This window comes from Macaca nemestrina, chromosome 14 (genome assembly GCF_043159975.1).
Source record: "Macaca nemestrina isolate mMacNem1 chromosome 14, mMacNem.hap1, whole genome shotgun sequence".
NCBI classification, from domain to species: Eukaryota; Metazoa; Chordata; class Mammalia; order Primates; family Cercopithecidae; genus Macaca; species Macaca nemestrina.
In genome coordinates, this window is record NC_092138.1 from 116,031,660 (window position 1) to 116,103,276 (window position 71,617).

At 51.0% G+C, this 71,617-nt stretch overlaps 2 long non-coding RNA genes across 2 annotated transcripts; both read left to right on the plus strand.

Annotated features, from left to right (window-relative positions):
- Positions 1-14,443: 14,443 nt before the first annotated feature.
- On the plus strand, positions 14,444-22,841 carry LOC139358338 (uncharacterized). The gene is made up of 4 exons (XR_011613111.1): positions 14,444-14,457; positions 16,623-16,841; positions 21,096-21,236; positions 22,546-22,841. It is a non-coding gene; the product is annotated as an uncharacterized lncRNA (long non-coding RNA).
- An 8,656-nt stretch (positions 22,842-31,497) lies between these two features.
- Positions 31,498-44,157, plus strand: LOC139358241 (uncharacterized). The gene is made up of 8 exons (XR_011612911.1): positions 31,498-31,593; positions 32,118-32,536; positions 39,760-39,964; positions 40,154-40,372; positions 40,471-40,661; positions 41,034-42,366; positions 42,534-43,595; positions 43,840-44,157. It is a non-coding gene; the product is annotated as an uncharacterized lncRNA (long non-coding RNA).
- The last annotated feature ends 27,460 nt before the right edge of the window (positions 44,158-71,617 follow it).

The following is a 71,617-nucleotide window of genomic DNA, read 5'->3' on the forward strand; positions in this document are numbered from 1 at the left end:
AACCAACCTTCACATGGGCTGAAAACTGGTTTTGAGACATCTAAATGTCCCCAGGAAAGGAACCTCAGCTCCTGGAATTATTGCTTGTGACCCCAGGCTCCTAGCTAAAGGAAACAAAAACCTTCTGTGAAGGAGAATGGCATCATCCCAGGTCATTATTTCTGCAAAGTGTTTTATTTTTTTCAAATGAAATTTTAGAACACAATCAACGATAACCAGGCTCGTGGAAATAAAAGACAACAGGTATAAGGACCAACAGAAACAACAGAATATAGAAAGGGGTGTTTGGAAGCTGTGGATACTGAAGCTGTGACATAATTAACAGGGAAAATGGAAAACCATCCTCAGAGACTGAGAACAAATAAGGATGCTTGTCATCACCACTCTGGTCAACAGTGTATTGCATGTCACTGTCCAGTGCAGTAGGAAAGAAAACAAAACCATAAAAAGATTGGAAAGGCAGACACAAGATTGTTATTTTCTGAAGATATGATTGAGGATGTAGACAATTCAAGAGATTCTAAAGATAAACAAGCAGAATAAAAAGTTTAGCAAAAATCAATTGTGCTTCTAAAAACTAGCCTCAAAGAATTTCAAAATGAAATTTAAAAAATTTGTATCAGCAATGCTGAAGTCAAATAACTGTGAATAAATCTAACAACATCCATGCTGGTCTTCTGTGTACAAAACTATCAAACAGGAACTGAAAGACCTAAAAGAAGATTAAAATAATTAGAAGGATATTCTATGTGTGTGGATTAGAATACCAAATATAGGAAAGATATTTGTTTTCCCTTAATTTATCTAGATATCCACTGTATTATCAATTAAACTACCATTTTCTGTGACAATTGACAGGGTGAATTTAAAATTTATATAAAGGGCCGAGTGCAGTGGCTCACACCTGAAATCCCATCGCTTTTGGAGGCTGAGACAGGTGGATTACTTGAGGTCAGGAGTTCAAGACCAGCCTGGCCAACATGGTGAAACCCTGTCTCTACTAAAAATACAAAACTTAGTCAGGCACAGTGTTGAGCACCTGTAATCCCAGCTACTTAGGAAGCTGAGACAGGAGAATTACTTGAACCCAGGAGGCGGAGGTTGCAGTGAGCCAAGATCGAGCCACTGTACTCTAGCCTGGGTGACACAGTGAGACTCCTTCTCAAAAAAACAAAACAAAACAAATTTTGCAGAGGATGGTGGTTCATGCCTGTAATCCCAGCTACTCAGGAGGCTGAGATGGGAGAATCGCTGGAACCCGGGAGGTGGAGTTTGCAGTGAGCCAAGATTGCACCACTGCACTCCAACCTGGGCAACAGAGTGAAACTCTGTCTCAATAAGTAAATAAATAAATAAATAAAATTTATATAAAGGCAAAGGGCTGATAGCCATGATACTCTTGAGCAAGAAAAAAGAAGGGCGAGTTGCTTTAAGTGATGCCAACAGCTGTTATCAAGCGATAGTGATGGAGGCAGTGTGGTACTGGCTTGGGCGTACACTGCAAACCTGGGGAAGTGAGTAGGGAGTCCAGAAACAAATCCAGGCACATATGGACCCTTGATTTATGACATGGTGGCTCCGCAGAGCAATAGTGAAAGAATAAACTTTCAGTGAGTGGCACAAACTACTGGATAGTCATATGGAAAAACAAGAAGTGACACTTAAATTTTATCAGACGAAAAGCATTCATGTCAGGAGAATGGTAGACCCAAATGTGAGAGGGAAAACAGCAGTTTTAGATCATATTACAAGATCTCCAATAGCCTTGCAGGTATTTCATATAAGACAGAAAATCACAAACCATAAAGGACAAGTCGAAAAATTGATCATGAAAGTACATTATTTCTTTTTCAAAATATATCACCATGGGAGGGAAAAGACAAGCCAGGGAGAAGGGAAGGAGGAGGGATTTCAACACACAGAAGTGACAAAAGGCTTATATTTAGAATAAAGGGTTTCTATAAATCAACAATGTTGTAGAAAGTGGGAAAGTGACTTCAACAAACACTGATAAAAGATAATATTTAATAGATGATGGGAGTATGAAAACATGCTCAACTTCACAACTAATCCAAGAAATGAAAACTTCAATCTCATGAGGTGACTGCATACACTAAAATTTCTCAAAACAGCTAACCCTGCCAGGTTTTGGTGAAGATGTGTCGGAAACCTTGGTACAAGCACTTTGGAAAACTGGTCGTGTTCCCAACAATTCCCTATGACCAGCATATTCCATAACCAGCCATGTTCATCTCAGTTCTCCTCAACAGAAAGGTATGCCCAGCTGGAGATATTCCATAACCAGCGATGTTCATCTCAGTTCTCCTCAACAGAAAGGTATGCCCAGCTGGAGATATTCCATAACCAGCCATGTTCATCTCAGTTCTCCTCAACAGAAAGGTATGCCCAGCTGGAGAGAAGACACGTGTGAAAATGTCCAACCCCATCCCGGAAATAACCCAAACATCCATCTGCAGCAGAAGGGGCCCGTCAGCTAAGGTTCGTTCATACTGGAGCATCCTCTGGACCCATACAATGATCGATTCCAGCTTCATGCAAAAGCTTTGTTGAAATCCGCAAGCACATGGAGCATCCAGGACGCCAGCACTAAGGAAAGCAAACGGTTCAGTTGCATCTGTACAGAGTTTGAAAGTGGGCAAAGCTGAACCGCAGTGTGAAGGAATGCACACTCAGTGGCAATGTGGAGGGAAAGGTGCAGACCATGCCAGTCAGATGACCGCTCCCTTGGGAGGGGCCAGTGAGACGACCGCTCCCTTTAAGACCGCTCCCTTAGGAGTGGGAGCCTTGAGGACTGGAAGGCACACCGGGGGCTGGCGATGGGTTATGGTTTCATTGGGTGATGCATGTTTAGTTTATGCTCTCTGGTGAAAGGGTATTACATTTCACTTAAAAGAGCAAGCTTAAACAAACTATTTAAATAAAATAAACAGAACACATAAGGGCCATCATCGTCCTTTATTGCTCCCACCACAAGCTGCAGCCCAGCTGTCTCCAGGAGGCTTGGGGAGGTTGAGCGGCTGCTGGTTCGCTTCCCTGTTGCGGCTCCGGCTTCTGGGAGGTTGAACAGCCCCTCGCCTGGCTGTTGCTCCACGTGCTGGGTCTGCAGCCTGAGATGAGCCTTGGAAGGATCCAGAGGGAGAGGCTAGCCAGTGAGGCTGGTCAGAGTGGGGCTGGTCGGAGTGGACAGAGGGAATTCCTTCCCCCTGGACCATGGTCACCCCCAAGGGGTGCCGACCTCATGGGTCAGCAAGGCAGAAACTCTCACGAGGTAAAATGTGACGGTTTATCATGAAGTGAAGAAGTGTGGCTGCAACAAAATGAAAATATAATCTAGCAAAAAGCCTGGCTGCCCAAGCCCCAGGAAGGGTCCTTCTGGCAGATGACAGAGGATCAGTCGCAGGCTGCTGTGTGGATCATGGTGGAGATGCCCTCACCACACCCTGCCCCTCGAGATTACAACCAGGGCAGCCAACGGGGTCCTGCTCCACTTCCTCCCGGAGTTAGTCATCCCCAGGACAGCCTCTGTGGCCTCCTCACCCCCAGGGTGTGCCGTGCAGTACTTCCCCTCTGCTTCAGTGGACCTGGGGGTCCTTGCTGTTTCCGTTTTTGTTTTTTGTGTTGTTTTTTGTTTTTTGTTTTTGAGACAGAGTCTTGCTCTGTTGCCCAGGCTGGCGTGCAGTGGCGCGATCTCAGCTCACTGAAGCCTCTGCTTCCCAGGTTCAAGTGATTCTCCTGCCTCAGCCTCCTGAGTAGCTGGAATTATAGGCACCTGCCACCATACCCAGCTAATTTTTTGCATTTTTAGTAGAGACAAGGTTTCGCCATGTTGGCCAGGCTGGCCTCAGGTGAGCTGCCCACCTCAGCCTCCCAAAGTGTTGGGATTACAGGCATGAGGCACTGTGCCCAGCTGTCCTTGCTGTTCCTGAAATAAAGAAACATCCTTATAACCGGTTTATGCTTGCCATGGGCGTGCCACACTGTGCTCGCCTGTTGAAGCTCAGGTAATACAGTTAACAATGCCATGTAATAAGAAGCCACCTAAGAGAACGGGGGGGCTTGCTGCATACCTGCTGTGGGTCTGCACACCCCAGAAGCTGCATGCTGATGACTGCACAGAGAAGCCCTCCCAGGCACTTTAGCTGGGGACTCCACATATGCGGGAGGAACGGCAGAGACTCAAATGACACTGTCCAAATATCCCCAACAACTGTGGACAGGACAAAGTTGAGTTCCTGGCTCACCGCAGTGAGGGACAGTCCCAGCTCAGAGTGCCACAGCAGTGACTCGGAGCAGCAGAGGAAGGAAAGGGAAGGTCTGGCTTCTCGAGAGCTCCAAGTCTGGTTTAGGGTGGATCTTCCAGTGGTGTGGGTCAGGGGATCACGACGGAGTAGTTTAGGGTGGGTGCACACAGTACAGTCAGTACCTTGAGATGAAGAGGGTTCAAGAGTCCTGGAGCATGCACTGTGGATTCCTGTTGAAGAATCAACGGGAAGAGTCTCTTGGTTGCAGAGATTAGTCCCACCATCAAGGACTTGAAACACTCAGGGGTGGTGATTCCCACCACATCCCTGTTCAACTCTCCCATTTGGCCTGTACAGAAGACAAATGGATCTTGGAGAATGATAGTGGATGATCATAAGCCTAACTGAGTGGTGACTCCAATTGCAACTGCTGTACCGGATGTGGTTTCATTGCTCTAACAGATTAGCACATCTCCTGGTACCTGGCATGTAGCCATTGACTTGACAAGTGCCTTTTTCTCCATTCCTGTCCATAAGGCTCACCAGAAGCAATTTCAGCTGGCAAGGCCAGCAACATACCCTCACTGTCCTACCTCAGGGGTATATCAACTACTCAGCTTCGTGTCGTAATCTTGTTTGCGGAGGTCTTGATTGTTTTTCCCTTCCACAAGATATCACACTGGTCCATTACATTGATGAGATTATGCTGATTGGATCCAGTGAGCAAGAAGTAGCAAACACTCTGGACTTATTGGTGAGACATGTGTGTGGTGTGCTGGGGGGTGGGAAATAAATCTGACTAAAATTCAGGGAACTTTTACCTCAGTAAAATGTCTAGGGGTCCAGTGGTGTGGGACCTGTCAAGATATTCCTTTTAAGATGAAGGATTAGCTGCTGCATTTAGCCCCTCCTACAATGAAGAAAGAGGCACAATGCCTAGTGGGCCTATTTGGATTTTGGAGGCAATGCATTCCTCATTTGGATATGTTACTCCAGCCCATTTATCGAGTGACCCACAGGCTGCCAGTTTTGAGTGGGGTCCAGAACAGGAGAAAACTCTGCAACAGGTCCAGGCTGCTGTGCAAGCTGCTCTGCCACTTGGTCCATATGACTCAGCAGATCCAATGGTGCTTGAGGTGTCAGTGGCAGACAGGGATGCTGTCTGGAGCCTCTGGCAGGCCCCTATAGGTGAATCACAGCGGAGGCCTCTAGGATTTTGGAGCAAGGCCCTGCCGTCTTTTGCTGATGACTACTCTCTTTTGGAGAGACAGCTCTTGACCTGTGACTGAGCTTTAGAGGAAACTGAAAGTTTGACTATGGGTCATCAAGTCCCCACGTGACCTGAACTGTGTGTCATGAACTGGGTGCTTTCTGACCTATCTAGCCATAAAGTGGGTCGTGCACAGCAGCATCCCATCACCAAATGGGAGTGGTATGTACGTGATTGGGCTTGATCAAGTCCTGAAGGCACAAGTCAGTTACATGAAGAAGTGGCTCAAATGCTCATTGTCTCCACTCCTGTCACCCTCCCTTCTCTCCCCCAGCCTGCACTGATGGCCTCATGGGGAGTTTCCTATGATCAGTTGACAGAGGAAGAGAAGACGAGGGCCTGGTTCCCAGATGGTTCTCCACGATAGGTAGGCACCACCTAAAGTGGACAGTTGCAGCACTGCAGCCCCTTTCTAGGACATCCCTGAAGGACAGCGGTGAAGGGGCATCTTCCCAGTGGGCAGCTTCGAGCAGTGCACCTGGTTGTGCACTTTGCATAGAAGGAGAAATGGCCAGATGTGCCATTATTTACTGATTCAAGGCCTGTAGCCAATGGTTTGGCTCAGGGACTTGGAAGAAGCATAATTGGAAAATTGGTGACAAAGAAATCTGGGGAAGAGGTATGTGGATGGACCTCTCCGAGTAGTCAAAAACTGGGAAGGTATTTGTATGCCATGTGAGTGCTCACCAGTGGGTGACCTCAGCAGAGGAGGATTTTAACAATCAAGTGGATAGGATGACCCGCTCTGTGGATGCCACTCAGCCTCTTTCCCCAGCCACCCCTCTCATTGCCCAGTGGGCCCATGAGCAAAGTGGCCATCACCACAGGGATGGAGGTTACACATGAGCTCAGCAACATGGTCTTCCACTCACCAAGGCTGACCTGGCTGTGGCCACTGCCGAGTGCCCAGTTTGCCAGCAGCAGAGACCAACACTGAACCCTTGATATGGCACCATTTCCTAGGGTGATCAGCCAGTTATTTGATGGCAGGTTGATTATATGGGATCTCTTCCATCATGGAAAGGGCAGTGGTTTGTCCTCACTGGAATAGACACTTCAGATATGGGTTTGCCTATCCTGTATGCAATGCTCTGCCAAGACTACCATCTGTGGACTCACGAAATGCCTTATCCACCATCATGGTATTCCACACAGCATTGCCTCTGACCAAGGCACTCACTTTACAGCTAAGGAATTGTGGCAGTGGGCTCATATTCACAGAATTCACTGGTCTTACCATGTTCCCTATTGTCCTGAAGTAGTTGGAAGTAAGACCTCTAGGCCAGCAGAACATAATATTGTCCTGAAGTAGTTGGATTGATAGAATGGTGAAATGGGCCAGGTGCGGGGCTCACGCCTGTAATCCCAGCACTTTGGGAGGCCGAGGCGAGCAGATCGCCTGAGGTCAGGAGTTCAAGACCAGTCTGACCAATATGATGAAACCCAACTCTACTAAAAATTAGCCAGGCATGGTGGCGTGCACCTGTAATCCCAGCTACTCCGGAGGCTGAGACAGGAGAATCACTTGAATCTGGGAAGTAGAGATTGCAGTGAGCCAAGTCATGAGTATTTCGTCCTTATTTTATTAGGAATATGTCTGTGCATGTATACCCTTGTACTAAGAAAATATCTTCACTTTATTTCTTCTTTTTCCTTCTACCATGTGACATAAGATGTATTGACTTCATATCAATATTTAAGTGTTGTTAACTTCATGTAATACCATTTAGGTTAAGCATTAGTGTGCTTCCAGTTGTACGAAGGACAGCAATATTATGTTAGGCTTAATTATGACTTTATTATTCTCTTTATTTGAAAATTACATGTGATCTCAGGAGATGTGTATGGGTTCAAGTTGACAAGGGGTGGGCCTGTGATGATTAATACTGAATGTCAACTAGAATGAAGGATGCAAAGTACTGTTCCTAGTGTGTCTGTGACGGTGTTGGTGGAGGAGAGTAACATTTGAGTCCGTGGACAGGGAGAGGCAGATCCACCCTCAATCTGGATGGGCATCATCTAGTCAGCTGCCAGCACGGCTAGAAAAAAAGCAGGCAGAAGAAGATGGAAGGACTAGACTTTCTGAGTCTTCCAGCCTTCATCTTTCTCCTATGCTGGATGTTTCCTGCCCTCAAACATCGGACTCCAAGTTCTTCAGCTTTTGGACTCTTGGACTTACGCAGTGGTTTGCCCAGGGCTCTCAGGCCTTCAGCCACAGACTGAAGGCTGCACTGTCAGCTTCCCTCCTTTTGAGGTTTTGGGACTCGGACTGGCTTCCTGGTTCCTCAACTTGCAGATGGCCTATGGCGGGACTTCACCTTGAGATCGCGCGAGTCGATTCTCCTATTCAATTCCCCTTCATATATACATCTGTCCTATTAGTTCTGTCTCTCTAAGGAACCCTGACTAATACAGGGTCTTTAGGGAGATTCCTGCAATGAGCAGTTAAGTCCTTTGCAAGTTTCATCCTCCTGAGCAAGAGTCTCCAGGAACACTAAAGTTCTGCTAATGCAGACTTGGGGGTAGACGTCCAAGCTGTGGCCCCAGTAGGCGAGTAACATCACCAAAAGCCCAGTGGAGAGTCGTGGAGTCAGGAATTGACTCAGAGCAACACCTAGAGCCAGATTCTCCTTGAAATGTGCACCCTTGCTGGTGGAGCTTTCCAGGACCTGCCGGCCTCAGTGGGCACCTGAGAGCAGCAGGTGTGCCCTCCGCACCCACCCAGAGACCTGGCTCCTCCAGGCCCCAGAGCGGCTGCAGGGCAGTTGGCTCCCTCCAGAGTGGGGGTTGGAACCAGTGTCAAGGCCAGGCGTGTCCCCTGGGCTGGACGGTCCCAGTCCCTCTGATGGGACCTGCCCCCTCATTTTCCGCTTATCATGTCTGGTGGGTGGTGGGAAGATGGACAGCTCACCTGGCTGGACCTGGTGGGGCCCTGCACACACTACTCTTTAGGGTCCTGTGAGGAACCAGAGGGTACCTCTGCTTGGCTGTGAGGACAGACTATGCCTGCAGCCCTGCCACTGGGGAGAGGTTCTCTACCGAGTCAAACCAGAGCCCAGACCCCAGGAAAGGGATCAAGGGCTGCCTGCTCCACCTCTGTTTGGTTATTTCCTATTGGCGGGAAGAGGAATCCAGGACTTCCCTTGAGCAATGCCAGATATGTCCACACCCACGGGCTTCCTCTCCTCAACCTCAGGACACACGGCCCTGCTTCCTCCTTGTGGCTAACTAGCCCCACGTTTGCCCCTGCTTCCTCCTTGTGGCTGACTAGCCCTACTCTTGCCCTAGGTTCGAAGGTGGCTCACTTCCTCTTTCTCTCCTCCAGAGAGGCACGCTCTGTCACCATGTGCCAGCTCCAGGACAGGGGTTTTCGGAAGACCCATGGAATCCTTCCATCCCCAACCCCTGGGCAGGGACCCAGCAGCTCACAGAGTTGACCCAGCCTGACCCCCACTACCTCTTCCTCACCAATATCCCATCTCGCCCAGTCCTCAGGACAGCCCAGGCCACCCTTTCCTCCTGGCTCAGGCACCAGGAGCATGAGGTTTATTGAGCGCCTGTTATCCCCCTGAGTGGGAGGCCATCCGGCAGCCCCACACCTGCATGAGGAGCAGGGACTGTGGGCCCACACAGACCTGGGCTCTCCCCACCCGGGACGCAGGACCTCGGACCAGCTCCCTGCAGGCCATGCCAATAAGGGCAGGTGAGAGCTGCGGCCCCTTCTACTGAGACGGAGAGACAACCCTGCTGACAGCTGGGATAGTCATGCTGAGAGCAGGGAGTAGTGGTGCTGAGTTTGGGGGACAGTCATGCTGAATTGGGGGACAGTTGTACTACACACAGCAGTCTTCCCCCTCCCCTCTCCTCATGTCCCCATGTCCAAGCAATGCTTTCTCTTGGCCTCCTTCCCCTTTGCTCCATCTCCCAGTCAATGTCCAAGCACTGGTTTCTCTTGGACTTCCTCCCCTTTGCTCCGTCTCCCAGAGAGACGGCCATAGTCCTCCCGAGGGTTCTTCCCGCAAAGGGAGCCACCTGGTTGGAATGCCAGTCCTCCTCGGGTCTCCAGGGAAGGGTGGGTAGATTTGCTTTCCCCACCTCCCGGTAGGTGTGCTTGGGGGGAACGCTGCTGCAGAGAGCAGGGTTCGAGGATGGTCTGGGGCTCGGTAAACACCAGCGGACACCAGAGAAGCCGAAAATCCAACCTCAAAAGGCCTGGGGCTGGAGTAGGCACCATCATCCACCAGTGCCACGTCCCCACAGACTCCTTTCTCTCCCTCTGCCTTTATACCGCGCTCCTTCTTTCCCTGCCTCTCCTCCATGCCTAAGCACCACTTTCATGCGTTGAGTGCATAACTTTTTATTTTAACCATGTTCTTGCAAAATGAATCTGTGTGTGTGTATTTTTAACTTAGGTAAATGGCATCTGTGGCACCTGGCTCTGAACATTACTTCCTCCACCGAGCTTGCATCGTGCACGTGTGACTTTTACCATCACGCATCGTGGTGCATCGGCGTTCAGCCCGATGCTTTCCACAGCCATGCCACGTTCCCCAGGCTGCACCTACTGGGTGATCCAGGTGGCCTCTAAGCTCACCTCCACTCCCAGCGCCAGTGCTGCAGTGCCACCCCCGCACCCCCTCCACCGCCTCCCCCAACCCCTGCACCTCCGCCGGAACCTGTGCCAGAGTCCTCCTGGCTCAAGCCAAGGTGAGGACTTCCGAGCAGTAAAACTGGACTGTTTAGAAAGCCTGGTGGGGACCGTGCTGGTTTCTTTTCTTTTCTTTTCTTTTCTTTTCTTTTCTTTTCTTTTCTTTTCTGAGACTGATTCTCACTCTGTCGCCCAGGCTGGAGTGCAGTGGTGCGATCTCGGCTCACTGCAAGCTCTGCCTCCCGGGTTCACGCCATTCTCCTGCCTCAGCCTCCCGAGTAGCTGGGACTACAGGTGGCCACCACCACGCCCTGCTAAATTTTTTGTATTTTTTAGTAGAGACGGGGTTTCACCGTGTTAGCCAGGATGGTCTCGAACTCCTGACCTCGTGATCCGCCTGCCTCGGCCTCCCAAAATGCTGGGATTACAGGCGTGAGCCACCGCACCTGACCCGGTGCTGGTTTCTACATTTTCCCACCAACTCTTTGCATGCTCCTGCTTCCTAAGTGTGCCCGGGATTTGGAATATCCTGTTGGTACTCACCAGCTTCACAGTGGACAATGTCAGCTGTCAATCAAGCAAACTGCTCCTTCCCAGCTTTCTCTGCGGGGACTGCTGCCTTTCACTGTTCATACCTTAGCTCTAGACGTCAACCTTTGTGTGCTTCAGACATTGCAAATCTCTTCTTCCATTCTATCAGCTCTCCAGGGACTTTGCCCCTATAGTTTTTTGAGCTAATAATTTTGGCTTCTAAAGTTTTCTTAGTTGGGTGTGACGGCTCATGCCTGTAATCCCAGACCAGGTGTGTGCGTGTGATCCATGGGGCTCTGCAGCAGAGAAGACAGACCAGGGGTGTGCCTGTGTATGTGTGTGTGTGTGCACGCCCATGCGTGCTGCCCCTTTGGAGCCTCAGTTTCCCTATGTGTAGCAAGTTTGAACCAGAATCCCAGCACTTCAGGAAGCTGAGGTAGAAGGATTGCTTGAGCCCAAGACTTCAAGACCACATGGTGAGACCCTATCTCTACAAAAAAGTAAATTAGCCAGTTGTGTTGGTACACGCCAGTAGCCCTAGCTACTCAGGAGGCTGAGGTGGGGGGATCCCTTAAGCCCAGGAGTTGGAGGCTGCAGTGAGCTGTGATTATACCACTGCACTCCAGCCTGGATGACAGGGTGAGACCCTGTCTAAATAAATAAATTTTCTTTAAGAAGTATTTTGTAGCCCTTAAGCTCTAAAAATACTCTCCAGTCTTTTAGTTTACCGACTTTCTTCTTCTACTTTTCTAATCTGGCCCTTTAATCCATGGAGTCCTCCTGTGTCTGTGACCCACAGGTGCAGAAATGCATTGCTGACCTCCCTCTGCTAAGCAAACGTCCCCACTGGATTTGCAGTGTTGCCTTTGGGATTTAAGTTCCCATGTGGGGTCAGTGTTGGCCGTGTCTCTGGGCTCTTGGTTCTAGGCCATCGCTCTTTTTGCCAGTGCGACGTGGCATTTATTTCTGTCTTTGCAGGGCGTCTTCCTATCTCACAGGATGAGCTTATGCCCTTTGCCCTTCTTTTCTGATGTTGAGCTAGCCATCTGAGGACCTTAACTCCTCCATCACGTCTGATTTCCCCAAACACTGTTGATTGTGATTGCATTGAATTTGTGAGTTCGTCTGGAGATACTCGGCATTGTCCTGACATTAGGCTGCTGCGTCTGAGAGTGTGGAAAACGCAGAGCCCTGCCCGTCTTCAGATGGTCTTCCACGTCTTGTATCAGAGTGGACAGTTTTGGTTGATTCCTAGATACTTAATGAATTCTACTCCTGCGGCGAATGGCATCTTTTACAAAATTATATTTTCTAGTTGGCATTGCTGGGGAAAAGGAATGGTTTGGACTTCTGTAGGCCCAATATGTCTAGCAGAAATAGGCCATGTATCTGTCAATCCTACTGGCTTTTTTTCTAGGTAGATCATTTGATTAGGAAGAAGTCAATGACTCACTAAAAATGAAGCCCAGCAAAACTAGTTCTCCGTTGTCTAGAGTGGTAAGAACTCATTCTTTACACACGTGCACGAACGCATGCATGCATGCACACCCCCCTATCCCCGATACACCTGGTCTGTCTTCTCCCCTGCAGAGCCTCATGGGTCCTGCTTGGTGTCATGTCTCGTGCTCCATCCACAGCACACCAGGGACACAGGCAGCAGAGCTCAAGCCTGCTTGAACAAACAGGCCAGGTATTCATAGAGTTCTGGTAGCAAGGGAGCAAATTCTCTCCCATTTCTGTCCTCCAGCCTCAGAGGTGTCTTATTCCTCTTCCTGGAGTGACTGGGGAGTGGCTACCAAGTTGGAAAGGCAAGAGACACCCCAGCAGACCCAGTCCCCGGCCCCTGGTAGCCTCACTGGAGGACACCTGATGGCGGGCCTCTCTGGAGGACGGGTGCCTCCTGCCACATGAACTCCCTGACTCCAGGTAGTCTAGGCTGCAGGGCCCAGCGGCAGCCCGGGCCAGGGGAAGGGTGGGCAAGAAGCCAGGGCTCCAGTCCAGCTTTGAGCAGGCTCTGCAACAGGACGGACTCCCCTGCTCGGAGCCTCGGTTTCCCCGTGTATAACCCGCCGAGACCAGATGACATTTCAGAGCCTTCTCTGCTGAAGCTGAGGCTCCTTTCCACCCTCTACTCCACCCCCGCCCCCCTGCTGGCTCCATCTTCCAGTTCCAGGAGTCACTGTCGCCGTCAGCTGGTGATCCTGCCACTACTCAGGCCTCATGGGCAGGCAAGGGTCCCCCGGCTCTTGTGTCGGGATCTCCTTTGCGGTAAGAGATCCTGGCATCTGTAGAGAATGGGTTTAGGAAAAGACACACCTGCCCTCAGGGTGGTTTGTCCCAGGGCTTAAGGCAAAGCAGACCAATAACATGCTTAGGAGGTGGGAATGTGAGATGGGGCAGCGGTGGTGGAAATAGGCTGGCAGCTCCCCCGACTGCCCCCAGCAGCAACCTCGGGGATATACCCAAGAGAAATGAGACAGGCCTCCACACAAACCCTCGCCCAAGCATGTTCACAGTAGCACACTTCACAATCAGCAAAAGGTGGAGGCGACCCGGGTACCCTGGACAGAAAGGGATGAACACAGTGTGGTCTCCCCACACAGGGGAGAGTCCTTCCCCTTTCCTCTGTCCCCGCGCCGTCACCTCCTCCCTGCCCAGACCCCTGGGCTGGCAGCAGCATTGCCCTTTCTAAAACCCCCTACCAGCTACAAAAGGGGAGGTGCTTCTCAGCCCTTATGAGGGAGCAGAGGGCAAGAGTGAGGCACAGAAGGCACGGAACATGGGTCCAGGCAACGACAGGGCAGCCCTCCTAACATGCCCCACATGAGAAGCCAGGCCACACGGCCCAGGATTCCACTGATGGGAGCTCGCCACAGTGGACCAATCCACAGACAGAGAGGAGATTCCTTGTGGCCAGGGGATGGGAAGAAGGGTGGCAGGGGGGTGACAGCCAAAGGGTCCAGGGTTTCTTTTAAGGTGAGGAAAATGTCCTAAAACTAGAATATGATGATGGCTGCACGACTGCGTGACTATACAGAAAACCATGGACCTGTGCCCTTTAAATGGGTGGATTCCGCCAGGCGCAGCGGCTCAACGCCTGTCATCCCGGCACTTTGGGAGGCCGAGGTGGGCGTATCACTTGAGGCCGGGAGTTTGAGACCAGTTTGGCCAACATGGTGAAACCCCATTTCTACTAAAAATACAAAAATTAGCCGGGCGTGTTGGCGCACGCCTGTAACCTTAGCTACTGGGGAGGCTGAGGCAGGAGAATCGCTTGAACCCAGGGGTCGGAGGTGGCAGTGAGCTGAGATCGCACCACTGCACTCCAGCCTGGCCAACAGGGTGAGACTCTGTCTTAAAAAAGTAAATAAATAAAACAAAATAAATGGGTGAATTCTATGGTATGTGGTTTACATCTCAACAAAGACTTTACATTTTGCAAAGAGTGCTGGGATGAAGGTACTGAGTAGGCCTCCCCCAGCACCCAGGCCCAGGGGTTCTTAAATGGCGAGGTGGGGGAGCCTAACTCTGAATACTTTAAAGGGGGGATTTTCTCTATCCCAGGATTGCAGGGTGGGACAGGCCCCGCTCTGCTACACAACATGGTCTTTTCTTCCTCTCCCCTCTTCCTTCCTTCTTTTCTCCTTCCCCTTTCCTCTGTCCCAGCACTGTCACCTCCTCCCTGCCCAGACCCCTGGGCAGACAGCAACACTGCCCTTTACAAAGCCCCCTACCAGCTACAAAAGGTGAGGCGCTTATCAACCCTTACGAGGGAGCAGAGGGCGAGAGTGAGGACGTCGGGCAGCACCAGCCAGAGGGACAAACACATTCATGCTTGGAACTATTTGGAGGTCAGCCGGGGCCTGGAGGCAGAGGCACCTGGGGCTCCAGCAGGAGGTATCCCTCACCCTGAGGCCCACTTTAATTTCCCAGAGATAATAACACCGGCGCCGAGTATCTGCCAGGCACCTGAAGACGGATGACCAGTGTTTGCAGGGTAATAGTTTGTGTCAGAGTAAATTGGAATTTATACCCCAGGAGGCAGATAATCCCCTTTAGAACTCTCCAGCCTCCCTGGGACTGGAGGGGCTTTCACAGGCTGCTTGCTGAAGACATAAACAAAGACAGCTCCACAGAAGCACCCTGCTGGCCCGAGTCCTATTTTTAATATCTTAATTGAGTCTCCAAGCCCTAGAACACGGTGGCGCGACCAAATCTCCAGCCTCCACCTCCAGCTCTGTGTAGGAGAGAGGTCAACGTCACCTTCTGTGAAGCCGCGGAAAACAAATTGGGAAGTAGGGTCTGTTTGGGGGAAGGGGCAATTGCTGGTATTTTGGTGGTGGTTGTTTTGTTTTTGTTGTTTAGCTTTGTGTATATTTTCAAAGCTTATGAAAAGCTGAGAAAAATCCAGGTTCACGTTCTCACCTAAGTTAAACCAGTGGTTCTCAAAATCCCAAATTATTTTATTGCTTTTTGTTCCCCAGAACCAGCTCACAATCTGCTTTGTGCTTGATTTAAAGGCGCTGACAAGCTGCTGCCCGTTCCCCAGCACAGTGGCGAGACTGGATTGGGACTGTCATATATAATGCATGGAGTCGGGGCCGGGAGCCGTGTTGGATGCCTGTGTGATCCGCTTTGGAGCGCTGTTCCCAGAGCCATTGTGCAAACATATTTACTCTGCATAAAAGAATGGGATGAAGCTGCAAAGGACATTCATTCATCGAAGTGGATTTAATTTTTAAACTCGCATTAGGACAGGATTAACCTTGCTGAAGGGTATGGTGATGTGGGTGGAATGTATAAAACTAATCTAGGATCCACGTTGGTATGGGAGGAGCGCTGGGTGGAATTAAATATTTATTGCACATAAATGCCTTCTCCTCCACCTCCCTCACCCCTGCACAGTCACCTCTGTGTAGCGGGTTCTCTGCTACAGTAGAGGGCAGAGCACGGGACCGCAGCTTCTTCCATCCTCCCAGCACCCCGATCTGGTCATGGCAGTGACAAGAGACACCGGGGGGTGGGCACGTGGGTTTGCAGGCTCACACACACACACACACATGCATGCACACACGTACACACTCTGTCCCTGCCTGGGTTCTTTCTCTCCTTCTACAGAGGAGCACTCTCTCAGAGGCAGAGAGAGCCCAGCCAGCCATGGTCACCACTAAGTCACCTCCATCATACTCTGAGTTAGGGGGGCAAGTGAGCCTCCCATCCCCAGTGAAGAATCCTAGGGAAGAATCTGATTGGCTAGTCACCTGCCAGTCATCACAACTGAGGGAAATGACGGGTGGAGCTGCTGGGTGCAGACAATGACCAGGATGCAGGCAGGCTGACCATCCCATCGTTTTGCCTGGAACTGTCCCAGTATTGGCAATGACAGTCTCATGTCCCCAGGGCAAACCAGGGTGGCTGGTCACTGAAGTTCAAGTCTCTCTAGAAATTTCCACATCTAATGAGCAAGTTGGGTAAGTGGGCTATAACCTGTTTCTCAAGCACTTTATTTGTGTGATTTGCCCAGAAATTGCTTCAATAAGAGATGTTCAAAAAGGAACAACAAATAAGAAGTGAAACAGTGTCGGAGGGTACCTTGCGGTTTCTTCAGCAAAATGCACATCCCTCCGTTATCTTGTGGTTTAAACCAAAGCTGCCTTTTGGAAACTCCCACTGATTCCCCAGCCTCGTGGAGGGTGGCAGGTTCCTCTTTTAAGTGTTGCAGGCTAGGAGTTGCGTGGTTAATGCTGGGGTCATACACACTCTGTATTTGCTACCACAGCCCCCCACCGCTAGAAGTCTCCCAAGAGGAAATCGGTGGCGTGGTCACGCACAGCTCCTGTGCTCCTGATGGAGACTGTCATGGATCCAGGGCCATCTAGACATCTAGGTATTTTCGGCTTTCTTCCCTTAGGACGAGAGGACCAAGGCCTGAGCAGCCCCGAATCGCTCCCATGAGGGCCCAGACAGGCACGGAGGAGGGTGATTGGTCCCTGAGAATGTGGATGCCTGGAGCGGTGCATGGGGCTGTTTCTGCCTCGTTCTGAGCCTGCACTGGGGCCTCGGGTCCCTGCAGAGCTGGTGGCCCACAGCTGGTAGCACTGTCCAGGTGCAGGTTGCAATCATTTTCCATGTAAAGGATGTGCACGTGACCTAACAATAGTGGCCGACCTTCAGTAAGAGCCACCTGGGATGGTGCAGGTCACCGGACTGCCTTTCTTCACCCGTGTCCCATCCGCAGAGGGGAGGGGAGACTTCACTGTACATTTTACATTTGGGGAAACTGAGGCAACCTGGAGGCGGTCGCAGAGCTAACCATTAGCGGGAGAGCATCAGGCACATGAGGACCTGCAGCTTTGCAGGAGGAAGCCCCTGGTGCCCCCGAGTGTCCTCACGGGCACTCTCGGCTGGAGGTTCATCTTTCAAATCAGCTCTGCCTCCTCCAATCAGCTCCGTCTGGTTTAGCTCAGCTAACAGGATGCGTCAGCTTACCCAATTAAAACACTTTACACTCTCGGCCGGGCGCGGTGGCTCAAGTCTGTAATCCCAGCACTTTGGGAGGCCGAGACGGGCGGATCATGAGGTCAGGAGATTGAGACCATCCTGGCTAACCCGGTGAAACCCCGTCTCTACTAAAAAATACAAAAAAAAAAAAAAAAAAAACTAGCCGGGCGAGGTGGCGGGTGCCTGTAGTCCCAGCTACTCGGGAGGCTGAGGCAGGAGAATGGCGTAAACCTGGGAGGCGGAGCTTGCAGTGAGCTGAGATCCGGCCACTGCACTCCAGCCTGGGCGACAGAGCAAGACTCCGTCTCAAAAAAAACAAAAAAAACTTTACACTCTCACGTAAGGACTGATAAGCTTAACCTTTAGGGACAGGTTTGGTTTTGGTCTTGCGTCTTCCTGTCACAGGCTTCAGCTGTCGCATGGATGAGGAAGTCAGGGAGGTAACTGACCAGACCAGTGCACCTTCTCCTTGCCCCTGGCTGGCTAGCTGGGACTTTCCCCCTCTGCCTCTCCAACCTGAGGCTGGAAGGGGCCCATGGGCTGTGTTTGGGAATCTGGGAGGTTGCCAAGCCCCATGTATCAGGGTGGCTGGTTCTGTCCCTAAGTTGGAGCTCAGGACTGGCTTCAGCCAAGGCAGTGCCCACCCAGAGCCTTTGAGAGACCCCAGGTTGGGGTCCGTGGGGTGGGCCTGGCTCTTCAGGGAAGGCTGCTGTCAGGGAGCATGGGCCGCCGCACGCTCTCCTCCTGGTGTTGACAGTGACGGATGTGGTCAGGGCAGGACCCAGACAGGGAAGAGCTGAGGTTCCTGGCGGGTCACTTTGGCTCTTTCCTGCTCTGCTCTGTGGCTGCAAATACAAACCTGGGGCCCAGCAGGGACAGGCGTCCCCACCTGTCAAAGGCCTACAGGCCCAGAGAGGGGGACGCTGCTCCTCCCGGCCCTGGTGTCGGAAGCACGGGATGACTGGCCTTTGTCAAGAGGCGGAGGAGGGCGGGATGCCTGCTGGGCACGGGGACGCTCAACTTCCAAGCAGGTCTTGCTGCTCTCCTGCCCTGCAGGTGACAAAGCTGAGGCTCTGTTGGGAGTGGCAGTCTGCCCGTCATCCCTGGCAGTGGGTCACCATGGAGCCTGGCTCTGGGACCTGGAATTGGACCTGGGTTATGCAGCTGGCCCATGCGGGTGCTGGCCTTGCCTCTCTGGGCCTCCAAATCCTGAGCTACACAATGAGGACGAGGCCGGCTCTGCACTGAGAGCAAAGCTGATGGCAGAGGCCATGTACCGCAGGCCTGGACTCATCCACCTCACTATGCAGGCAGGTCCCAACCCCCAGAAGCTCCTGGAACTTGGAACTCTGTGCAGAAGCCCTCAGCAGAGCAGCCCAATTCTGCCTCTCCCAGCTTCCCCAAGAGCCTGCTACCTCATTTGCAGGGGCAGGGAAGACCATGACGCCCCCCACCCTACATCCAGGCTCCCCCACAATCCACAGACCTGTCCATTTCACCTTCGTCCACGTCCCTTTCCCCTGCTGCCACTGCCCAGGCCCAGCCGCCCCCAGCCCTCCACTGCTGGCACGCCTCTCTATCCCGGGCAGTCCTGCGCCACTGGGCCCAGCTGTGAGATGGAGCATAAGGGGCATGTGGCACCCCTGAGCACAGACCCTCCTGGGCTGTCCTGTTACAGAGAGAGGCAGATCGCCCTCCTCACAGCCTCTAGGCCCTCTGGGTCCAGCTGCGTTCCCTGCCCGACTCATCGTGTGAGTGCCAGGCATGGCCCTCGCCTGGGCACTCACCCTGCCACCCCCAGGACTCCCAGGGCCGGAGTCTCTGCCCTGGGCACTTGTATTTGCCTGATAACTGCTACTCGTCTTTCCATCTTGTCTGCCCCGGCCAGTCATAACCCTCCCGTCTCCCCACTGACAGGACACGCTGCACCTTCAGAATCCCACCGTGGCCCTGGGACCACTTCACGTGTCTCTCAGCACACTGAGGCCAGGCACTCAGGGATCACATCTCTTTCCTGAGCAATGTACCTACAACCGCTACTAAATGAATGATGAACGGACAAGTGAATGAACACAGGCAGGTCTCAGGAGGTCCCTCCAGTCCTAAAACTGACTCGGGAACTTGATGAATGCCAGTGGGTGATTTTCTGGCTCTGAAGGCAGATGGGGGGAGTGGAGGACTCAGCCCTGCGTGCGTGCAGTGACCCAGCACTAGGAGAGGTGGGTGGCTCTGGCGGGGTGGCCGCCTGCGAGATGCTCCCCGGGGCTTGCTGGGGAGAGGGATGAGTAAACATCAGTCAGAGTTTTGTGACAAAGCCTCTGCCAGGGGAAGCCCATGGTATCACGGAGACAAGACAAGGGCATCCACCACAGGAGGGTGGACATAAACAGGGTGGGCAGGTGTGGGCTTTGTCATTCATCACGGCCAGGGCTGGGAGTCCTCAGCGCTTCCAGCTCTGGAGACAGGCCCAGAGCCCTGGAAAGGGGAGCTTCCATCAGTCCACAAAGGGCTGGGCCAGGTGTCCAAGGCAGACATCCGGGGTCCTTCTATTTGAACTGATGGGTGGACACTCAGCTGCTGCGGGGGCTGGTCCAGGTTCCATCCCAGTCATGGCTGTCTATGCAGAACGTGGCACCCAGGCCCCAGGACTAGCAGATAATCCTTCAAGAGGGTCAGAAATGGTGTGCCGAGCACAATTCTCCATGAGACAGAGGCCTCTGGACACGGGCCTGAGGGGCCCACATTGAAATAGGACTCTCTAATCACAACTGGGCACCAATTGGGCACCGGCTTCCATGGCTGAGGCCTGCTGGCTTCTCTCTCTCAGTGAACCGTGCTCTCGGCAGCCTCTGCGTGACATCCCTCAAGGCCGCAGCCACCTCTTGCTCTGCATCCGGGAGCAGGAGTGTCCGGGGTGGAGGCTCTGCCGCCCCATGGGCTGTGGGACTGTCTGTGCCAGGAGGAAGGCCCCCTACCCGTGCCCGCTGTGTGCCTGCTCAGGGGTTGAGGCAGCTGCGCAGCTTATGAAGAGGATGGCACCCCCGTCCCAAGCTGCCAGGGTGCTCTGTGACCTCCTGTCCTTGGGCTCCTCTGCTGGTCCCCTCCCGTTCCTCCTAAGCCATCCTCGTGCCCTCCCCTTCTTTCCTGGAAAGCTTTGCATCCACTCATCAGAGCTTCACTGAGCACCCAGCCCGGGCCTCATGTGCCCCAGAAACACAGCCTTGAACACAACAGCAGGTTCCCTCTCAGAAGGTTCCCCACCTCCCCCTGGGCGGGGGAGAAGGAGACCAGCATTGGCATGCACTGTGGCAGGTGGAGATCAATTTGAAGAAAAGCAAAATGGGGCGGTGGTGGGCAGGGGACCGCAGGGGGTGCTATCTCAGAGCTCTCTGTAGGGGCGTCTGTGCAGAAACCCATTGCCATCACTTGTAGCTCATCTGTCCTTGTGGCAGCCCCGTGCCAGTTCTGCAGACCAAAGGACAAGGTTCAGAGAGGGTGAGCAGCTGGCAGGAGAACACACAGCAGCTAGTAGCAGGAGCAGAGCCCCGTCTTCCCTCTATCCGAGCCCTTTCCTTCTTGTTAGCTTTGCCCACCAAAGCCCTTCCCGTCTCCTTGCCTAGAGACAGTCAAGTGTGATGCTGTGTTCAGGATGACCCTGGCCAGGTGGAATAATTACAGTCCTAGGAAAAATGACAGAAAACAAACATTCCAAGATATTAGCGAGCCGGTGTGGCTTTTTCTACTGCTTTACATTATTTTCTTCTTACTTTCCAAATTTTATGCAGTGAGAATTTATTACTTTCATTACCAGGAGCAAAAAAATAGAAACAAACAAAAAACCCTGTCTGATCGTTCAGACTAGTTCAAATGCCTTCTTTTCTAGAACTGGGATGACCAGGACATCTGCGTGTGAAAGGCGTGAAACAAACCTTAACAGATACTAAAGAATGTCAGACAAGCAGAATGAGGATGGCCCCAAGCAAGGTGGACCCTGCCCCAGTTGCAGGGAACAGAGAGGCTGCAGGTCAGTGTTGAGTGGCCCTTTACAAAGGACCATGACCCAGGTTGGGGGCAGTGGCTCACATACTTCGGGAGGCTGGATCACTTGAGGTCACGAGTTCGAGACCAGCCTGGCCAACATGGTGAAACCCTGTCTCTACTAAAAATTAGCCGGACATGGTGGTGCACACTTGTAATCCCAGCTACTTGGGAGGCTGAGGCAGGAGAATAGCTTGAACCCAGGAGGCGGAGGTTGTGGTGAGCTGAGATTGCGCCACTGCACTCCAGCCTGGGCAAGAGTGAAACTCAGTCTCAAATAATAAAAACAAACAAACAAAAGAAAAAAACACATACACACACACACACACAAATCAAAGGGCCGTGACCCACAAGGACCTGGGACACGGCTTTGGCTAAGCAAGCCCGGGTGTCCAGTGGCTATGGCCCCAGGAAGGGTCAGCAAGGCAAGTTCCGTATCCCTAAGACTCTCCAATGACCGAGTCTTGAGACAGAAACAGACAGTAGGCTCAGCTCTCTGGAGGGCCCTAACCAGGACAACACAGGTCCAACTCCAGGCAAAGTCATGCTCCCTGCCCCGCTCTGCACCTTGGAGCAAGCTGTCGGAAGGGCCGAGGACTCCTCTCAGTAGGTTTGGGAGGAAACAGGACCGAGTTCTATTTTTTAAATCACAAAATTAGAGCCATTTCTGTCTCTCCCTGGGCTGTCCCCTCCGAACCTGGGAGGCCCCTCTCCAGCAGAGGCTGCTTTTGTTCTCTCTCATTCTAGAAAAACACTCCCGAGCCTTTCTCCTGCTGCAAAGAGAGCTTTGATTCTTTGCCGAGAATCTGTACCGCGGGCTACGAACGGGAGCGTTTCTCCGGAGGGGAACAGGAGGAGAATCATTTTGTCGACGGCAGGTAATTAAGTCGGCACGCAGAGAGGGAGGATGCGTTATGCGATGATTAATCCCCAAGACGGCAAGGACATTTTTCATCTTCAAATCTCTCCTCGGTGGTTCATGAATCATCTCAGCTCCTGGGAGAGAAGGGCTGGTGCTCGCCGTAAGAGCAAGGGAAACTGAGTCAGCCGTGCCCACCGCCCCCGCCACACGGCGCAGTGTGGAAGCAGCCTCGGGAGGGCGTGCTCTGGGAGACCACGGGGTTTCTCCCCAGGCACCTCGTCCATGTGGCTTCCTGCCTCCCCAGTCGCGTCTGGGCAGGAATTCAGGAATCAATAAAAATGTTATTTTAAATAAAAAGAAAGCCGCCCTGCTCTGCTTGGCACAGGCTGCCACTGACCGCCTTCTGCACCTGCTTTTGTTCTGTTTTTCTCAGGTACCTGCCCATTTCCAGCTCCCAGCCTCCCTCAGAACACAGACTGTCTTGCCATTTTCTTAGCGAGCAGTTTGCAGCGAAGTGCTATTTCGCTCTCAAACGCCTTCCTTTCCAATTGGGACAAACGGCTATGAATACGGCGCACCCTGTTTTGCATTCAAATTGTTGTGAAAGTTTTGCGGCCGTAAATAACAGGCTCTTGGTGCTCAAGACAGAATTATTATTACTTTTTTCTCAGTTCTCGGAACCAGTGATAAATTAAACATTTCTTTTGCCCCCGCCCCTTGCAGCTGGCAGGCAATGTGGAGTTGATTGCTCTGCCTCTGTCCTGACTGATGTGCCCCGAGGCTGGGAGAGGAATAAGACGACAGTGACTTGCCAGGGGCACAGGCACATGGGTGGGGAGCAGGTGTAAATGGGGGAGGGGGCACGTGCAGGGGGCTTTTCTGAGACAGGGCTTCTCTTCGGTGTTTTCTCTGGACAATCTTCCAATGATGAATAGAGTTTACCCTCAACGCTCAGAGGCTGACATTTGACATAGAGGGAAACTGAGGCACAGCGGAGGTCTCCAGAGAGATTCTCTGCCTACACACCGTTCCCTTTCCACAGTCCGCTCTGGGTCAGATCCTGGGAAGTGGTGTTTTTCCTCCGGGACGGGCGCTGGGCATGTGGATGTGGGAGAGCCTGGTTCCTGGGCCCTGCCAAGTGGAAATGGAGGGTGCCGTCCCTCTTGGACTAAAAGGATGAGAGCCTGGCAGGTGCACTGGCCTGACTCACGTTCCTGCTGCAAGGTCCTGAGCACCTCCTTGGAGCCTCGGTTTCCTCACCTGCAAATGGTCTTGAAGATGTTCAAATGCCTTCTTCCTTCCCAAGGTCCTGAAAATGGCCGAGGGAGGTCCGGGCGGGGAGGATTACATGAGACACATGGGATCCGCCGTGACTCAGACCACAGGGTCCGCCGGGCACCCTGCCCAGACTGCCCCCCACCAACAGCTGCCATGCACAGGTGGGTGGTGGAGGCTCCAGCCCCGCTCAAGCCTGCAGGCACACTTTCTCATCGACGGACCCTAACGCATCCCTGTCTGCGGGCCGGGCTGGCAGGGGGTTCAGGCCCACCTGCCCCGCAGCACCCCGCCGTTCTGCCTCCACCCTGTCTGCCTCGCTCAAGTGCACGACGGCCAGGTGGATGGACGACCCTCCCAACCTCACCTGCCAGGTTTCCCGGAGGGAATGCAGCCCCTACTGGATCTTACTAGACCTGGGTTCTCAGATGACCCTTCCACATGAGAAAAGAGTCCGGGGCTGATGGGGGCATCGCAGCTTCCTGGGACCCTGCAGGAGACGGAAGAAGCCAGGGTGCTCATCACACAGGCCTCCAGCTTGCTCCAGGGGCTGGACCTGGGGACCAGCCTCGGGGATGGGCTCTTCCCTCTCCCACTCCCTCTCCCCGTCTCCCAGCCCGCCAGCCCCTCCCAGGTGGAGGTGGGAGTAAGATGCCCCCCATGGAGTGCCTTTTTCTGTAGCTTGCAGAGCTGGGAGTGGCGGAGACAGGGCTTTGTCTAATAAGAGGAATCCATCTAGTTTGCTAAACCTCTTTCCCCTCTGGCGTCCTGCGGCTCCTCTCCAGGGAACTTGGCCTGGCCCGGCCTGCAAGCGGCGCCTCCTCCCAGCCCCACCCTGCCTTTTGTCTTTTGTCTCTAATATCTGCGTTCCTCCTGCGTGTGCTTTGCTTCTTTCTGCTGCTCGCTGGCTAATAGGATCGAGCGGGAAGGCGCCAGGGGAGCCGGCAGCCTGGCCTGGGAGGGGCTCTCACTCTTCCTCTGCCAGGAGCCTTACTGAGTGCAGGGTGTTTGACTTCAGAAGCGCGTCCCCACGGCTTTCCTTTCCGCCTTCGTTCTGGGACTGATTTGTTTACTTATTTCAGAGTCTTGCGGTCCCTCTTTCTGGAGGGGTTTGCTGGATCACAGCTCCCCATTGCCCCGGGCCTAGTGTGTGGAGAATGTGGGTATGAGAGATACTAACATAGGCAAAGTCGGCTCATCTCATCCAACTTCACCACCCTGCACATTGCAGCCCCATAGTGCAGTGTAAAGATGGGAAAACTGAGGCCCAGGGACTCAGGAGAAATGGAATGAGTGGAGGTTGACGCTGAATTGGACCCGGATCTGAAAGGACACAAAGATAGATGTGTACCCGCCCCCCACCCGCTACACCCTTGTTCTGCTCTCTAATCTTTGCACATACCAGAGATTTCGTAAGTTCTGTGAGTACCTGGTTTTCTGCACGTACCAGAGATTTTGTTTTGCACATACCAGAGATTTTGTAAGTTCTGAGGCAAGGTCACAAGACGTGTTTAAGTAAGATAAACTCTTGCTGCCATAAACCTGCTCTCCCGCCACAAAGTTTGAACCAAAATATCAGAAATGGCAGGAACCAATCATAGTTAGCCAAATCGCCTTGTTCAAACTCCAGCCAATCATACCTCTAATTTGTATAATGATTCTATGCCTACTTTCCTTAGACTATATAACATTGTTCGGAGCTCAGTGGGGGAGCTCTCCTGCCCGTCTTGTTTCACGACCAAGTGAGAGCTCCAGGTTCGAACCTGTAATAAAGATCCTTGCTGCTTAGCTTTGACTCTGGACTCTGGTGGTCTTCTTCGGGGAATAAACGGTCTGGGCATAACAGATCCTCCTGTCCCAAGGCTGCGTGCTGCCCCGAGAGTTCCTCGGATGGAGAAGTGCTCCCTGCCCCTCCCTGCTCCATGCCTGGCTTAGACACAGGGCACCCCTGCTCATGCTCGAAATTCCAAGCTTAGCCAACCTCCTCTGTCCGGCATCGCCCTCGCACCTCCTCCTGAGGGACACACAGACCCTGCGTATGGGTGTCCTCACTGCAGGTCTCCCTACCTGGCAGGCGGGGAATGTTTGGGGGGCAGGTGGTGGGCGAGGGGGAGATACAGTAGGCAGGGATTTCATGAGGAAGAAAACCAGTAAGCAGGTCGACAAACCCTCACCTGTGTGAGCTTGCACACCTTTTGTCACTGGAAAGCCTGACCTTAACCTTGCACTTGTAAGATCTGATCCTGGCCCTCAAAGAGCATGGAGATCCTCTTTATACAAATGGGAATACTAGGTATGGAGCTCGAGAGGATTGACCCAGGCCGCCTGGCTGGTTGAAGGTAACGTCCTGGGTTCCTAATTTCTGCCAGGAGACCCTTGCTCCATTCTCTTCCCAGGGCAGAGCCGCACTTGGTCCTGGGGAAAGTCACCTGGAGAGCAGAGGGAGGACAGTGGAGGGCGGAGGGCAGAGGACAGAGGGCAGAGGGCAGAGGGCAGGGCGGAGGGTGGGAAAGCCCTCCGTCACCTCTGCCCACGCAGCCTACCCCGTCCCCAATTCACAAGACAGTTAACTTGGTTCTTGCCCTGAGCCAGGCCCTGGCCCGGAGCCTGGGGCCACAGGTGCCCTCAAATGCACATGGGACTCAGGTTCACGAGCAGTGGCCTCACGGCAGGAGGGTGGTCACCGTGGGCTGGGGAGGCTATGTGGCTCCTCTGGCAGCTCCCCTGCGAAAGCCAAGGTCAAAGAGTGAGTTGAGTGTGTCTGACCCTCTCCCTCTCCGCTCAGGGCCCAGAGCCGCCCAAACAGGCAGCCGTGACTCTGACGAAGCCACCTGGTGCTAGGGGCGTGGGGTGGGGTTGGGGGCACCAGTGGAAGCCCACTGCTTGGTGGTCCCAAATGTCACAGTCTGCGACCCATGAAGGATGGCTGGGCCACTCCTTGGGACAGGGTTACACCAGACACACACACACAGACATATTCACACCAGACACACACAGACACATTCACACCAGACACACACACACAGACACATTCACACGAAAAACACAGGCACATTCACACCAGACACACACACATTCACACCAGACACACAGACACTTTCACACCAGACACACACAGACACATTCACACCAGACACACACAGACACATTCACACCAGACACACACACAGACACTTTCACACCAGACACACACAGACACATTCACACCAAAAACACAGGCACATTCACACCAGACACACACACATTCACACCAGACACACAGACACTTTCACACCAGACACACACACAGACACTTTCACAACGGACACACAGACACTCACACCAGACACACACACAGACATATGCACACCAGACACACACACACGTTCACACCAGATACACACACAACCATTCACTTCAGACAGACACAGACACATTCACACCAGACACACACAGACACATTCACACCAGACACACACAGACACATTCACACCAGACACACACACAGACACTTTCACAACAGACACACAGACACATTCACACCAGATACACACACAGACGCATTCACACCAGATACACACATACACACACACACAGGCAAAGACACATTCACACCAGACACACACACAGACACTTTCACAACGGACACACAGACACTCACACCAGACACACACACAGACATATGCACACCAGACACACACACACGTTCACACCAGATACACACACAACCATTCACTTCAGACAGACACAGACACATTCACACCAGACACACACACAGACACTCTCACAACAGACACACAGACACATTCACACCAGATACACACACAGACGCATTCACACCAGATACACACATACACACACACACACACACAGGCAAAGACACATTCACACCAGACACACACACAGACACTTTCACAACGGACACACAGACACTCACACCAGACACACACACAGACATATGCACACCAGATACACACACACGTTCACACCAGATACACACACAACCATTCACTTCAGACAGACACAGACACATTCACACCAGACACACACAGACACATTCACACCAGACACACACACAGACATATGCACACCAGACACACACACACGTTCACACCAGATACACACACAACCATTCACTTCAGACAGACACAGACACATTCACACCAGACACACACAGACACATTCACACCAGATACACACAGACCATTCACTTCAGACAGACACAGGCACGTTCACACCAGACACACACAAAGATACATTCACCCCAGATACACACATACACACACACACACACACACACACACACAGGCAAAGACACATTCACAACAGACACACAGACCATTCACACCAGACACACACACACGACACAGACACACCCCTGCACACAGCCACTGTACTCATGCATGCCTGGGCACACCTGCTTGCACGCTCACACTTGCTCACCCCCACACTCCCCTGCTTCCTCGCCCACTTTCTCTCCTGGTCCTGCAGCGCTTGTTCCCACTAGGTCACTGGGGGGCCAGGAAGAGCCAATCAGGCCTGCCGCCATCCCCACCCCACAGAGTGATGCCACGTGCCCAGAGCAGTGGGCGTGGGAGGCAGAGCCTGGAGCTCCCAAAGCCGGCCGCCCACAGCCTCGCCTCCAGCCATGAGGGTGCGGAATTCTCCCCCACCCAGCAGAGGCTCCGGCCATCTGTCTCCAAGGATGCTGGGGGCGGACAGGCTGTGCCGCTCTAGGGCTGCTCCACTTGACGGACAGCAGTGTCGACCACCCACGTTTGCTCCACAGACTTCCACACCCCTCCCCACCCAGCAGCCCGGGGAAGGCAGGCTGGAGGTCCCTGCATGACAGGTGAGGAGAGCGGAAGGGAGCCCGGCGCTCTGAACACCACCCCCAGCCCAGCTGCACGTCAGGACCCCACACTGGCCTCTTACATTCGGAAGCCGAGCCCCACCCAAAACCCAGCCATCAAAGTCTCTGGGGGCAGCACCAGCAGGGCAGAGGGCACTGGTTCCCTTAGAATGTGCTAGAAGGCTTATCCTCAGGCGTCCTTGTCCCCACACTGCCCGGCGCCGCCCGCCTGCTCACTTGCAGGTGACCCTAGTTTCTCAGCGGCTTGGTAGCCTCGCGGGTTTTGTAACACTGACATCACGTGTGTGAGATCATTGGCTTGGAAGATTCAGCTCAGAATTGGACAGAAGGGCCCTGCCCTGCCAGGGACAGCTGCAGGTCCTTGTCACCTGCAGCTGCGTGAGAAACTAAGGTTCAAACCGATCTTCCTGACCTGAAAAGCAGGTCCTGCTCCGTTACCCCTTTGCCCAGGCTCTCCGTCAGCCGGGTCAGGGCAGCCGGGTCAGTTACTCTCGTTTCCAGAGGAGGCGAGAGGCAGCACGAAGGCCATGGACAGCAAGCCTCGGGGCCACAGCACAGCCTCCGATCGTTGCTGACACCCCTGTGCCTCCCACAGCCCTTCCCAGGAGAGCCACGACAGCGCTCACCCCACTCCCAGGGTGCTCACCTGGGACCTCCTCACCTCTGCAACTGCCCTGGATGTCTCCAGCCCTGACCCTGGCCTGGCAGTGCTGGCGGACAGGTTGCAACCAGTCCATCTCCCCAGGGGTGAGAGGGGCCCATCACCGGCCACCCACAGGGATTCCTGGGTCTGTTTTGTGGAGCAGCGTCCAGGGTTCCCTTCATGTCCTTTAAATCTGCGTGAACCTGACCGGCACACTCGCTCCAGGGCCACGTGTTCTGTAAGCACTGAACGCCGTGCTGTTAACCAAGGTTATGTCAAGAAGCGACTACGTGGCCAGGAAATAGATTTTGTATAGTTAGGTGCTGTTAGGATAGAGACGGGTTTTCGTCTGCGGCTCCTGGCTTATAACTCCCATAGCACTTGTTCCCATTTGCGTTAGAGTGTTGAGGGTGTTGGGCCTCATGGGCAGCCTCTGACCTCTCCTGCCCTCCTTTTGCCTGCCCCAAGGCGGCACCCTAAACTTCTCCCGCCTTTCGGATTGTGGGTCTTAAGACCCTCTCATGAGAGGGTCCCATCCTACGCCAAGGGGGGAGGAATGCTGACGTCATGAAGCTTCCCTAAAATCCCAAGAGGACTCGGGATGAGGTTCCTGGAGGGTGGTGCAGCCAGGAAGCATGTGGGAGCTCTGAGTCCCTTCCTCCCGCCTCAGCCAATGTGGGGAAAAGAAAGAGAGATCAGCCTGTTACTGTGTCTATATAGAAAGAAGTAGACATAAGAGACTCCATTTTGTTCTGTATTTGAGATGCTGTTAATCTGTGACCCTACCCCCAACCTTGTCCTTGCAAGAGACATGTGCTGTGGTGACTCAAGGTTTAATGGATTTGGGGCTGTGCAGGATGTGTCTTTGTTAAACAAGTGCCTGAAGGCAGCTTGCTGGTTAAAAATCCTGCCCGTCCCTGGGCAATGGAACATCTCGGTGTGAGACCCGATTGTATGCTCTGTTTACTGAGATAGGACTTGCTGGCGGGACTTGCTGGTGCAATGCTGCTAAGAGGTTTATGGAGATGTTTGTATATGCGTATCAAGGCACAGCATTTGCCTTTGAACTTATTCATGTCACAGAGATCTTTGTCCATATGTCTTACTGCTAATTTTCTCCCTTCGATGATCCTATTGTCCTGCCACTCCCTTATCTTTAAGATGGTAAAGATAATTCTCAATAAATACTAAGAGAACTCAGAGACCGGTGCTGGTTGGGTCCTCTGTAAGCTGAGCGCTGGTCCCCTGGGCCCACTTTTTCTTTCTCTCTACTTTGTCTCTGTGTCTCATTTCTTTTCTCAAGTCTCTCGTTCCACCTAACGAGAAACGCCCACAGGTGTGGAGGGGCAGGCCACCCCTTCAAGCCTATGCGTCTCTTCATCTGTGTCCTTTGCAATAGTCTTTTTCATTAATCCGTAAATGTAAGTGTTTGCCTGAGCTCTGCGAGCTGCCCCAGCAAATTAACAGAATCGGAAAGAGTGGGTCATGGGAACACCAACCTGAAGCTGGCTGGTCACAAGTTCCAGGGGCCCAGACTTGCGGCTGGTGTGTGTAGGGGGCAGCCTTGGGGGTCATAGAAGTCTTGTCCTGTGTTGATGACTGTTGAAGTGTGACAGTAGAGGATAAACACAGTTCAGGCAAGAGGTTTCCCTGCACAAGTTACGAACCACATGACCTGGCACAACTTTCCCGACCTGTGCCCCTTCCTCGCCTACTGGGGGGTAATGAGATCAATGTCCTAGCCTGAGCAAGAGCCCAGAAGGCGGCTGGGTGCATGGGCAAACCTCGAGAAATGTGAGCTTGTATGTGAGGCATATGACATGCTGACAGCGTGCCATGTCCATGGTGCCACGCCCCCGTGCAGCTTTGAGTGCAGTGACTTTCTGATTATAAAGGCCCTGCGTGCTCAGTAAAGAGTCTGGAGAAAAGCAGAAAATTTAAAGAACATGAAGAACTGCCCAGAAATAACAACTATGAACGTTTCAGAGGCCCCTCATCCTTTTCGTGTGTACACTGTGGCATAGCTACACCGTCCCCTGCCTGGGGTCCCGGAACATGAGAGCAGCCACTGCCACCCTGACTCATGCGTGTCCTCAGCTGGGCTCCTGTGCCGACCACAATCCCATTCCCTGATGACAGCCGGCCAGTCTGCCAGGATATTCCTCCTCGGCTCAGGACGGCCCCACTGCCGAGTCCCCAGCATGCGCTGACTTGGGTACTCCCTACGTTGAGTGGACCATTAGGCCCATCATGCTGATGCAGAGTAGGGAGCCCCAAAGTGGGGCTGGGCCCGCTTGGGTTCTTCTCTTCACCCAGGAAAGACTTCAAGGGCGAGCCCATGGTGGGGTGGAAGAAACAGCTTTATTGACGAGGCAGTGTTGCAGCTCCGTGACGGTCCCTGCAGAGCGGGGCTACCCCACAGGCAGTGCGCCGAGAGGAGCAGCTCAGGGCGGTTCTGCGGTCATGTCTATATCTACTTTTAATAACATGTAGATTAAGGGGTGGTTTATGCAGAAATTTCTAGATCCTGAAGTTATTGCCCTGGAAAGAGGAGGTAACACCCAGGTGTTGCCATGGCAGCGGTCAGCTCACACTGGTGGGCGTGTCTTATGGAAAGGTGCTTCTACCCCATCCCTGTTTTAGTTGGTCCTCAATTTGGTCCAGCGTCTGAGCCCCGCCCCTGGAGTGGAGTGCCACCTCTCCACTGCAATGTGAGTGGGGACAGATTCCCGGGGGCACCCAGCTGAAGGTCACATCCTGCCGGAAGAGCTAAGACCACACCTGTCTGTCTGATTTCTGAAGCTGGGCTCTCATCCCTTGGATCTCTGGCTCACTTCTTGTCCCAGAGGCCAAGGGGTGGGGGGGCTAAATATTTCAGGACCTTTAGACCACACTTGTAGAAGGGTATGCAGGCGGGGGGACTGAGGCCAGTAAAGGTCACACTTGTAGAGGGGTGTGCAGGCGGGAGGGACTGAGGCCGGGTTCCGGCTCTGACTGGCGGCCTTCCCAGGCCCTGAGGTTTCTCCAGGGTCAACCCCGTGGCCCACTGGCAGCTGAGTCACACAGAGTGATTGCTGGTCGTGTCCTTGATTGAGAGCAATGCACTCAGAGCATCCTCCGCTCATAAATAGCAGGAAGCAAAGGCCATTAGGAGAGCATATGGTACCTCTAGGCCATTTCTGCCTCTGGCCCCGTCACTGCCACAGTGGCTGAAACTCGTCTTCTGTCCTGACAGGTTTCCCTAGAAACCCATCGATTTATAGCGTCTGTAGCTGGCCTTTTGGAGACCCCAGACCAAACTGTGTTAGAAAACAACAGCAACAACAAAACTCCTATTTCTCCAAATGGCCCTGGAAGACGCACCGACTGTGCCCTCAAGACCCTGTGTGTGGGGCGTCCGCCTCCCTTGGCGCATGGAGTTGGCTGGTGACCAGGGTGTAAGGGTGCATACTGGGCAAGGACGGGCTGATGCAGGCGGCAAGGTCCGCATCATCCCCACCCATCTGTGGTCCCTGGTCACGAAGGATAGACCCATCCATCCATCTTTCTGAAACTGTTGCCAATGCACCCTGAATTCGGGAATGCTCTCCTCTCTCTTCTTTCTCCCCTTGCCAGACTCAGGGCAGAGATGGTGGCTGACGTTTTTCCCCAAGGGTGAGGACAAGGAATGACCAAAAGATCATCATCCAGGGGCTTTGGGAATGTGGGCCCTGCTGCGTTTCCTCCAGCAGAAGGGTTTCTTTCCTTCAGTTTCCATCAGTTTTCAGGGAGGACAAAGGTCCCTTTTGCTACCTGATCTCTGTCTCACGCTCTGCAAACCCATCCTGCAGGCTGCAGGCACGGCCCCACTTGGGAGTCCATCCTCCTTTCTCTCACTCCTTCTCCATGACTTCCCACAACTCTTGGCTGGGTGTGTGCTCCAGGGAACTTTCTAGGGTGGTGGCACTATGCCACAATTTGGGGGTTTTAGGGTGGTAGTTACGTGGGTGTCTACAATTGTTAAAATTTACTAAACTAAGATCTGTGCATCATATTGTATTAAATTGTATCTCAAATAGAAAAGGACGAGAGTGCACCTTGTGTAGGGCAAAGCTGTGCCGCACATCCCAGCCCCGCCGGTGCTCTGGGGCTGGCCTCTGCTTATGCCCTGCAAGGCCTCACCCTCAGATGCAGCTTGTTCACTCAGCACACTCATGCATGTATGCCACGGGTCAGTTGAGATCTGGACCAGGGGTAGGTACAGAATCTTTCTTGGTCATTGCGATTGTTTTAACAGCTTTGTTGAGCTATCATCCACATACTATCAAATTTACCCATTTAAATTACACAACTCAATGCTTTTTAGTAACTGTCTCCACGGAGCCGTGCAACCATCAGCACAGTCTAATGTGAGAACATGTTCATTGTCCCTTCCCAAAGAAGGCCTGTATTTATTAGCAGTCATTCCCCAATCCCACACCTCCCCTAGGTCTTACCTGACCCCAGACCAGCACCAATCTCCTTTCTGTCTCTACGGATTTGCTGATCCTGGGCATTTTGTACAAATGGAATCAGACAACAGATGCTCTTAGTGACTAGCTTCTCTATTTAGCAGAATGTGTTCAAGACTCATCCATGTTGAAGCACACAACTGTACTTCATCCTTTTTTGTTGCTGCATAATACTCCGTGGTTGCTGAATACTATTCCAAGGTATTACTTGTCAGTTGGTAGACATTGGGGTTGTTTCTACTTTTTGGCTGTTAAGATCTAAGGTTGCTATGAAATTCATGTACAAGTTTTTATGTGCACATGTTTCCAGTTTTTGTGGGCATATACCTTGGGGTACAATTGCTGGGTCATATGGTAACTCAGTAATTAATTTTTTGATGAACTGCCAGACTGTTTTCAAATCAACGGCATGATTTGACATCCCACCAGCAGCATATGAAAGTTCCAATTTCTCTACATCCTTGTCAACACTTGTTATTATCTGTCTTCATGACTATAGCCATGCTAATGGATGTGAAGTGGTATCTTACTGTGATTTTGATTTGCATTTCCCTGATGGCTAATGCAGCTGAACATCTTTTCATGTGCTTATTGGTCAGTTGTGTATCTTCTTTGGAGAAATGTCTATTCAAGTCTTTTGCCCCTTTTTTAAAAATTGAGTTATCTGTCTTTTAATTATTGCATAGTGAGTTCTTTTCTTTCTTTTTCTTTTTTTTTAATGAAATGGAGTCTCGCTCTGTCACCAGGCTGGAGTACAGTGGCTTGCTCTTGGCTCACTGCAAACTCCACCTCCTGGGTTCAAGCAATTCTCCTGCCTCAGCCTACAAAGTAGCTGGGACTATAGGTGCGCACCAACATGCCCAGCTAATTTTTGTATTTTTAGTAAAGATGGGATTTCACCATGTTGGCCAGAATGGTCTCTATCTTGTCAAGACCAGGATCAGGTGATCCTCCCACCTCAGCCTCCCAAAGTGCTGGGAATACAGGCATGAGCCACTGCGTCCAGCTGTGAGTTCTTTATTCTAGATACAAGTGTCTCATCAGAGATATGATTTATAATTTTCTCCCATTTTGTCAGTTGTCTTTTTAATTTATTGTGTCTTAAAGCACAAAAGCTTTTAATTTTAGTGAAGTCCAATTCATCTGTCTTTTCTTTTTTTCCTTGAGCTTTTGATTTCATGTCTAAGAAGCTGTTGAGTAACACAAGGTCACAAAGATTTATGTGTTTTTTTTCTAAGAGCTTTTATAGTTTTAGCTCTTACATTTAAATCTTTGATCCATGTTTTGTTGTTTGTTTGTTTGTTTTCAGACAGAGTCTTGCTCTGTCACCCAGGCTGGGGTGCAGTGCTTTGATCTTGGTTCACTGCAACCTTCGCCTCCCGGGTTCAAGCGATTCTCCTGCCTCAGACTCCCAAGTAGCTGGGACTACAGGCACATGCCAGTATGCCCAGATAATTTTTGAATTTTTAGGAGAGACAGGGTTTTGCCATGTTGGCCAGGCTGATCTTGAACTCCTGACCTTAGGTGATCTGTCCCCCTTGGCCTCCCAAAGTGCTGGGATTAGAGGCATAATCCCACTGAGCCTGGTGTAAACAAGCCACTGAGCCTGGCCTAATCTTTGATTCATTTGAATTAGTTTTTATATATGGATAATTTTTTAATATGCATGTGGATATTCTGTTATTCCAACACCATTTGTTGAAAAGGCTATTTTTCCCCATTGAATGGTCTTGGCACCCTTATCAAAAATCAATAGGCCATAGATGTGAGGGTTTATTTCTGGACTCTCAGTTCTATTCCATTGATCCATATGTCTATTCTTATGCCAATAAACACAATCTTTATTGTTGCCTTGTAGTTGGTTTTGAAATCAGGAAGTCTGAGTCCTTCAACTTTGTTCTATTCAAGAATATGTTGGTTGCTCTGGATCTCTTGAGTTTCTGTATGAATTTTATGATCAATTTATTTATTTCTACCAAAAAAGTCAGGCAGAATTTTGATTGGGATTACATCAAATCTGTAGGTAAATGTGGGGGCATACCACCATCTTAACAACAGCAAGTCATCCCCTTCAAGATTGTGGGATAGATATCCCACATTGTGTTTATCTAGGTGTTTATCTAGGTCTTTAAACATTCCTGTTAACAACCTTTTGTAGCTTTCAGTGTGCAAGTCTTGGGCTTCTTTTGTTAAATTTATCCCTAGGTATTTTATTCTTTTTAATGCAATTATAAGAGGAAATTTCTTTACATTTAATTTTTGGCTTTTTCGTCACAAGTGTGTAGAAATAAAATTGATTTTTGTATATTAATCTTGTATCCTGCCACATTGCCAAACTTGTTTATTTGTTCTAAGAGTATTTTTCATGGATTTCTTAGGAAGATCATTTCATTTGCAAATTGAGATTGTTTTTCCTTTCGTCTCTGGATATCTTTTGTTTCTTTTTCCTGACTAGGTTTTGCTAGAACCCTATTGTTGAAAAGAAGTGGGGAGAAGGGACATCCTTGTCATGTTTCTGATGAGAGGTAGAAAGCTTTTTCAGTCCTTCTGAATTAAGTGTGAAGTTAGCTGTGGGCATGATGAGCACTCTGAGTATTTTTAGACGGTGCCAAAGCAAAGCCCTCCTGTGCTCTCAGCAGACCCCTGAATGGCCATGAACCCCAGCGTCCTTTGCTTTCTCTTGTTCCTTCATGCTCACCCTCCACCCTCCTCTGTGCTAACTCCTTCAGGCTGCAAATAAAACCCACCAGCTGCTTCCTATGCTACTCTCAATGCATCAGCTAAAGTTGGAATCTCAGCACCAAACCCAAGCCCTTTGTGTCTAAGGCCCCATGGCACAATAATCTCCAACACAGTCGTTAGGGTGAGACCTTGAGGAATGAACAAGCACTATGCAAATGCCCAAAAATGTATTCAGATGTCACCTACTTTTGTACTTGTAGCTGTTACAAATCCTTTAGAAGTGCGCCATTGGGAGGATGGCTGGATGGATGAAGATAGGGGATGCTTTCTGATTTAACAACCATCAAGTGTCAGGAGAGAGAAACACAGTCTGCGAGTAGCGCTGACTCTGGCAGAGATTTTATAACAATTCATGCAAAGTTTATTTACTCAATAAATATTTATTGAGCTCCTATTATGCACTTGGCACTGGGGAAAAAGAATGAAGACATAGAAGTCCTGCCCTCTGGCACCTAAGCCTGGTGGGTTCGGGGAGATGCATCCGGTAGCCCTGCCAGGGCCTGAGCATGAGAAGGCCAGGCCGTCTGTCCTAGTCATCTGAGCCAGAACTTGGCAAACTTCTCCCCAGCTGAGTGAGTGTGTCCAGAAGACTTGCATTACCAGGGACCCCACCATGCAGCCACGGCTTAGAGTGCCCTAGAGTCTGAGCTCAGGTCCCGCATTTCAGAGCAGAGGGAAGGCAGCTGGCAGAGTAGGGAATTAAGGAGAATCCACGCTCACTTTTGTCTCCCTCTATGTGACCCTGGGCCTGGGGCTGGAGTGGCAGGTGCTACAGCCGGACAATAGGGGTTCCAAACCCCAGCTTCTGTCACTGTGGGAGCCACCATGTCAGAGGAAGGTGATGATTAATGCACAAATACGTAGTTTCTCCATCAGTCTGGTCTGTAACTGGTCTCTAGATTCATAATACCCTATCCAGGACAGGGTTTTCAGATGGAGCATCAATAATGCAGGTGCACACACACAAATTATGAATGAGGTTTATCCTGGAGCAGTGATAAGTGAGACTTTCTTGGAAGGCAGGGCTCGGCTGGCTGCTGTGGGCCCTGCAGTGACTCCTATCTACGCTCAGGAGGGCTCCAGGAGCCTCTAGCTCTGCACCCCCTCCTCTGATGCAGTCCACATTGCAGAGTGGCAGGCTCTCCTGTCCCTCTGGCTCAGCTGGTGCCAGCATGGCCAGCCTGCCCGGGGCCACCAAGTGCTTCTGTGCCACAGTAGTGTGTCTCCTCCCCTTGGCCTTTGCTGTGGAAGGAGCTCGCTGGAGAAGATTGTGGCCTGGGCCAGGGACGTCTGTGCCATCACAGCTTGGCATGGCCATGCCATCTCCCTGGCAGGAGGTGAGGAGGCAGTAAAAGGGCAGCCTAGACTGGCAAGAGAGGGGCTGCCCACTTCAGGGACATCACACCTACAGGAGACATGTCCTCCAGCACGTGGTCTTCATGCTGCCCCGACTCGGACTTCCTTTTAAACTGTGCCACACTGGGAAGTCCTTCACCATGGTGGGGCTCACCCTCACCACTGGTCCATGGCAAGGTGGAATAATACTTCCTAAACCCCTTTTTCCCTCCAACTTCAGAGAATGAATAAGAAAGAGTCTAGGTGCAGCTGGAGGTGCCATTTTTCATGGCATGGTGTTAAAAATTTTAAACGGGGCTGCAGTAAACTCTCCATCTGTGTGTGTCTCTAGCTGTGTGTCTATCTGTTCATGTGTGTTGTGTGTATGTGTGTGTCTCTGGGTTTCTATGTATGTATGTTCATGTGTATTCATGTGTGTGCATGTGTTTCTGTATATTTGGGTGCGTACGTGTGTGTCTATGTGTGTGTATGTGTGTGTCTATGTCTCTCTGTGTGTCTGTGTCTGTTTCTGTGTATGTGTCTGTGCTTGTATCTGTGTCTGTGTCTCTTTGTGTGTGCATATCTCTCTGTAAGTGTCTGTGTATATCTGTGTGTGTCTGTATGTGTATCTCTGTGTGTATTTCGGTATGTGTCTGTGTGCATTTGTGTCTATGTGCATTCCTGTGTGTGTCTGCATGTGTATCTCTGTTTGTATTTGTGTGCATTTCTGTGTGTGTCTCTGTGTGCATTTGTGTGTATTTCTGTGTGTGTCTGTGTGCATGTACGTATGCATTTGTGTCTGTGTGTGTCTGTGAGTGCATGTATATCTGTGTGCATTTGTGTCTGTGTGTATTTCTGTGTGTCTGTGTGCATTTGTATCTGTATTTCTGTGTGTGTTTGTGTCTGTGTGCATGTGTGTCTGTGTGCATTTGTGTCTGTGTGTATTTGTGTGTCTATCTGTGTCTGTGTCATGTTTGTGTGCATGTGTGTGTGTATTTCCGTGTCTGTTTGTGTCTGTGTGCATGTGTGTCTGTGTGCATTTGTGTCCGTGTGTATTTCTGTGTATGTTTGTGTCTGTACCATGTGTGTCTGTGTGCATTTGTGTCTGTATTTCTGTGTCTGTGTGTGTTTGTGCATGTGCACACATGGGTGCTCCAGCCACCTAGCCCAGCCCTAGGGGCACAGAACCCTCTGGGCACAGGGGCCTGGTCTCTGCTTCTGAAAGGGCACAGCCGATGTCTATGAGTTTCGTGGGTGTCCCTGTGTGATGCCCTCACTGGAAAGTCTGGTTGGCTACAGGCATTGCTGCTATCCTCCTGGCAACGGCTGCAAACCACAAAGAGCTTCTTTCTTATCCTTTGGGAGCAGGGGAACAGGGCTTCACTATACGGGGATTAGGTTTATATTAGGCTTTGATCACAGAGGCAGAACCACCGGGAAATGTGACTGAGGGATTTATTGTAGGATTCGCCCATGTTTGATAGCAGTCAAAGAAGGCTTTTGCTTTTGTGCCTGTTGTGGCAGCCTAGAGTCAGAAGAGCGGGCAGTGAGGCAGGAGAGCTGCATGTCATGTTGGACAGCAGGAGCCCCCTGGAAACTGCCTAAACACCAAGTATATTTATTATCTGTTGCTGTATAACAAGTCACCGCAAAAGCCCAGAGGCCTACAACAGTAAATGTACATGATCTCACCCCTTCTGTGGACAGGAGTCTGGGTATGGCTAAACTGGCTGCCTGTGGCTCACAGTTCCTCACCAGGCCTCAGCAAAGCTTCCAGCCAAGGCTGTGATCTCATCCGAAGGTGGACTGGGATGGATCATCTTCCAGGCTCACGTGCACGGCTGTTGGTTTGCATCAGCAGCTTCCTCCCATGCGGGCCACTCCCTGGGGCTAATCATAACGTGGCAGCCTGCTTCCTTCAGCAAAAGCTGCAAAAGAGAACAAGAGACTGCATGCAAGATGGAAGTCATGGTCTTTTTTGTGACTTAACCTCTAATATTGGAAGTCATAACCCTTTGCTTTTGTCATATTCTGTCCATTCTTTGGATTGAGGCACTAGGTCCAGCCCACGCTCCAGGGGAGGGGATTACATAGGGCCATAGATACAAAGAGGAGGGTTTCATGGGCCCACCTTAGAGGCTGCCCAGCCTGCTGAGACAGAAGGTCACTACTATCAATGCAACATATGTTGGATGCAGGGAAATGGAAGAGGGAGGAGAAGTGTGGTTTGTAACTACTGATAGATTCATAGTTAAATAAGGAATAAGAACTCGTGACTGTTACACCTTGTGTCTCTACCTGGTCATGCAGCCATAGCTGTCCTATAACCACCCTCCTCATGACCGTCTATAGTTCCTGTGCCCTCAGCAAGGCCCTCGGAGGGTTGTGGTTCCTTGTTTGGTGAGGTGACCTGAATCATCATTCCCAAAGCATCTGAACGTCTGAAACCTGCTACCATTTTGGGTCATTGTTGACCAGTTCAATGTGGTTCATGATCATCCTGGAGAGAAGGCAGGTACCTTAGGGCCCAGGTAGTGGGACTTCAGGAGCCTGTGTGCTGCCCTAGGGCCTCTGGGTAGAGTGCAGCCTGGCCTCAGGTGCCCTGGGGGGTCTTGGAGTTGGGTCAGTAGAGGGTCTGAGTCATAGCCATGTTGTCCTCAGCCCCTCCTCCCAAGACCATCTCTGGAACATTTTCCCCTGGTAGGTGTCAGGTGGGACATCCCTGAGGAAGACCTGGCTCCCAGTGGGGGTGCCCCACGCCACCTCAGCTGCAGCGGCTGCCAGTCCTGGCCACAGCTCCGACCCCTATGAGGCACCAGCAGCCTCTTTGGCATCCACAGAGGGGGCAGGAAACTGTCTGTCCATCCACGCCTTCATCCACTCATTAAGCAAAAGGCACCAGGGCTGACTTCTCAAGCTGACTGCGAGCAAAAGCCACATGGGGCTCTGCCATGGTGGGGCTGCCACCCCAGGGGCCAGGACAGCCCACCCTTGAACACATACCGTGTGGGTCCATTTCAGATTGCAACCAAGGCCCTGGACAAAACAAAGCGAGGTGGCTCCGGAGCATCACTGCCGGGGGGTCCTCCTTCGATAGGTGCAGCAAGGTGTTCTCCACAGACACTTGGATGGGCCTGAAGCCAGAGGACCTAGGAATAAGCAAGCCCCGGACACACCCCCCAGGCAGGGGGAGGACTGTGTGAAGGCTGGAGGTGCGGGGCGCTGTGCTTAGCTGGATGGGGCTGAGGGAGGAGATCCATTCAGATGCTGGGGCCTGCTGGGTCAAGGGCCGATCAGCTCCTCTTCTTCTCAGCCAGGTCAACCCTTGCGGGTCTCAGACTTCACTGTTCACCACTCCCCCACACACAGAGAGCCTGTGAAAGTCACTTCTCTGGATCCCCAGGGACGTACATCCCCCAGCGCTAGCTTGGGCGGGGCCTGAGTACCAGCTGGGTGGCCAGAGGTGGGCAAATTCGAGGCAGATGGCAAAGCCATTCCCACCCCAGGGCCACCGGTGGGCACAGCTGGGCACAGCCCACCACCTGCCAGACCTTTCAGAGGGAATGTATCTCCCACCAAGCCAGGTCCCAGCTGGGATCTCCCGGCTGAAGAGGTTTCCTTGGGCAGAAGCAAGAAGTAAATTGGAAGGAAGAGGCCCTGACCCTCCGGGAGGCTCCATTCTGCCTGTGGCCCTGAAAAAGACAGCAAGAAGGAGCGACTCTAACTTCTTCACAGCGACTTTGAGAACTGGAAGACAGAGGCCGCTCCCCGGCTGGAAACAAGAAGCCGACGGAAACCAACACCTTCCCGTCCAGCCTCATCTCCCTGCTCTTCAGAATGTGCAGGGAGACGTGTCACGAAGGCCCGTGCAGCTGTAAGGATTAGTATTCCAACCCGGGCGGCAGGGTTTTAATTAGTCATTAGGCCGTTTCCACAGAGCCATGCTGAACAGGCAAGGGCAGGGTGACCTTTCTCCGCCCGGCACCGCGGCAGCCTGTCTGTTTTGCAGGTGCACTTGGGGCTCTGTCAAAACTGCTAAGGGGAGAGGACCGAGGCTGGGCCGGGAAGGAGGGCTTAGCCTCTCTGTTCCTGGGCATGGCCCCCACCATGGGGGCACTGCAGGCCTTTGCTCCCATCTGGCTCCAGCTCACAGCTCGTACCCCTCACCCACAAGGGACGCTGACAGTTGCTCACGCAATGGCTGTCCTAGCGAGCCCACGGGCAACGCGGAGAGCAAACCACCCAGCACTTCCCTGATGTGTGTGACGGGAGAGGGGAGGGAGCCGGCCTCCTGCAGCCAGTCCCCGCCAGATTCCAGGAAGGCAAGTGGACCCCTGAGGAAGGTCAGCCCTCAGCCAGGCATCTGGGACCCCCACTGCCGAGCTGCCCTTTCTTGGCTAAATGTCACCACATACCATAAAATCACAGAGAACCTTCCAGCTTGCCTGCCTTAGAAGCCAACCCTCCCAACCTCCTGGTTTCTCGAGGACAGTGAGGCCAAGAGCAGCTGCAACCAGGGGCGTGCAGAGGCCGGTGGCTGAACTGGGGCCAGGATCCTGGACTATGGCTGTCTATTTACAGCTCAAAATAAAACGCTAATTGCCACCAGCACATGCTGACGGAGATGTCAAATCAGTGTCCTCACGAGGCCTTCTTCTGGGGCTTTCCGCCAAGTTCATGATGTGCTGCTATCCAGTGGGGTCAGCAGACTCCAATGTCCGAGGGCACAGCACTCCTTTCTGCCACTGCTCCCAATTCTCTGCCCCAGTCTGGCCCCTCGGCTCCTGCCCCACCCACATGCTCCCAGGCCTCCCTCCTGTGGGCTATTCGGCTCCTGGTCTCCCACCTTCTCTCCACCTTGGCACTCGTCCATGGCCACAAGCTTGCACCCGGGTCGTGCACTGAACGTCAACTCAGGTACGAGGCTTTCCTTCCCAGCTTCGCTGCAAACACTGCAGGCGGGTCTTGTGGTCCTCTGGCTCAGCACACCACAGGGACCCCACTAGCTCTTATCCGCTGTATGGGGGTCCCATAGCCATGGGCTGGGCACTTCATGGGAAATGGACGTCTGTGACCTCCAACAGGTAACAGACACACCCTCAGCGGGGAGGTGACAGAATTGCTGGAAGTCGCCACCACGATCACAGCCCGGAGCCACTGTGGGGACCTTGGTGCGTGTGCCCCATTCGTCTTGTCACCAGTGCAGGTGCCCTGTGCCTCCGCCTCTCAGGAGCAGCCGTCCAGCTACAGTCTGGGCAACTGCACATCTAGCTCACTGCAGCTCCCTGTATGACAGCAAGGACAGTGTAACAGGTTGCCTGCCTGCTTGTCTGTGCTGTTAGTTCCTGATGCCAAGCCCTTCCCGGGAGGCTGACGATCTGGCGGGCTCTCAGGCCAGCAGCAGCAAGGTAGGAAGTCCTCCTGCCCAGCTGCCTCTAGCCTGCAGACTTCATAATAAATGGGAGGCTGGCTTTCCCAGCCAAAGCCGTAAACTTTAATTGGGCTTTTTAAAGACCACAAAAGCAAATACACACCCTTAAAGAAACTCTTCGGTAACTTGCTCAGAACATAAAGGTGACTATTAGCACGTGCTGATTTGAAATACCAAGAAGAAAATATCTCCCACATCAACATACGCTTGTGGAAGGCATGTCCTGTTTTGCCTAGCTCTCACGGTTCCCCACCCTAACACTAGGGCCTGCCTGTCCTACAGGGCAGCATGCTTGAAATCAGAAGACCGCATCTGGCCTGGCTCAACATGTCCCTTAACATTGTTCTTTTTCGTTTTCTTTGACACAGGGCCTGTCGCCCAGGCTGGAGTGCAGTGGCGTAATCTTGGCTCACTGCAACCTCTACCTCCCAGCAACCTCCACCTCCCGGCAAACTCCACCTCCGGGGTTCAAGCCATTCTTGTGTCTCAGCCTCCCGAGTAGCTGGGATTATAGGCATGCACCACCACACCTGGCTAATTTTTGTATTTTTAGTAGAAAGAGGGTTTCGCCATGTTGGCCAGGCTGCTCTCGAACCCCTGACCTCAAGTGATCCGCCCACCTCGGCCTCCAAAGTGCTGGGATTACAACCATGAGCCACGGCGCCCGACCGCTCCTTAACATGGTTGAACCTTCCTTTCTTCCTCTGCGTAATTGGTAAGATCTCTTCCACTTGCCTCATGGGCTGACTGTGGGAACAACCCAGACAGGGATGATCATGATGGGGCTGCTGGCTGGCTGTGGGGCTGGGTACCGTGCTGGCCACTTTACGCATCTGAGACGGAAATGGTCTCAGCCACATGCACAGAGAGGAACCCAAGGCAGAGAGGTTAAGTAACTTACCCTTGGGCATGCAAACAGTGGCTGAACCCAGATTCAGCCCCAGTGTCTTTAACTCCAGGTGTGACCGCAGCGGCTCCAGCACGGGAGGCCCCGGGAGCCAGACGCCGCTCGCAGCGTGGGTCGCTCACGTGTTCTTCAGAGGCACATGCATGCGGCGTTCCCACACACGACACTGCAGGTTTTTTTGCACCTTTTTTTTCTCTTTAACTCATCCTAGGGCATGACTTCTCTCCGAGCCGCCTGAAATAAAATGAATAACTTTTTATGTGAAGTTCTTCATGCTGAAGAGAACTTGTTCCAAATGGGGAATAATTGGCCTTCCAGGGCTCTGTACTGGCAACGAAGTGAAATATGCTGACGTTTCAGAGGTGTGGAAATAAAAGGACTAAAAATGGGATTCGGAGCAGCTAATGAGGGCAAATCCGCAGGGTTTGAGAGACAAAATGGGGATCGCGGGTGGGAGCTGGCACCGCGGCCAGGGGCAGCCCACGCAGCAGTGAGCGGGGCCGAGGTCGCAGGCGGGTGTCCGGGCCCTCATCGCAGGAACCCGCTGGAACCCCCAGAGGCCCCTGGCCTCTGCCGGCTTTGAGGCCTCAGACCTCCCTAGTGTAGCCACAAGCTACCGAGCCCCCGTATGAGTCTGCTCGGCGGCTGTATGAAGCGTTATGTTTGGTGAAGGATTAAACGCCAGAAATGTATTGTCCCTGGTTCTGGAGGCTGGAAGTCTGAGATCAAGGGTCTGGCAGGGCTGGTTCCCTCTGAGGCCTCTCTCCCTGGCCTGTGGGTGCCGTCTTCTCTCTCTGTGGGTGTCCATGTCTTTACCACCCCTTCTCCTAAGGACACCAGTCCCATTGGATTAATATCCACCCTAATGGCCGCATTTTAAGTTAGTTACCTCTGTGAAAATCCTACCTCCAAATACGATCACAGACTCCAAGCTGCTGGGGTGAGGACTTCAACATGTGAATTTGGGGTGAGGGGCAGCTTGGTTCAGCTCCTAACATGCACGTCAGCCACGCGTTCACTCACGCATCCTTGTTTTGATTCGTTCACACGGTGCATGTCTCCGGTGCCTACCGTGTGCTAAGCTAGGCCAAGACAGAAGCTGCCTGCCAGGAGCCCAGTGCCCAGAGGAGGAGGACGGAGCAACAGGGCAGCAGGACAGGGTGTGGCTGTGCCCCAGCTGGGGAGGAGTTAGCCCTGGCCCCATGTGCAGTGCAGCCCCAGGGCACCCACTGTTCCGAGACTGCAGAGTAGCTCCTTGGATATTCATGTCTTCAGAACTGAGCGCTGAGATGACCCAGTTGGCCCATATTAGGCAGTTTCCAGTCCAGGAAAGGAGAGGGTGACATCAAGACCTGAACTCTGGGGAGTGCATTTTGGGGTTCACACTCTTGCTTTGTTTGTGGAACGCCTGCAGGAGCTGGAGGCCAGGCCACAGAGCCCTTGGGAGGAGAAACGGCCACGTGTGGAGGGCAGTCTGATGGTGGGTGTCCACGCTGAAGATACATGTGTCCTTTGATCCAGCCCCCAGTTCCCTTGGAGAATGTGTCAGATCCCTAGACAAGAGCACAAAGATCTGGTGACTTTACTGCTGTAAGAGACAGCTGCAAACCTTGGCGGTTTCACCCAACAAAGATACCCACAGAGAGATGCAGGGATCTAGGTCCTGCCTGCCCAATGGCACCACCCTTCTCTGGTTTAGCAGACAGAGAGGGAGAGAACGTGAGGACCACAAGTGAGGTGTTTTATGGCTGACCAGAAGCAGGGCACAGCACTTCCTCTCACGTCCCACTGACCAGACTCCAGTACACACAGGACTGCCTGGGAAATGTGTGCACCAGGGAAAGAGAGCATGGTTGGAACACCAGCCATCTCTCATGCAATATTTATCTAAATTCTAAAATAATTGAGCATTGAATACAACTGGAATGCCCTGTAGGTGAGGGGTTAAAGACATTTAATGGTGGCACCAGGCATTTGTCCATTATTCACTTAAGAAACATTTATTAGGGCATGGTGTTATTTGAAATATAATGCCTAAAATATCAAACCTCATGACACATATCCACATTTCCAGATGCAAGACCTTCTCCTTGACATGTTTAAATGAAAAGATCAAGATTCAACACGGGTTATATACTGCCATCCAATTTATAAAAATTGAATATTTACATCTGCAGGCATGAGCCAGCATAGAGAAATATGGAAAGATTTTCTCAGAGATTCTGAGATACGGCTACCATTTCATTGGTAATTCTCACTTCGAGAGGTGGGGTTCAACTCATTTCCCCTTGAACGTGGGCTGGACCTGGTGTCCAGATGGGTTACAGTGTGGCCTCAGAGTTGGTCAAGCCTGGCGTTGCAGCCTCTTCCTGCTTTCTCTTGTGGGTCACTGGCTCTTGGGGAAGCCAGTTGTCACATTGCAGAGACCCAGGAACAGCCCTACCGAGAGGCCCACATGGTGTGGACTGAAGTCCTCTGCCCATGGCCAAGTGTACCACCTTGGAAGCAGCTCCTCCCACCCCAGTTGAGCCTTCTGATAAACACAGCCCTGGCCAACAACTTGATTGCAACTTCATGAGAGACCCTGGGGCAGAAGCACCTCAATTCCTGACCCACAGACCCTGAGATAAGAGATGTTTCTTGTTGAAATCTCTATGTTTTGGGTTAATTTGCCGCACAGTGGCAGATAACAAACACACCGTCTTTGTGAGGTGACGGGCGGTGATGCTGGCCAGCCACAGCCTTCCCCCATCCTTGCCCTCTGCATCCCCTCACAGCAGAATCTGAGAAACCCCTGGATCTGGTGCTACCAGGCCTGCCTCCCTGTCCTGCCCAGCCCTTCAGCCATCCCTTTGCAAGGACACGCGCCTCAGTGAGTCATTGTAACTGTTGCCTCTCCGAGGCCCAAACCCACGGCGACACGTGTCTCCAGCATGGGGCACGGCAGAGCCCTCAGTAAATTCTTGGCAAATGAGCCAAGAAGGAAGGCCTGCAGGCTTCTCTTTACTGTGCAGCCTTCCACGATGAACACGCGTGGCTTTTAAAACTGGGGAAATAAAGTTTCTAAAGTAATCGAGCTGAACCAAGGACTCTCATCGATAACTCCAAAGGCTCCATGATGAGCAGGAAGATGCATGGTGACCAGTTCCTGATGCCGCCTCTAGGGAGGTAGCTGAGATGCCAGGGTCGAACCGCCCTTGCCTTTCTCACCTCCTAACTGTCTGGACGCAGAGTTGTTTGCCTGGGGTCATTAGAAGGGTGGAAACGGGTTTGTTGCTTGGTAAGACCAGGTGCCAATGCACCAGGGGTGAGACAGCAAGCTTAACAGAGCCAGGTGGGCGTGTCCTCCCCTTCACTGGACCTCCTGCCTGCTGACATCAGGGTCTTCCTGAAAAGGCCGCTAGGGAGCTGGTCCTGATGCGCCTATGGGACGAGCAGGAGCCTAATAGCCTGAGGCCGCTGCCTATTTAAGAACCACTTTTCCAAGCCCCCGTTTCTCCCATGACAAAGAGAACTCATGGGTGAGGCCTGCAGGCCCCGTGTGCCAGGATGGCCAGCACCAGCCAGTCTGTGACCTTGTTCTGGGGGATGGAGAGAGGAGGAGGAGGGGGCTCCCAGCCACCCGGAGCCTGCAGCTCACCCAATGCCTGCCCTGCATTTAGCAGCCACGCCCCTGGCGGGGGACAATGGCCTTGCCAGGCTTGGTGGGCAGTGGCACCAGAGGTCTGGGCTGGTTGCTACCCTCTGGTGGCCCTGGGCCCTCCTTTCTTGAATGTTTGGGCCAGTTTCCTCCTCTGCTTCAAGGCTGCTGGTGGACTCTGGGTTCGGCAGATGCCACGTACAGTTCTGGTCTCGGGAACAGCTTTGCAGCTGGGCTCACTTGATGTGAAAGCAATAAATGGGTCCCCCAGTGCCTCCCAGCCCAGACTGGGCCAAGAGGGGTTGCCCAAGGGGTTTTCAACTCAGGCTGAGAGCAGCCATCCTGAGAAAAGCCTCTAGCTATGCTGCCCAATTACGCAGCCTCCTGGGGGCGCTGGACCATCCACATCCCTCAACTCAAGTCCCTCAACGGTGACACAGGGACAGGCCCCCATGCCCCCTCAGTGCCACTGCATGGATGAAAGGAGGGAGAATGTCCCACGGCAGCACCCCGCGCAGGATCACTGGGCAGGGGTGCCTTCGCAGGCCACCGTAGACAGGCAGTTTCACATTCATGCTTCACAATCGATCCGTGGGCTTCGTGTGTCCTCAGCTTTAGGAGACACGTCGGGGTGCCCCTCAGCCGTGCCTGCGCCACTTGCATCCCAAGAGGCGGTCAACCTTCCTGTGCACCCTCAGCTCGTCCTGGTGGAGAGAATGAGGCTCCCCGAGGCGACTCCCTGTCTGCACTATTACTGCTCCCTTCTCAGACGATGAGAAGGAACCCTGAGAAAGAATGTCTTCAGTTTAGAGGGAGTGCGCCTGTGTCTGCGGTGGGCAGTAGCAGCTGGCAGTGGCCCGGGCGTGGGCAGCTGCTGTCAGCTCAGAGCTGGAAACGGGCAGCCAAGGAGGCCAGGCCCCTCGGGCATCTGCAGCTCCATCCGCCCGCGTGGACGTGGGGCTCGCTCTCGCGCAGCCTCCACAGAACCAGCCTGCTCACAACAGCCTCCCGTCTGATTAATCAGGGGGAGGAAGGGCTGCCTGTAAGCAGACTCATTTTATTCTAATGCTGCTTTCTCAAGATTTTAATTTTCCATAGTGCTACATTCCAGTCCCTTTTCCAAAAAAAAAAAAAAAAAAAAAAAAAAAAAAAAAAAAAAAAGAGAGAGAGAGAGAGAAGAGACATAATTGGGACAATTCTCTATCGTATACATGCTATCTTATTCAACCTCAAGGTGTACTCCCAAAAAGCAATTGTGTGCTACTTAATGGACAAGCACTCAATGACTATGGGGGTAGAACAGAGTTCAGATTTCAAGATTTCAGCAGGATGTGGGCGGCCTGACTGTTCCCATGGCAGGAGGGACCATCCTCCATCCCAGCTCCGGAGCAGCTGCCTGGCCTTGCACAGAGCCCCTGGGGCCCTGTCCTGAAGCTGCTTCCCTGGAATTAATTGCTGCAAATTCCGCCCACCCCCAATGGCACTGAAAGTGGGCTGAGCACCTTCTCTCTTTCACTTGTCAATTGCAGCAAATCCAACACAGGCTTCGAGTAATGAAAGGAAATGAAGACGAGTCCAGGTGGGCTGCGGGCAGTGATGCCTCCAGGGAACCTGAAGGAACTCCGGTCCCTTGGGTGCATTTTAAATGTTGCCACCCTAGGGACATCCAGGGCCTGGCATGTGTCTGGTCAGGACAGTGCAGCATTTGCTGACCGTGTCTAGGAAGGTGGAGGGACCGGAGCATTTCAGGAGCCCCTCTCTATGCCAGGCGGAGGACTGGGTGCCCAATGTCCAGGTCTCAGTGTCTCACTGACATCTCCCAGCATGGCTCAGAGAGGTGCAGTGAGCTGCTCAAGGTCACACGGCCAAGGAGCAGCAGAGGGGAAGTCCATCCGCTATGTGGGTCTCCCTGCCCGAGCTCACTCCACCACATTGCAAGGTTGCCAAGGCAGCTCCCACTCCAGAAGGCCAGTTGCTTGGTTCCAAAAACAGTTCCTGGGTCCGGCTGCATAGACTTTATGCATATCCAGGAGGCAGGACAAAGACATTTCCTGAGGACAGCCCTAGGGCCTCATCTCTGCAAGATCCAAACATCTGCAGGGGCCAGAAAGTTCTGTTGACGGAAAAGGCTCAGGTCCCAGCTCCTTTGCTGACAGTCTGTGACCTCAGCTTGCCTGGCCCGGCCCTGTTTTTGCACGTGGAAGAGGAGATGGGGGACTGTAGCTGGGGTGTGAAATGTGGACCTGGAAATGCCTGGTAAGCCGCAGCGGCCGACAAATACTAAATCCTCATTATTCGGACGGAGCACAGAGAAGCCCCAGCGTCACTCTTCTGAGCATATAGGTGGCCGTCTCGCTGCCGCAGCTCAGCTCTCGAGAAGGATGGAGAGGAACAAGCCATTCATCACCTCGTGGAGTGGAATCTTGTTAACTTAGGGCCAATGTCACCCAAGGGAGACAAACCTGCACCAGGGCAGGGGAGGCTGGGAGGGCCAGGCCAGGGGCTTGGGTCTCATCCCTGGGTTTCACAGCTGGAAAAGCCAGACGGAGCCTGAGAGGCAGCCTCTGAGCCTAAAGCCTGGGCTGGGAACAGGAAGGCGTGCGCGAAAGACACCGTGTGGCCTAGGACTCAACTTCAGCGGTGATTCCGAGGGAAGTACATCAGCAGTGAGTGTGGGAGTGGGGAAGGCACAGGCGGCGCTTGCTTGTCACACTGACTGCCTGGCCCACCCGAAGGCTGCCTCCTCCAGGAAGCCTGCCCGGAGTCCTGCTTCCCAGCTCCTGACCCCAGCTGCCTGCAGAGAAACACCTCAACAGGACCTCAGTTGCGCGTCACTTCCCGCAGGCGTTTCAGTGGCCCAGGTCCACAGTCCCTGACAGCCCTGATGGGAAATCTCTGTTCTCTCTGCTGTGTCAGCCCCATGCACTGGGAAGCCTCCTCCTCTCCCCCTGCATCCTAGGCTCCCCACTGCCAGCCATCTTGAACTCTGCTCCCCTCTCCCATAGGACCCAAACTCCGCCTGTGATCTCTACTTTCCAGGACCCCAAGGTTTGTTTCCTGCCTGCTTTTCACGACTCCAACTGAAAGACCTTGCCCTGGAGTGAGGGGAGAAGGCAGCCAGGCTGGTGCCATGTGGCCTGGGGTGGGGGCTGGTGCTGACTGCCTTCCTCATAGGATGCTTTTCCTGCAATCACCCTCGGATCCCAGGGAGGGGCTTGTGCCCTCCTTGCTCACAGGCACCTGTGGCTTCTCCTGGGAGGCCAGGTCTCCTTGCCTGGCTGTTCCCTGTTCACTTTCCTCCTCTCCTTTTCTTTCCTTACTTGACTGGGAGCTTGGAGAGGAGTTGAGCTGTGTCTTCCCTGTTTCCGCAGGTTCACTTATTCATAGCATGTGGCTTAGGGCACATGAACTATGAATGCATGCATGCATGAATGAATGCATGCATGAATGAATGCACGAATGAATGTATGAATGAATGAATGCATAAGTGAATGAATGCACAAATGAGTGCATGAATAAATGAGTGAATGAATGCATTAATAAGTGAATGAATGGATGCACAATTGAATGTATGAATGAATGAATCATAAGTGAATGAAGCACAAATGAGTGCCTGAATAAATGAATGAATGCATGAATAAATGAGTGCATGAATGAATGAATACATGAATGAATGTATGTACAAATGAATGAATGTACAGATGAATGAATGCATAAGTGAATGCACAAATGAATGCATGAATAAATGAATGCATTAATAAATGAATGCACAAATGAATGCACAAATGAATGCATGAATAAATGAATGAATGCATGAAAGAATGTATGAATGAATAGAATGCACAAATGAATGCATGAATAAATGAATGAATGAATGCATGAATAAATGAATGAATGAATGCATGAATAAATGAATGAATGAATGCATGAATAAATGAATGAATGAATGCATGAATAAATGAATGAATGAATGCATGAATAAATGAATGAATGCATGAATGAATGAATGCACGAATGAATGCATGAATGAATGAATGCACAAATGAATGTATGAATGAATGAATGCATAAGTGAATGAATGCACAAATGAGTGCATGAATAAATGAGTGAATGAATGCATTGATAAATGAATGAATGGATGCACAAATGAATGTATGAATGAATGAATCATAAGTGAATGGATGCACAAATGAGTGCATGAAAAAATGAATCAATGCATGAATAAATGAGTGCACGAATGAATGAATACATGAATGAATGCATGAATGTATGTACACATGAATCAATGTACAGATGAATGAATGCATAAGTGAATGCACAAATGAGTGCATGAATAAATGATACATGAATGAATGCATGAATAAATGAATGTATGAATAAATGAATGAATGCACAAAAGAATGTATGAATGAATGAATGCATGAATGAATAGAATGCACAAATGAATGCATGAATAAATGAATGAATGAATGTATGCACACCTGGATGCCTCCCTCAGACTCTGAAGGTCTGTGGTGCCCATTCACTTCTAGCAGGACCAGACGGGTATCACAGTTCCTGGTAGGGCTGTCTAATGTCTTAAGCCTCCATCAATCTGCTTTTAATAATGAAGTGACATTAAACCACACACAGTATCTGTCTTATCAAATTGAAATTAAGTTTCTCATGGAGACATTAAAGTTGACTGAGTTCTTGGCAGCTGTGCGTGGGCCCAAGAGCAGGTGGTTAGGCTGATGCCTGGCACCTCTGCCCCCCAAGCTGACCTTATTTGTAGCCTGGGAACTGCCTGCCCTTCCCCGGTCTCTCGTCACCTCCAGGTGGGAGAGAAGGCTTGGCCAGCTGCCTTTCTAGTGCAGCGTTCGTATTGATTCAGAGGAGCAAGGGTGGAATCGTTTATCATTCAATTAACGGTGTCAGCAGAGCCATTATTTAAATGACCAGCCACATGTGTAATCAATCTTTAATGAAACAATAATTGTACTTCCTAGTCAATGAGTGCCCTGCCTTCCCTAAAACCTTCTCAGTATGAATAATAAATAGCAATGGGTCCATGGCAAGGGCCAAGAGTTGGTGGGTTGATCCTTTCCAAGACACCTGGGACGAGAATACCAATGGCACTGAGGAAAAAGGGGCCAGTAACCCACAACGGGGGTGAGAGTCCAGGCAGAAGCCCCTCAGCCCCACCCACCCCAGCGTCATCAGAAAGGCCCTGGTTCAGAAGGGGCCTGCCCACGCTGGCAAGGGCAGGGGGCACTTGGGACTGGATACCTGGGGACATGGAGGTCTAATTCCAGCTGGGTCTCCATCTCCTGTGGGACCTCCGTTGACTCCCCTCCATCTCCCTGCCTCCTTTTCTGCATCTGAAGGGCAGGGTGGGCAAGAATAGGAGAGGCCTCCCAGGGCTGCTTTGGGGCAGATATGTTGAGTACGTGGGCCATGCAGGAAAGAGGAAAGAAGACAGGGACTGGCCCAGTTGCAGGCGTAGATGAGACATCTTCCCTCCCTGGCAGCTTGCCTGCAGCCCAGCAGCCCGAACTCAAAAGTCAGCTCCTGCAGTTTGCCACAGTCGAATGTTCTTTCCCCATGCAAAGGTTCCAGGGGCTGGGGATGGGCAGAGCTTGGGGACAGAGCCTGGACTGTCCAGAGCCTACTTTATGCTGCCTGGGAGAGAATGCTGTCCTGGGACAACTTCCTCCCTGGGTCTGTGTGCCAAGTCCTCCTGGTCACATCAGGGGTCTGAGCAAGAAACAGGTGCTGCCGATGGATTGTCACATTGGTCTTCGGGGTCTTTGAATAGCTCAGTCTGCTCATTTCTTCCTGCTGAGATGTAGTGTGGGGAGGTGTGGAAGACGGGACTCAGCAGCAGCACTTTCCGCAGAACAGGTAGAGTCCCTGTGTGTGCATCTTGTCCTCTTCACAGTGGAGAAACCGAGTCACTCCACTCAACCCTGCCGCTCTTCAGTGTCCTCCCCAGAATCTCCCACAGCCCCTCAGAAGGCATCGTGCTGACCCGTCCACTCACCTAAGAAGGCGCAGGACGCTGACCTCTCCACCTGCCTAAGAAGGTGCAGGGCACTGACTTCTCCATTCAACTATGAGCTCTGGGGGTCATCATTGGATTCACAGTGCCCAGGACATGAAAGGGGCACCCTTGCCTATCATAACTGAAATTAAATAACAAATTGTGAGATTCACTTCATGCTTCTCTCACCTCTGAGGGCAGAAATCCTGTCTGTCTTTATTCACAGCTCCAGGTATATTAACCTTCACGGAAATTAACACATAAATACTTGTTGAATAAATGTTTCTGGTAAAACTTTCTCTTGACAGAAGTACATTTTTAAAAAGTAACGTAACTTTCAGCTAAGAGAGAGTAATGGGAACCAGAATATTCTCTCTGGTGAGACAAGAAAGAAGGAAAGAAGGAAGGAAGGAAGGAAGGAAGGAAGGAAGGAAGGAAGGAAGGAAGGAAGGAAGGAAGGAAGGAAGGAAGGGAGGGAGGAAGGAAGGAAGGAAGGAAGGAGAAGGGGAAGGGGAAAGAGGGAGGGGGAAGGGGAAGGAGGAGGGAAGGAGGGAGGGAGGGAGGGAGGAAGGAAGGAAGGAAGGACAGAAGGAAGGAAGGAAGGAAGGGAAAGGAAAAATACTTGACAAAATATATCTACCAATGGTTTGGACAAAACATATCAGACAACAAAAGAAACCCACCCTGAAGGGTGTGAAACAAGAGGGAGCCCTGCATGGCTGCTGTGACTGCTCTACCTTACTGCCTGGAGAAAGTTTTCAGGTAGCAGCACAGGAAGGGGGAACCCATAGGTCTCCTAAAGTGGAGAAAACAGAGCTAGGAGCTCAGGAAGACCACAGAGGGTGGAGCCCACAGGGGAGGGCACTGGAGGGGAGACGGCTGCACAGAGAACTCTAGAAATCAGCACGTGTGTGTGAAAAAAAACCACCTGAGGCCAGGGAAGAATCACCAAATGAATTACAGGGAAGGATCCCAGGGGCTCATGCAGGATTAGGAACAGTGGCAGTTTCCACCAGCCAGAGTGAAAGTACCCGACATCACCTGGTGTCAACTGCACTCGCAGAGGACTATGGCGGTGTAAGGAGAGTCAGCCCTAGACTAAATTCTGCTCTGTTTTCACTTGAGAAAGCCTAAAAGCAAGACCCAAGAGGACAAATTGTTTACATGTAATTTAACTGTGTTCCAGAATAAGCTCAAGGGTATTATGTGTGTGTATGCACGTGCATGTGCGTGTGTGTGTGTGTGTGTGTGTGTGTATCCAGCACCAAAAAGGTAAAATTCAGAATGCCCAGCATCTAGCCAAAACTTATCGGGGTGCAAAAAGCAAAAAAATACAATCCATACTAAGAAGAAAAATCAGTCACTTGAAAGTGACCCAGAAATGACACACATCATGAAATTAGTAGGTAAGGACATTAAGTGGTTAGTATAACTTATTTTCATGTGTTCAAGAAGCACAGGAAATAATAAACATATCAGCTAGAGACATAGAAGAACTAAAATTTAAAAGAGAACCAAATCAAAATTCTACACATGGAAACCATAATATGTAAGATGTACACTGTATAGGATTAATGGCAGAATTCACATTGAAGAATAAAGATTAGTGCAATTTAAAACATAGTAATAAAAACTATACAACGTAAAACCCAGAGAAATAAAAACTTAAAAAATATCAGCCTCAGTGAGTCTTGGGACCAGGTCAAACAGCCTAATATACATGTAATTGGAGCCTACAAAGGAGAGAAAAGGAAGGTTAGAAAAAATATTTGAAGAAATAAAATATGTTTTCTAAATTTGATCAAAACCATGAATCTCAGATCCAAGAATCTCAATGAACCCTAAGCATGAAAAACCTTGAAACAACAATACCAAGGCACACATAAATGCCTTAAACCGATATTAAAGACAAAATCTTAACAGTAGCCAGAGAAAAAAGACGTTTTATTACATACAGAAGAACAAACAGTGGTGGTGGACCTTTCATCTGAAAAGATGTCGGTGAGAAGAAAGTAGAGGAACATCCTCAAAGTCTGAAAGAAGAGCAAAGTTGTCAAACTGGAATTCTTTACCAGCAAAAATATCTTCAGAAAATGAACACAGAGCATTTCCCAAGATTAACCATATTGTAGACCATGAAACCAGTACCAATAAACTTAAAAGCATTCAAGTAATATAGAGTATGTCCTCTGACCGTGATGGATTTAAATTAGAAATTGACCACAGAAAGCTATCTGGAAATCTCCAAATATTTGGAAATGAAATAGAACACTTCCTAATAAACCAAGGATCAAAGAAGAAGCAAAAAAGCAAATTAGAAAGTATTTTGAACTGAATAAAAATGAAAATACAACAAACTGAAACCAAGAAAATAGACAACTGAAGAATAATAAATAAATCATTAAAAGTCAAAGTTTCTTTTTAAAGATCAATAAAATCTCTAGGCAGACTGACCGGGAAAAAGATACAAAAGAAATGAATTAACCCAATTAGGACTGACAGAGGTGACATTTACAAAAATTTCCCAGATAGTAAAAGGATAATAATAAGATAGTGTAAATAACTTCCTGTCAACAAATTCAACCACGTAAATGCAATGGACATATGGTTTGAAAAATAGGAACTACCAAATACCAAAGCCCACTTAAGAATAAATAGATATCATGAATTTTCCAAATCTGTTAAAGAATTTAATTTGTAGTTAAAGCCCACCCACAAGGAAATGTACAATTTCATATGGCTTCACCACTGACTTCCACCAAATGAGAAAGAAAAATATCAATTTAAAACAATCTCTTCTAAAATCTTGAAAATCAATCTTTCTTTCTTTTCTTTCTTTCTTTCTTTCTTTCTTTCTTTCTTTCTTTCTTTCTTTCTTTCTTTCTTTCTTTCTTTCTTTCCTTCCTTCTTTCCTTCCTTCCTTCCCTCCTTTCCTTCCTTCCTTCCTTCTTTTCTTCCTTCCTTCCTTCCTTCCTCCCTTCCCTCCTTCCTTTCTCTTTCTTTCTCTCTCTCTCTCCCTCTCCCTCCCCATCCCCTTCCCCCCTCCCCCTCCCCGTTTCCCCTCCCCCTCCCCCTCCCCGTTTCCCCTCCCCCTCCCCTCCCTCACTCCATCCCCCCTTCCCCCTCCCCTCCCTTTCCCTTCCCTTCTTTCATCTTTTTTTTTGAGACAGGGTTTCACTGTCACCTAGGCTAAATGCAGTAGTACAATCTTGAAAAGAAGGGACTACTCAAGCCATTCCATGAGGCCAGGATTGCTCTGAAAGCAAAATTAGACCAAGAGGTTACGAGACAATAAGCCGAAAGACCAATATTCCTTATGATCATCAATGCAAACATTCTTAACAAAATGTTGGCAAATAGAATCTAACCATTGCTAAAAAGAGATAACACCTTATGATCACATGTCTATCTCAGAAATGTAACATTGACCTAACATTTAAACAGTAAGGTAACTTATATTAAAAACACAAACCAAAAAACATATGATCCTCTCAAGATATGCTGAAAAGGTGTTTCACAAAATCTAATTGCATTCCTGATAAAAACTCTCAGAAAACTAGGAGTAGAAGGGAGCTTGCTTGCGTAATAAAAGGTGACTATAAAAAACCCAAAGGTGGTACCATATTTAGGTAACTAGGAGTAGAAGGGAACTTGCTTGCGTAATAAAAGGTGTCTATAAAAAACCCACAGGTGGTACCATATCTACTAGACAACCCAATGCTCTCCCCTAAGGTAAAAAGCAAATAAGGACACTGGCCCTCCTAACTCCTACTCAGCATTATATTGGGGATTAGCCCTTCAATAAGTCAAGAAAAGTAAATAAAAGGCACCCTTCATGTAAAGAAGGAAGGAAGTTGTCTGAAATCACAAAGACATGATCATCTACGTAGAAAATAGCATGAACTCTCTAAAACAACAACAACAACCACCCATAGAACTGACAGTGGGTTTAACAAGGATGCAGGGTACAAGGTTAATATACAAAAGTCAGTTTTTATATATTAGTAACAAACATTTGGAAATTGAAATTGAAAATGCAAAGCTACAGTTTAAGAGGCCGAAGCGGGTGGATCACTTGAGACCAGGAGTTGGAGACCAGCCTGGCCAACATGGTGAAACCCTGTCTCTACTAAAATACACAAATTAGCTGGGCATGGTGGCACATGCCTGTAATCCCAGCTACTCAAGGGCCTGAGGCATGAGAATCGCTTGAACCTGGGAGGCGGAGGTTGCAGTGAGCCGAGATTGCGCCCCTGCACTCCAGTCTGGGTGACACAGCGAGACTCTGTCTCATAAAAAAAGAAAATGCAAAACTATTTACAATAACATCAAAAGACATGAGATACTTAGAGATAAGTCGGACAAAAGTTTTCCAAGTCCTGTGTGTTGAAACTACAAAATACTGCTGAGAAAAATGTAAAAGAACAAGATATAGTGACAGCCACATTTAGAGATTGGAAGATTCAATATCGTTAAGATGTGAGTTCTTCCCAATTTGAGCTATAGATTCTATACACTGCCAATCAAAATCCCAGCAAGATTTTTTTAGATAATAACAAACTGATTCTAAAATTTATATGGCTTTTGGGGCATTTCAGGGTTTCAGAAAATGAATAAAAATGGAAATTCAAAGTATCTAGAACAGCTAAAGCAACTTTGAAAATGAAGAACAAATAGGGAACTTGTTCAAGTCTGAGGATAAAGCTGCAGTAATCAGAAGGCACCAGGTTGTGGAAAGGGTGGAAGAGACACGTGTTGATGGAACAGAGTGGAAAGGTCAGAGGTAAAGCCACATGTATGTAGTTAGTTGATTTTCCCTTCCTTCTCTTTCTTTGTCTTCTTTCTTTCTTTCTTTCTTTCTTTCTTTCTTTCTTTCTTTCTTTCTTTCTTTCTTTCTTTCTTTCTTTCTTTCTCTTTCTTTCTTTCTTTCTTTCTTTCTTTCTTTCTTTCCTTCCTTCCTTTATTTCTCTCTCTTTCTTTACTTCTTTCTTTCCATCTTTCTTTCTTTTTCCTTCCTTCCTTCCTTTCTTCCTTCCCTCCTTCTTTCTTTCCTTCCTTTCTTTCTCTTTCTCTTTCTTTCTTTCTCTCTCTCTCTCTCCCTCTCCCTCTCCCTCCCTGTCCCTTTCCCCCTCCTCATTACCCTCTTCGGTCTCCCCCTTCCCCCTCCCCCTCCCCTTCCCCCTCCCCCTCCCCTTTCCCTCCCCCTCCTCCTCCCCCTCTCTTCCCTCCTTCCCTTATCCCTCCCCTCTTCCCCTTCTCCCTTCCCCTTCCCCTCCCCCTCTCTTCCCCTTCCCCCTCCCCCTCCCCTCCCCTTCCCTTCCCTTCCTTCGTCTTTTTTTGAGACAGGGTCTCACTGTCACCTAGGCTGAATGCAGTAGTACAATCATAACTCACTGCAGCCTTAAACTCCCAGGCTCAAGTGATCCTCCCACCTCAGCCTCCCCAGTAGTTGAGACTATGGGCACACGCCACCTTGCTCAGCTTATGTTTGATTTTTTGTAAAGATGAGGTCTCACTGTGTTGCCCAGGCTGGTCTCAAACTCCTGGACACAAGTAATCCTCCCATCTTGGTCTCTCAAAGTGCTGGGGTTACAAACATGAGCCACCACATCCAGCCAATTGATTTTCAATGAAGATACAAAGTCCGATTTGTGGAGAAAGGATAGCATTTTCACAAATGGTGCTAGAACCATTGCATGTGGATATCCACATGCAAATAAATGAACTTCTGCATAGCCTGCACCTTATGCAAAAATTAACTTAGAATGAATCATAGGCTTAAGTGTAAAACCTAAAACCATAAAACATCTAATAACAACAACAACAACAAAAAACCAGGAGAAAAATATTTGTGATCTTGGGTTAGGCAACAATTTCTTAGTTATAATACTAAAAGCATGAAAGAGAAACATCAGATAAATTAGACTGCATTAGGAACATATGTTCTTCAAAAGACATCACTAAGAGAACAAAATTACCACAGACTGCAAGAAAATATTTGCAATCCTGTATTTGAAAAAGAACTTTTATCCAGAAAATATAATGAAATCTCAAAGCTTAATAATAAGTCAATGAACAACCCAATTAAGTAAGTGGGGAAAAGACTTGAATGGACAGCTCACCAAAGAAGACATATATATATATATATATATATATATATATATATATATATGACAAATAAACACATAAAAATGCTCAATATCCGGCCAGGCATGGTGGCTCACACCTGTCATCCCAGCACTTTGGGAGGCTGAGGCAGGAGGATCACTTGAGCCCAGGAGTTTGAGACCAGCCTGGGCAACATGGCGAAACTCTGTCTCTATTAAAAATACAAAAATTAACCAGGCGTGGGGGCTCATGCCTGGAATCCCAGCACTTTCGGAGGCTAAGGCCAGGCAACATGGTGAAACTTGAGCACAGGCAACATGGTGAACTCTGTCTCTATAAAAAACACAAAAATTCGCCAGGCGTGGTGGTGAGCACCTACGGTCCCAGCTACCTGGCTGGCTGAGGTGGGAAGATCACTTGAGCCTGAGGCTGCAGTGAGCCATAATTATGCCACTGCACTCCAGCCTAGGTGACAGAGTGAGACTGACTCCAAAAGGAAGAGTGCTCAATACCATTAGTCATTAGGGAAATATAAATTAAAACCACAATGAGACATTGTGTGGGGAAGAAGTGCCAAGGGCTCAAGGAACCTGTCAGAAATGGGGGCCGTGTGCATCACCATGATCGTGGTGATGGTCATGAGTACACATACGTGTCAAAACTGATCAAGGTCTACACTTTAGATGTGTGCTGTTTACTCTATGTCAGTTATACCTCAAAAAGGCTGATAAAAAATAATAAACACCTATGACATAGCTCAATGTAATAGGCCTATTTAAATGGCCTATTACAAGGCCTGACCACACCCAGTGTGATGTGGAAGACCCAGGGTTGTAAAATGGGACAAGACTTTGAAAACCATTTGGAAGGTTCCAGATAAACACTCACCCACCCTATGACAAGGTCACTTCCCTCGTATGTATTTATGCAAGAGATGAAAGTGTGCATCCGTCCAAAGGCTGACACACGAATGCTCACGGCAGCTTCATCTGTAATAGTCAGAACCTGGGAAAAACCCAGCTGGCATCAATGAGTGAATAAACAAGCATGCCGTGGCTACCCGCACCGTGGGGCACTGCCCGTCAACGTGAAGGATGAGCTGTGGATGTCCCAGACAACCATAATGATTGCGCTATTGAAAATGCAAACTGGGCCATGTGCACGGTGGTTCACACCTTTGATTCCCAGCACTTGTGGTCCCGGCTACTTGGGAAGCTGAGCTGGGAGGATCACTTGAGCCTAGGAGTTTGAGGCTGCAATGAGCTAGGACTGTGCCACTGCACTCCAGCCTGGGTAACACAGTGAGGGAAGGAAGAGAGAAAGGAACAAAGGGAGGGAAGGAAGGAAGGAGAGAAGAGGGAGGGAGGGAGGGAGGGAGGGAGGGAGGAAGGAAGGAAGGAAGGAAGGAGAGAAGGAGGGAGGAAGGGAGGAAAGGAGGGAAGGAGGGGAGGAAGGAGAGGAGGGAAAGAAAGAGGAAGGGGAGGAAGGAGAGAAGGAGAGAGGGAGGGAAGATAGGGGAGGGAAGGAAGAAAGGAGAGAAGGAAGGAAAGAAAGAAGGAAGGAGGGAAAGAAGGAAGGAAGGAAGGAAAGGGGAGGGGAGGGAGGGAAGGGAGGAAGGAAGGAAGGAAGGAAAGGAAGAAAGGAGGAAAGAAGGAAGGAGGAAGGAAGGAAGGGAAGAAGGGAGGGAAGGAAGAAAGGAGGAAAGAAGGAAAGAAGGAAGAAAGAAAGGAGGAAGGAAGGAAGGAAAGAGGAAGGAAGGAAGAAAGGAGGAAGGAAAGAAAGAAGGAAGAAAGAAAGGAGGAAGGAAGGAAGGAGGAAGGAAGGAAGGAAGAAAGAAAGAAAGGAGGAAGGAAGGAAGGAGGAATGAGGAAGGAAGGAAGGAAGGGAGGGAGGAAGGAAGGAAGGAAGGAAAGGAGGGAGGGGAGGGGAGGGAGGGAGGGAAGGGAAGGAAGGAAGGAAAGAAGGGAGGGAAGGAAGAAAGGAGGAAGGAAGGAAAGAAGGAAGAAAGAAAGGAGGAAAGAAGGAAGGAGGAAGGAAGGAAGAAAGGAGGAAGGAAAGAAGGAAGAAAGAAAGGAGGAAGGAAGGAAGGAGGAAGGAAGAAGGAAGGAAGGAAGGAAGGAAGGAAGGAGGGAGGAAGGAAGGAAGGAAGGAAGAAGGAAGGAAGGAAGGAAGGAAGGAAGGAAGGAGCAGACTAATCTATAGTGACTTGAAGTAGGGTTGTTAGTGTTAGTTGCCTGAATGGGAGGGAGGAACCAGGGAGCAGGGAGAGAAGTTCCAAGGACACAAGGAAACAGGAGTGGGATCTGCGTGTCTCACCCTGATCGTGGCGATAGTATCAAAAGTACACACACGTGTCAAAGCTGATCAAATTGTACACTTTCCATATGCACTCTTTATATCAGTTATGCCTCCACAAGGCTAATAAAAAACACGCAAAGTTTCTATAGCAGGTGCGTGCGGCAGGCAACCGCTAAAGTGGTTTCCTCTGTGGAAACAGGAAGGGCAGAAAGGAACTTAGAAAAGCCTGGCATGACCAGTCCCCAATTTTCCATTCAAAAATAATCCGTCCGGCCTCCTCCAGGCCCCGATCTGTTTGCCGGGCCCCTGGGAATGGCCTCAATCCTTAAAGGACTTCAGGTCGTCCTTGTGCTTTGGAAGAGGACCCTCCAAGCCTGTGGGGCAGGAGCTCTTCAGACCTTCTGAGCCAGGGATCCCCTTGGCATCTGCTGTTGCCTATGGAACCCTTTTCAGGACGTTTGCAAATGACATATCGCATGGTTTTAAAATTCTTAACAAAATAGTCAGGATTTCGAAATAAACCACTTGCTTTCAAATACTGTTATCAGATATTTTCTTCAGGTGTGACACAATGGTCTAATCCCTGGCCAGTCCCTTTACCTGGTCACGTGGCAGGAAGAAGGGCTGCACCAGGTGTGGCCGGTGGACTTAGTAACTCCATAATTCCCAAGCCGTGGTGAATATAAAGGATATGTGAAGTTAGCAGCAATGGCTAACTCGAGAGATGGAAGATCTGTGGTTTTCCCCACACACGAAGTCACAGGTACTGTGGTTGTCTATAAGCATTATCGAGAGAAATGACAGATGATCAGAAATGTATTTTTAACAACTGCAACGTGTTTCCCACCTAAATTCACAGACCCCATCTAAATTCACAGACCCCTAAATTCACAGACGTTTCCCATCTAAATTCACACACCTCTAAACCCCTGTTAGAGGCGCCAGGCTGTAGCCTCCATGCCCAGGCCAGTCCGCCTGGAGATGTGGGGCGGTGTCTGGAAAGGTGCAGGTATCGGCGTCTGGAAATGACCCTGAATCTGAGGTGTGAAGTCAGCCCAGCACAAGGCCTTGCACCTGGGGGAGACAGCCAGACAAAACCTTCCAGTGAAGAACAAAAATAGCCCAGCTGTGAGATCCAGGACATTTGCCGACTTCACAGTGAAAGAAATGGGGGAGGTATCTTCTCAGCCTCTGCTGGAGGCGACGCGGCGGGAGCTGGGTGGCCCGGTTGCGGGTGCTGGCACAGAGGAGCTGAGGTTGAGCCTAGAATCTCAGCGACTTAGGAGATCCCAGGAGCCAGCCCTGGGAGAAAGGGGCCCACCCAGGCCGGGGTCTCTCCCAGCACCTTGCTGCCAGCAGGAGTGCCAGCCGACACACTCTTCTGTGCACAGCAACTCAGCAAGGTGTACCCAGCCCTTAAAAATGCTCATCCTCTCAGCCAGCGAGTCCTTCACAGCGACTATCCAAAGCTAGTAACCATGTGTAGGAGAACCAGTTTGCATTGCTCACTTGGGAAAAACAGCAAGAAAGACTGTGTTCAAGCTACTGGAGTAGGTGAAGGACTTTAGAATCGAGCTCAGTTCAGACGCAGTGAAGACAGCTGTGGATGCCCAGTCCACGAGCAGAGTGAGGGTCCGGGCTGGAAACCACTCACTTGGTTAGACACCCAGGGCAGGAGTTCCTGCTAAAGGCAGGCCGAGGATTTAGACATCCATGGTCAGGGGCGAGGAATCTGATCAGATGCAAAGGATGGGAGGGTTCTCAATATAACAGGACTCAGCCAGCCATGGACACGAAGGCCAAGGTCGAGGCCTAGCTGAGAAGGGGGCTTGGGAGCATGGCTGGCAGCGGGTCAGGGAGGGAGTCCTTGCCAATCAGTTGCCTGCCCACAAAGGCTCACCACACTCCATGCCGATCCCTCCATGGGGGGGTGGTTATACAGGAAGAATGATGGTTACACAGGGAGGAGGGATGGTGAGAGGATGATGGTTATACAGGGAGGAGGGGCGGCAAGAGGAAGATGGTTATACAGGGAGGAGGGATGGCAAGAGGATGATGGTTATACAGGAAGGAGGGGCAGTGAGAGGATGATGGTTATACAGGGAGGAGGGACGGTGAGAGGATGATGGTTATACAGGGAGGAGGGGCGGCGAGAGGAAGATGGTTGTACAGGGAGGAGGGGCAGTGAGAGGATGATGGTTATACAGGGAGGAGGGGCAGCAAGAGGAAGATGGTTATACAGGGAGGAGGGGCAGTGAGAGGATGATGGTTATACAGGGAGGAGGGGTGGCAAGAGGAAGATGGTTATACAGGGAGGAGGGGCAGTGAGAGGATGATGGTTATACAGGGAGGAGGGATGGCGAGAGGATGATGGTTATACAGGAAGGAGGGGCAGTGAGAGGATGATGGTTATACAGGGAGGAGGGACGGTGAGAGGATGATGGTTATACAGGGAGGAGGGGCAGTGAGAGGATGATGGTTATACAGGGAGGAGGGGCGGCAAGAGGAAGATGGTTATACAGGGAGGAGGAGCAGTGAGAGGATGATGGTTATACAGGGAGGAGGGATGGCGAGAGGATGATGGTTATACAGGAAGGAGGGGCAGTGAGAGGATGATGGTTATACAGGGAGGAGGGGCAGTGAGAGGATGATGATTATACAGGGAGGAAGGGCAGAGAGAGGAAGATGGTTATACAGGGAGGAGGGGCAGTGAAAGGATGATGGTTATACAGGGAGGAGGGGCAGCAAGAGGAAGATGGTTATACAGGGAGGAGGGGTGGCGAGAGGATGATGAAGGTTATACAGGGAGGAGGGGTCGTAGAGGATGATGGTTATACAGGGAGACAAATTATTTAAATGACAGGCAACTGCTCTAAGATTCCACGGCAGTGGAAGGGTGCCCTCATCTTTATGGCAGAAGAAGGAATCCTGCACTTCAGGGCTGGGTAGGCTGTGGCTGGCAAGCCAGGCTGGCCAGGCTAGGAGCAGGCTCAAGGCAGCCGTCCACAGCCAGCGCCCTTGTGCCCGAGGCATGGACTGTGCATCCCCAGAAGCAGCTGAATCCTGCCTTCTTCCTTTCCCAGGGCTGTTGTAGCAAAATACCATGAACGAGAGGGCTTCAACCCACAGAAATTCCTTCCCTGGCTGCCTGGAGGCCAGGAGCCCGACGTCTGGGTCAGTGGGGGGTCACCCCAGTCTCCGCTGCCATCTTCCATGTATGTCTCCATAACCCCCTTCCCCTCCTACGGCCACCCGCACTCAATACGACCTCATCTCAACCTGACCACCCCTGAAAGACCCTGTTTGCCAATGAGGTTTCATTTGCAGATATTGGGAACTAGGGACTTCCCCCTATCTTTCTAGGGGACAGAGTTCAACCCCACAGCACCCACCCACCAAATGCCTATATCGCTCCTGGCCCCTGGAAAAGAGCCATGAACAAAACACACCTTGCTTGTCCTCGGGCAGTTTATGTTCAGCGAGGACACACAGTGAGCCCAGAGATGGTCATTTGCTGAGAGGGACAGGCCAGGGGGAAGGTGTGAAGAGTGGGCCGCGTTTTTGACGTGCGGTGGAGAGAGCCTGACACTGGAACAGAGCCCAATGGAGTGGGGAAGGACAGCCACGCGAAGGCCCGAGGGGCAGTTTTTTCTGCGTGCACAGGAATAGCAGGCGCAAAGGACTGTGAGCACAGGCGGCGGCGGTGGGAGTGCACTTCACCCGGAGGAACTTGACCCATAGCTTTATGCAAGTCCAAGCGCGGCCTGAGGTCAGTTACCGCCACCTACCGGCAGCTACCCACAGAGCCTGCAGGATCTGACCCGATTATCCGCCACTCCGCCCGTCCTCTTCCTCCCTAAATAAGGTAATGAGCACTCAAGTGGGCTGAATAACGGCTCCAAGTACGTCCACACCCTAAACCCAGAGCCTGTGAATATGTTCCCTGGCATGGCAAAAGGGACTCTGCAAGTGGGATTAGGTGAAGAACCCTGGGATGGGGGCTCATCCTGGATTATCTGGGTGACCCCATGTGCCACAAGGGTCCTTATGAGAGGGAGGCAGGAGGGTCCAAGTCAGAGAGGATATGACCACAGAGGCAGAGGTCAGGGCGAGAGTCGAAGATGCCGTTGTCAACCTAAGCAACAGAGACAGCTCCTCCAGAGATGCTGAGTGTAGCCAGGAGTGCACGGGGGGTTCCTGTCCAGGCTACGAGGGCTGTGGGGACCACGGGCATGTGCAAGGAGGTTGAGGCAAGGGGAAGCTTTTAGAGGCAAAGGGAGGCATGCACATAAGTTGTTTTGAAGTAAAGAGAACCCTGGTCACAGAGTCTTATTGTGAGAGTTGACGTCAGTTCATGCCTGGAGATGGAGACAGTGTGTCAGGCATGGGCTCTTGTGCATCCGGCCAGCTGTCCTTGTGACTCATATAGCAAGCTGCAGTTTGGAAAGTCCTTTGGCAAAGTTCTTGCTACAGGCATATGTAGATAAGGGCCCTTCGGAGAGCCTTTATGGTAGTTCTTATCCCAGGCAGGTGTGCGGGGAAGGGGAGGGCCCTTCTTAGCCTCTTCACTCTTTTTTTGTTAGGGTTTGACACAAGTGACTCTATTTTGATTCTGACAACTTTCACATGACGTTGCCAGCTTTGAAGGTAGAGGAAGGGGCTACGAGCCAAGGAATGCAGGAGGCCTCTAGAAGTGGGAAAGGCAGGAACGGGTTCTTCCCTGAAGCCTCCAGGAGGAGCCAGCCCCATCCGCACCTTGGTTTAGACCTCTGACTTCCAGAACTGTAAGAAAATAAATGTGTGCAGTTTGAAGCCCCCAAGGGTGTGGCACTCTGTTCCAGCAGCTACAGGAAATCATGCAATCAGCACTTGGATGCCAGTTCTGAGGCTGAGGCAGGGCAGCAGACGGAGAGGCCGCCTCCATCACAGTCTCACCATGGGGCGGGTCCCACGGGGCAGGTCCCACAGGGCTCCTGCTGCTGCTGATACCCAAACTACAGCAGGGGTGTCCTTCCTTCCCAGACCCTGCCATGGAACAGCCTTGGAAATGGGGAACCAGGGCCAGCCACAGAGCCACAGAGAAGCAGAGGGCAGGGTGAAAAAATTCAGGACTCTTCATGAATGCAAGCCAGGGGCCGACTGGAGCCCCGAGTGGAAGCGGGGGTCTTTCTGGGTTGGGGTTTCCAGAAACAGAGGTCATGGTGGAGTTGGGAGCAGGACGTGCAGAAGGTCCAACGCCTGGAAGTGAGGGAGGTGGGACCAGGCAGAATGACGGTCACTGTGCACGACCTGGACAGCCCCCAGCTCACCTGGTGGTGAGCTCTGGGCTACACGGTCCTCACTGGAATATCCCGTGGAATGGTTGCCCAGGAAGGGTGTGGGCTCAGTGGGGCAGCTCTCGACAGCCCAGGCTGGCCCAGAAAATGCGGATGGCTGAGACTGTGTGCTGACTGCTCCCTGCGGCGGGGCAGTGAGGCCATGTGTGCAGAGGCTGTCTGGGACCCATCTCCGTGTCGACCACAGCGCCCTGGGGATCATTTGAGTCCATCTGTGGCCAAAAACAGACAGACCTCTGGCCATCTGCCATGAGATGGGGCAAGGATATTAAGGCTGGGCTCGGCTGCCACATCTTGCAACTTGTGTCCAGCTTCCAGTGCTCTGGTTTTGAAGGATGTGCCAAATCCTACACAGACCTGCTGAGCCCCCGTCTTCCTCTGCTGCCTCCTTGGGGGTGAGTCCCCATCACTGAGTGCATGAGAAGAGACTGCCCGCTGGGATGTTACAGGTGGAGGAGAAGTTCTGAACCAAGATGGTAGTAAGAACGGCATACACAGGTGTCATGCTGGCTCGGCGAAGTGGAATATTTAACACACTCAATCCAGCAGCACATGCACTAACACAAGTGCAAACAAGACCTTGATTCATTTCTTTCTTTTGTTTATTTACTCCACAAACATCTTCCTGGGGACTAATAGGTATGGCATCCCTTCTATCCAGAGTCACACTGTGGACAGACCCTAACGTTAATTCTGGGGAATCTCTTATGCCCTTTGGCATCTGCCAGTCACACTTCTTGGTGTCTGATCCCCACGGCCACCTTCTCACTCACTTGGCTGGCAGCAAGCAGCAGCCTCCATCACGAACAACAAACTCAGTTTTCTACCGGGTCACTGACCGCAAAGCCCTGGCTTGGAACCACCTGGATTCCAGTTCTCGCTTAGCCACTGCCTTTCTTTGTGACCTTGAAAGTCCTCTACTGCCTGGACTTAGTTTCCATGTTGATAAAATGTGGAAGCTGCCACCAAAGCCATCTCCTGAGTGCTGTTCTGTGCCTATGAGATCCAAGTCTCCTGCCTTGCGAGTTCCCTGGCCTGTGGCTCATTATCCCATTATCCCATGGCCACGGGTGCCCTGAGCCTTCCCTTTGATATTTGCTCCACTTCTGAGAATGTGGTCGGGTCAGTCTCAGGAATGCCCCCTTTGGTGCTGATGATTGGACCACTGAGGTCTTCCCATGGTGTGGAATTGTTCGCATGGATGGTACCACCATGACTCTCACCCCACATGCATGGCCCTTTTCAGTGTGACCCTGCAGCTCCTTCCACTAAAAGTGGAGGCTGTTTCCTGCCCCTTGCATCTGGGCCAGCCTTGAGATTGGCTTTGAGCTGTAGAAGGTGGTGAGGAAGGTGGTGAAAATTGGGATCTCACAGCTTCCCCTCTGGCATCCCACTGCCCTGAGACATCATGTAAAGAATCCAGGCCAATCAGAGAAATGCAAATCAAAACCACAATGAGATACCATCTCACACCAGCTAGAATGACGATCATTAAAAAGTCAGGAAACAACAGGTACTGGAGAGGATATGGAGAAATAGGAACACTTTTACACTGTTGGTGGGACTGTGAACTAGTTCAACCATTGTGGAAGACAGTGTGGCGATTCCTCAAGGATCTAGAACTAGAAATACCATTTGACCCAGCAATCCCATTACTGGATATACACCCTAAGGATTATAAATCATGCTCTATAAAGACACATGCACACGTATGCTTGTTGTGGCACTATTCACAATAGCAAAGACTTGGAAACAACCCAAATGTCCATCAATGATAGACTGGATTAAGAAAATGTGGCACATATACATCATGGAATACTATGCAGCCATAAAAAAGGATGAGTTCACGTCCTTTGTAGGGACATATACAGCTGGAAACCATCATTCTGAGCAAACTATCACAGGGACAGAAAACCAAACACCGCATGTCCGGAGCTGCACGCCCCGGCCATAGCAAATAATAATTAATGATTAAACGCCCGAGCTCTATTCCTTTCCACCTTCTCCCTCCTCCCTAGATTTGTTGTTTCTCTTTTGTATCAATACCTCATAATAGATGGCGCTCTTCCTGCTTCTTCTTCACTTGTTTTTCCCCCCCGCAGCCGCGAAAATTGTTACTTTGTAGCACAGGCACCATCCCGTGCCCGGGAAAATTACCAACTGACAGCGCAGGTGCAACATGACGTTTGACCAGAGAAACCAATACCTACTTGGTCACGCCCTCTGCGATGAGATCATCTCCGCCTCTGGCCCAACCCCTTCCCCTCCAAGTGTATATAAGGCACTGCATTACTGCCATTAAACGAGACTTGATCAGAGCACTGTCTTGTCTCCATTTCTCGTGTCTCTTGTCCCCCAAATTCCCACTCCCTCCTCCAGGGCCTGCTTCGACGATCCCGCGGGCCGGGATAACCGCATGTTCTCACTCATAGGTGGGAGTTGAATGATGAGATCACTTGGACACAGGAAGGGGAACATCACAACCAGGGCCTGTCATGGGGTGGGGGAAGAGGGAAGGGAGAGTATTAGGAGATATACCTTATGTAAATGACAAGTTAATGTGTGCAGCACACCAACATGGCACATGTATACATATGTAACCTGCACATTGTGCACATGTACCTTAGAACTTAAAGTATAAAATAAAATAAAATAAAATAAAATAAAAAAACCCAGGCCACGTGGAGGACAGGAGCCCAGCTAAGAGCTGGTGTTAACCACCACTCAGGTGAGTGAGGTCATCTTGGACCATCTGACACCAGCAAACTGCCAGGTGTCTGCAACTGTAGGAATAGCCTCAGCCAAGGCCAGCAGAAGAGCCATTTGCTGAGCCCAGCCCAAATGCCAACCCACAGAGTCATGAGAACATGAAACGGTGGTTGTTCCAAGGCCTGGTGTGAAAGCCACCTCTTCCCTGAAGCTTCCCTTGACTTCCCCTCCACACACACATTCCTCCTTTCCTCAACTCCTATGCTTTTGAATAAGCACCCCACTATGTACTAGTTAATTCTTTCTCATCTTTGTTGTCTTCTCTGTAGTTGTTGCTGTTTGGTGGGCAAACATTCTAAGGTTTCACAACTAGATTGTGAATGATCCAGGATTGGGAATTTAGACAGAGTGAAAACTCAGCCAGTAGTTGTTTGCTCTAAATATGGAGACCCCCTTAGTGAAGGGAAAGGGTTGGACAATTTGTGTTACTGGAATTCCAAGGCCGCCATCCCAGCAGTGAGAAGTAACTCACTTGGATGCCTTGGCACATAGCTTAGTGTGCAGAGACTCCAGCTGAGAGGTGAGATGTGGGTGGCGCCCTGGGTTTTCATCCAGCTTCCTGCTATGGAGGGGCCCCAATTGGTATTTCTCCCAGCTGTCAATATGGATTATTCCAGGACTTTGCTTCTAAAATGGCATTTCAACTTCTTAATCGAATAACACCTGAGGAGCTTCGACAAATAAGGCCGTTGCTGGCAGAGCAATTGCAAAATGACAGAAGAAGTTAGGGAAAAAGTGACAGGACGAGGCTCCTCAGAAAAGACCAAGATGACTTGTGCGAAGGGTCACCTGGCTCAGAAATACAGGGAGACTCTTGGGGGTCCCTGCTTTCTCTGCAGTGGGCAGGGGGCAGGGGTCATCTCCTCCTTGAGCAGTGACAGGGGAGCAGCCTGAACCCTCGGCCTTCCCCACCCTGGGAGTGGCAGGTGAGAAGCCACCTGGCCCTGGCACGTGTGCAGGGCAGAGGCATGTGCAGTGAGAGCAGAGGCATGTGCAGGCATTCAGGATGCATCTGGCCTCTTCTCTGCCACTGCCTGGAGAGGACGTGGGCCGTGAGAGCAGCTTCTGCCCGCATCCTCCATGCTTTCTCCATTCTCTTCCCACCAAAGCCTGGGATATTCTCTGTCAATCTCCACCGGCAGTGCCATCCCTCTGGTCTGTCAGGATCTGGGCTAGCTACACTCACGGTGAAGCCACAACTTTTCCACGTGGAAATTGTGATTTTCTGTGATGTGGCCCCATTCTCTGGTTTCGGCCTACCTAGTGACAAGCTGGCTGAAACGGTGCCTGATCCTTTACCCCACTGGGGAGGGCAGACCCAAAGGCAACTTCCCTCCCTCTGCCCCCAGTAGGAGGGGGTCCCCCCAGCCAGGGCTCAGTAGCCGCCTTCCCCAGCCTCTGCTGTGGCCTCCAGACACCCAAGCAGGCCCTCACCCACCTGATTCAGAGGGAGGGGAGCAACGGGGCCGCCTCCCTCCCGGGAGCTTGTGTTGGGGTTTGTTTGGGCCCAGGGATCAGAGACCTGGGTACTAGGTTAGTCTGTTCTTGCCTTGCTGTAAAGAAATGCCTGGGGCTGGGTGATTGATAAAGAAGAGAGGTGTAATTGGTTCACAGTTCTGCAGGCTACACAAGCATGGCACTGGCACCTGCTCAGCTT